General features: G+C 42.9%; 4 protein-coding genes and 1 non-coding gene across 6 annotated transcripts; 4 read left to right on the forward strand and 1 right to left on the reverse strand.

Moving 5' to 3' along the window:
* The first annotated feature begins 594 nt into the window (after positions 1-594).
* LOC112234511 (low-density lipoprotein receptor) lies at positions 595-13,686 on the forward strand. Its single transcript, XM_024402678.2, has 18 exons — positions 595-858; positions 5,513-5,638; positions 5,763-5,885; positions 6,063-6,440; positions 6,565-6,687; positions 6,796-6,918; positions 8,868-8,987; positions 9,355-9,480; positions 10,293-10,464; positions 10,618-10,845; positions 10,959-11,077; positions 11,191-11,330; positions 11,456-11,597; positions 11,869-12,012; positions 12,129-12,377; positions 12,518-12,592; positions 12,710-12,873; positions 13,023-13,686. Exons 1-18 carry the CDS (start codon positions 801-803, stop codon positions 13,050-13,052), a joined length of 2,640 nt encoding a protein of 879 aa, XP_024258446.2. The 5' UTR covers positions 595-800; the 3' UTR covers positions 13,053-13,686.
* A 7,797-nt stretch (positions 13,687-21,483) lies between these two features.
* LOC112234508 (protein KRI1 homolog) lies at positions 21,484-26,865 on the forward strand. Its single transcript, XM_024402674.2, has 19 exons — positions 21,484-21,684; positions 22,000-22,076; positions 22,245-22,350; positions 22,473-22,578; positions 22,668-22,728; positions 22,815-22,864; positions 23,011-23,101; positions 23,203-23,280; positions 23,364-23,470; positions 23,603-23,735; positions 23,827-23,922; positions 24,026-24,196; positions 24,287-24,362; positions 24,457-24,575; positions 24,719-24,872; positions 24,998-25,128; positions 25,613-25,677; positions 25,781-25,876; positions 25,978-26,865. The coding sequence occupies exons 1-19, from the start codon at positions 21,600-21,602 to the stop codon at positions 26,465-26,467; spliced, it is 2,292 nt and encodes a 763-aa protein (XP_024258442.1). The 5' UTR covers positions 21,484-21,599; the 3' UTR covers positions 26,468-26,865.
* Positions 25,334-25,431, forward strand: LOC112234526. The gene has a single exon (XR_002950905.1). It is a non-coding gene; the product is annotated as a Z30 small nucleolar RNA (small nucleolar RNA).
* A 1-nt stretch (position 26,866) lies between the features above and the next one.
* Positions 26,867-30,350, forward strand: LOC112234510 (kinetochore protein Spc24-like). 2 transcript variants are annotated; one of them, XM_024402676.2, is made up of 6 exons: positions 26,867-27,013; positions 28,041-28,209; positions 28,312-28,456; positions 29,633-29,737; positions 29,877-29,953; positions 30,081-30,350. In XM_024402676.2, the coding sequence occupies exons 2-6, from the start codon at positions 28,056-28,058 to the stop codon at positions 30,185-30,187; spliced, it is 588 nt and encodes a 195-aa protein (XP_024258444.1). In that variant the 5' UTR covers positions 26,867-27,013; positions 28,041-28,055; the 3' UTR covers positions 30,188-30,350. The 2 variants fall into 2 exon arrangements, with proteins under 2 accessions (XP_024258444.1, XP_024258445.1); XM_024402677.2 differs by lacking the exon at positions 26,867-27,013 and adding an exon at positions 27,389-27,625.
* Positions 30,351-31,465: 1,115 nt separating this feature from the next.
* LOC112234587 (sphingosine 1-phosphate receptor 1) lies at positions 31,466-36,453 on the reverse strand. The gene is made up of 2 exons (XM_024402781.2): positions 36,214-36,453; positions 31,466-34,411 (listed from the first exon to the last, which is right to left on the reverse strand). The coding sequence occupies exon 2, from the start codon at positions 34,130-34,132 to the stop codon at positions 32,930-32,932; it is 1,203 nt and encodes a 400-aa protein (XP_024258549.2). The 5' UTR covers positions 34,133-34,411; positions 36,214-36,453; the 3' UTR covers positions 31,466-32,929.
* Between the last annotated feature and the right edge of the window lie 35,089 nt (positions 36,454-71,542).

Below are 71,542 nucleotides of genomic sequence, written 5' to 3' on the forward strand. Positions count from 1 at the left end.
AGAGCAGTCTGACTTCTTGTTTTGCTATTATTTGTGTTGTCACGCGTTGCCGCTCTGACCATGAGGGAAAAACACAGTCTTTGGCTGTGGTGTTTTTGTCTTTTGTTTAAGAGATGCGTCATTGCACACTGATGGACATTGGATAGATCAATATTAAAAATAGAGCAAGTACAAACTAGATGAGAATTAGTCATCAAGGCCATCATGATAGACCTGATAACATGTTCTGTGCTTATTGTCTGGTTCACTAACATCCTATTTATTTTTCTTCTCTCCCCCCACTCAGTGCTGTTGTATTTCATAGGGACAACCTCGAGGAACCCCAACAGCCTATGTCATTTTCTGTTTGTGTCTGGATTGAGCTGAGTCATGAAAATGTACAGTTTTATCAAAATGTCACAAAATAGAAGGGGGGCTTTAAGAATAAACTCAAGGGTTAAACAGTAGTAAGATAGAGCGTCTGAAGACACGCCTTTCGGTAATGAGGCTCTATTCCAGAGATCACACCACTCCAAACCCCGCCCTACGCTTCTTGGGCTCCTCCCATTCCAACCCACCACTGGACCACATTGAAATTGCTCTGATATTGCCAAACATGATTACACTGTCAGGAGCATCTTTGTCTAACCTCTCATCCCAAGCGCATCTGAATCCAGAACATAAGAGCAGAGGAACTGAATATCTTGGAAGCAGTGACTTTAAAATAAAACAATCGTTTTAACATTGTTATAGCTGTATAATAATACCTTATTGACAGTCAGAGTAAAGTGTAAATCATTTTTTAAATTTGGCTGCAGACTATGGGGCGGCTGCTGTGCGTGCTGTTGGTGTTCCTGGCTTGCTGTGTTGTCCAAACAAGTAAGTATCTTTATTCTAACATAGGTCTACTCTAGTGTATCGTTAATTTAGGAATAATTCCCAATTCATTTGGTTTATTTGTTATTTGTTCCACTAATACATAGTGGCAAAGTAAGTATATTTTTAAACACAGCCTACCTTCTTGTTAAATATTATGTCTATCGTAAATTATCCAGTTATCAAACGATTTTAAATGTTTAAATAGCCCACTCTTGGATATCGCCTGACGCATCACGACGGGGGAGGGGGCTTGTTATTTGTAGAATGTAGGTCAAATTTGTGTAGCATCTTGAAGAAGCTGCTATAGTGTGCAACACAAATTGTTTCTTATTATTATCAGAACACAATGCGTAGGCGAGCATTTATTTTGTCATTGCACTCGCATTTACCTTTAGATACATTTACATTATCTAGTTTTACCGGAATTTGTATGAATGAACTACGTTAATAGCCCCTGATTTGTTGTTGGCCATGAGATTCCGTGGCCAATCAGATTTAAGAATGTGCAACAAGACGTTTCCGAAAGCTTGCTGTGGAATTGGAGCCGGGCGAGGCTAAAGGATGTTTGCATTGTAGTGCATGCTGAGAAGAGCGGCAGTTTACAGTTTTGCACTATTGTGCAATAATTTTTTGTGCAATACAATTATTTTGTTAGTAGGCTATTGTTATTTTAAAGCTTTAATCCTACATCCATTTCAGGATTTATAAATTAAATGGATACTACGGGATTTTGCCAATGAGGCCATTTACTTCCCAAGAGTCAGATGAACTCGTGGATACCATGTGGCCAGTATGAAGGACGTTTGAGGTAGTTTAGCGAGCCAATGCTAACTAGCATTAGCGCAATGACTGGGTATCTACCTAATTATATATACATCTATTGAATATAATTTTATTTAACTAAACAAGTAATTTAAGAACAGATTCTTATTTACAATGACTACCCTGGCCAAACCCAGACGATGCAGGGCCAATTATGGGACTCCCAATCATGGCCAGCTGTGATGCAGCCTGGATTCGAACCAGGGACTGTAGTGATGCCTCTAGCACTGAGATGCAGTGCAGTCCAGCTGTTGAACCCCATCAGAACCCAAAATATAAGCTTTTTTCCCTCCAATGTTTGTAAACAATTTAGGCTAAAAAAAATATTTAAAAAACCTGCATAGTCTCAAAACGTGGTTCAAACTATAATGTTGATATCCTGGATGATCAGTCCTTGCATCCATAGTCTGGCTCTGTCTTTGAATTTGAGAGAGGTTCCATTTCTTCAGGCCCATCCCTCAGCTTTTTACCAAAACAGGGGTGGGGTTTTGCTCTATTGTTTCAACTGCTCATTCTAGCTTTAACGTGCAAAAATCTCCCAAATGCAGGTACAGCAGATTACAAGTGAATTATTGTATAATTAGGCTACATAGCAAGGCTGCCATAGACTATATGTGTTCTCAATAGACTATATGTGTTCTCATCAACTGATGTAATAACCAGTCACATTGCAATCTAGATTCTCTGTTGTTCACTCATGTTTTTGACCCTTTCATGATGTATTGATGGCGCTATGACATCATTGTGGTGGGCCGCCTTGAGAATTAAAGGAATCCCTCTTGCCCACCTCCACAAAGCATGACTTTTATGTATTTCTCCTGAGGCAACATTCCAACGTATTGGTTCAACACCATCTGCCCTGTATGCAATAACTTCCAGTGTTAGTGTGGCCAGTATGGACATGTTTGGGAAAAAGTGCCAGGAACATGTTGGAACTGGCTCTCACACTCCTATCCATTGACACAACAGAGTTGTGTTGTTGTGAGAGCATCAGCAGTCTGAAACAGTTTGTGCTCATTCTCACATTGTCCATTGTCTTATCAGGAGGAGCGGACAGCCCTCATATTGCGCAATCAGTAACGTGCAGATATATTGAGAATGTGACATCGAATGGGAGACTCACACTGGGAACTTGATTCAAACTCTTTGCAAATAATCATAAAGAATACAGTTTTTGCCTTGACATTTTCTGAGGAACTAAATGGAGAGTGCTGAGCGCTAAATAAAAGTAGTTGCAGAATGACATGCCCCATCTCAAAAAATATCTGTTCCATCACCTATTTAGAAAGTGGTACTGATTAACTGTAAGCCTGTGCAAATCACTTTATCATGCTATCTGTGAACCATGTCCATGCCTTCTAAGTGTCATATGAAGATATTTTTACTTCATTAGCCAGCTTCAACAGCTCATCAAACAGTGGGCAGAGCTGTTTCCTCTCCTCCAGCTTGTCCTGATAGAGAACAGAAGATCAATTAAACACACCACACATCAGAGGACAGACAAACAAGTATGCCACGTTACATTTCTCCCCAAGGTTAATCAGTAAACCTTGTCAGTCCGAGCCTTTGATGGACTGAACTTTAAGCCTAACCAAATGTTATTGAAGGCAGGGCATTCGCCTTCATCTGACCATCACTTCTCTCTGGGAATGAGGACAGGTGGATATGATAAAGAGAGAGAGAGACTTTGACAGCTTTTGATTAGAGTTTTCAGGTATGAAGTCAATATACTCACCTGGCCCTAGAGGGTCATATTGTGTTAATTGTGTGAGTTACTAGAACACAAACTGTTTTCCAAGGGATGGCAGTGGGAAATGTGATCACATCTGGGTATTATTTTATGTTCTCTCTCAGTTGTGTGGGTATTCATTCACGGGTTGGTTTGCTCTTATTTTGTGGCTTGTCTTGTTCACTCACGAGGGAACTCTATAGATAAGACAACCAGGTAAGATAAGATTAAAGTCACTCATGATAAAACCTTTAAAGAAAGGGAATGCACATAGAAGAGGGTCCCACCAATACAGCCGCTCATAGTACACTCTTACATGGGGACAGCTGGGTCCAGAACTGGAATGGCAGTAACCTGTTCAGCTGTGGAGACATGGTGAATGAGGACATTGACTTCTCATGTTCATGCTGTTTGTTCACAAAGAAATATCTGTACTAGATGGCCCCATTTCATTTCCATCCACTTTCCCAGATCTGCTGTTGACATCTGTTGAATAGAACAGAACAAAAAGCACAGTTTATGACCAAAATATCTCAGTAAAGAAAATGTAAGCCAAACTATGGGCCTTCTTCCAATGAGCATAAATGGTTAAATCTTTCCAAATTCCCTTATTTACATCCTTGAAATAACACGGTAGTGCAATTCAGTAGGTATTATTGTTCCTGAAACTGAAACCGTTGGTGAGAAACTAAAGGTTCACCCTACACTGGAACTGTCCTGTTTTGAAAATCCATCCTCAGTGGTCAGTAAAAAGAGTACCTAGCCCACTATTGTCTCTTCTGTTACTATCATGCAAACCTTCCGCTTGACCCAATCAGCTACCAGTGATGTGATTCAAGCTCCTCCCTCTGGTCAAGCTTCTCCCCCTGGCTCCTATCAGAAACAGGTGTCCATCCAGTGTTTTGAGGCCTAAATGCAGAATAAGGAATTCCCAGTGGCATCTGGACACTGCTGTGAGTCATCTCTGTGGCCAGGGGCACTGATGTACAGTACAGTGTCTTAATTGGTTCTTCCAGTTCACTAACTAGGGTGATTTAGATAGGGGGTTGGGTGGAGAGCTGTAGGAGGTCTAGAAGGTCTTTTTTTGATGGATGAAGAGCATTCAGAACTGCATGGAGGATAATGAAGATGTTAAGGAGAACATAACATCAGCCAGTAATGTATGTCTACGATCTCTTGTCATTTGTCTTCAGTCATCACCAACCAATTACTGACAAAAATCTACATTCTCCACTACCAATGGCAGGTGTAAATGTTAGTGTGTGAGTGTGTGTGCATGTGTCAGTGTGTTTGAGTTGTAGATTCTCCACATTCCTCCTCTATAGGCAGGTTGGAATTTGCATGTGTCTGTAAATGTATATGTGTGTATGTTGAGGGAAAGGGTCATAATGGGCCTCTCCCACCCATCCCCCTGCCTCTTTGTTGATGTGTTACCAGCATCCCTGCCATAGCCCACTGAACAGCCAGACCCTCCCCCACTCACTGTCACATATGACTGCAAGCTGGGAAATGAGACCCACCAGAATCAACCTGCTCTGGCACTTTTGTTTTAACTCTACACATTCTGATTTATGATCTGCTCAAATATTTGCCTCAGATAACATCCACAGAGTTACAGAAAACAGACACTTTTTCCTTTTCCTGTAGTTTATTAAGTCAGGATACAGGTGTTGAAATAATGTGTTGCGTTTTTGACTGACCTGACAGTATGTAGATGATAAAGCAGAGAAATACCACTGGTTGTCCTATCCTGCTAAGGCTTTGCAGTGCCATGGGCTTGGCTTGCCACGCAACCCCTCTCGGGAAAGCGTCTGATTTGTGTACTTTGCCAGGAGTACAAGTACCAGATCAGTGTGCAGCTATATACAGTGTCCTCTTGGGAAAGAGTCTGGTTTGTGTGCTTCCCAGAAATAAATAGAACAGCAATTGGTTTCATTCATGAGAGATTTATTGTCCCATTATACAATGGATCCGGGGTTGTAAATGTTAGTCAGTTAAATGCTCCTTTGGGCTTTAAGCCCATTTTGATTTTGAGATTTTGCTGTTCACCAGAATGAATAGTCATGGACTGACCGTGTGGGTACGTGTGTTTTTCCCTTAAAGACGCAGAGACAATATGCGGGACCAGGCAGTTCCTGTGTGGGAACGGGAAGTGCATTACGCTGAGATGGGTGTGTGATGACACAGATGATTGTGGAGATGGAACTGACGAGCTCCCCGGAACCTGCTGTGAGTAACACATACCGCCGTAGCTAATAGGAATACAATAGAGGATTGAACCACACTTCTAGTTCAACATCTTTTTCAGTTTCAGTAACTGATGGTTGTTCTCTCTTTTCGATTGCACCTGTAGTGGCCAGAACATGCGGAACCACAGAGTTCAGCTGTGGTGGACATCTGAACCAGTGTGTTCCCAGTACCTGGCTCTGTGACGGCAAAGCAGACTGTGAGAATGGAGCTGATGAGGAGAGCTGTGGTAAGTGGTCCTGTCTTCTCCACTCTCTATTGTACCCTTCTCCCCAACTTACCTCCCAACATTTCCCCTTCTCTCATCTACTCTCTCTTTTCCCTCTCAGTCTCATTCTTTTCCAACTGATATAAGCCTGACAAATGAGGCTCCCTTCTAACACACACATCTCTGTTCCTCCCACAGCGCCCAAGCACTGCACAGATAACAAATTCCGCTGCAGTAACAGCCAGTGTGTGTCGGCCTCTTTTGTGTGTGATGAGGAGTTGGACTGTGATGACGGGAGCGACGAGGCTTCCTGCCAACCCACCACCTGTAGCTCCACCTCCTTCCAGTGCAACAACTCTGTGTGTGTGCCGCGCCTGTGGGCCTGCGACGGAGACGTTGACTGCTCGGATGGCTCCGACGAGTGGCCCCAGAACTGTGGGACGCGAGCCCCTGGGGGTGCCCCCAAGCCCTGCTCCCTTCGGGAGTTCCAATGTGGCAGCGGGGAGTGTATCCACAGTAGCTGGAAATGTGATGGAGGATTCGACTGCCTGGATCGCTCTGACGAGACCAACTGTAGTGAGTACATTCCCTCTCTCTTATTGCTTCTGTTAGCTATATTCGCTTTAATATTTTCCGTCTTTAATATGTAAATTGCATATGAATTTTTGACTGACCTCTCAATCTCTCCTTCTCTCCATAGGCCGCCTCACCTGCCGCCCCGATGAGTTCCAATGCGGTGATGGCACCTGTATCCACGGCAGTCGCCAATGTAACCGCCAGTACGACTGCAGAGACTTGAGTGATGAAATGGGCTGTGTCAATGGTAGGCTCTTGCCCCACATAAAGCTACTACCCCTGCTTTTACTACTGTGACCTGCTGGAATGGTAATACTTCCTTTGTGTTATAGTCACACTCTCCTCTCCTCCACAGTGAGCCATTGCAAGGGTCCCGCCAGGTTTAAGTGCCGTAGTGGGGAGTGCATCAGTATGGAGAAGGTGTGTGACAAGCAGCGTGACTGCAGGGACTGGTCAGATGAGCCTCTCAGAGAGTGTGGTGAGTAGAGGGCCACCATTGTTCCTGTTCCCAAGAAAGCTAAGGTAACTGAGCTAAACGACTACCGCCCCGTAGCACTCACTTCACTTTCATGAAGTGCTTTGAGAGACTAGTCAAGGACCATATCACCTCCACCCTACCTGACACCCTAGACCCACTCCAATTTGCTTACCGCCCAAATAGGTCCACAGACGATGCAATCTCAACAATACTGCACACTGCCCTAACCCATCTGGACAAGAGGAATACCTATGTGAGAATGCTGTTCATCGACTACAGCTCGGCATTCAACACCATAGTACCCTCCAAGCTCGTCATCAAGCTCGAGACCCTGGGTCTCGACCCCGCCCCTGTGCAACTGGGTACTGGACTTCCTGACGGGCCGCCCCCAGGTGGTGAGGGTAGGCAACAACATCTCCACCCCGCTGATCCTCAACACTGGGGCCCCACAAGGGTGCGTTCTGAGCCCTCTCCTGTACTCCCTGTTCACCCACGACTGCGTGGCCACGCACGCCTCCAACTCAATCATCAAGTTTGCGGACGACACAACAGTGGTAGGCTTGATTACCAACAACGACGAGACGGCCTACAGGGAAGAGGTGAGGGCCCTCGGAGTGTGGTGTCAGGAAAATAACCTCACACTCAACGTCAACAAAACTAAGGAGATGATTGTGGACTTCAGGAAACAGCAGAGGGAACACCCCCCTATCCACATCGATGGAACAGTAGTGGAGAGGGTAGTAAGTTTTAAGTTCCTCGGCATACACATCACAGACAAACTGAATTGGTCCACTCACACAGTCAGCATCGTGAGGAAGGCGCAGCAGCGCCTCTTCAACCTCAGGAGGCTGAAGAAATTCGGCTTGTCACCAAAAGCAGTCACAAACTTCTACAGATGCACAATCGAGAGCATCCTGGCGGGCTGTATCACCGCCTGGTACGGCAACTGCTCCGCCCACAACCGTAAGGCTCTCCAGAGGGTAGTGAGGTCTGCACAACGCATCACCGGGGGCAAACTACCTGCCCTCCAGGACACCTACACCACCCGATGTTACAGGAAGGCCATAAAGATCATCAAGGACAACAACCACCCGAGCCACTGCCTGTTCACCCCGTTATCATCCAGAAGGCGAGGTCAGTACAGGTGCATCAAAGCTGGGACCGAGAGACTGAAAAACAGCTTCTATCTCAAGGCCATCAGACTGTTAAACAGCCACCACTAACATTGAGTGGCTGCTGCCAACACACTGACTCAACTCCAGCCACTTTAATAATGGGAATTGATGGGAAATTATGTAAAATATATCACTAGCCACTTTAAACAATGCTACCTAATATAATGTTTACATACCCTACATTATTCTTCTCATATGTATACGTATATACTGTACTCTATATCATCTACTGCATCCTTATGTAATACATGTATCACTAGCCACTTTAACTATGCCACTTTGTTTACATACTCATCTCATATGTATATACTGTACTCGATACCATCTACTGTATCTTGCCTAAGCTGCTCTGTACCATCACTCATTCATATATCTTTATGTACATATTCTTTATCCCCTTACACTGTGTATAAGACAGTAGTTTTTTATTTATTTATTTTTATTTATTTATTTTTTTGAATTGTTAGTTAGATTACTTGTTGGATTATTACTGCATTGTCAGAACTAGAAGCACAAGCATTTAGCTACACTCGCATTAACATCTGCTAACCATGTGTATGTGACAAATAAAATTTGATTTGATTTTTGATTTGAGTATGAAGATGGAACATGTACATAGGGGGAATATTGTTTTGCCTATGTTTAGCTTCTCACGTAAAAGGAGTTGGATGGAAACCATGGGAATGCTATCTAGCTGTGGTTGCTGAAAGAAAGAAGGAGTTGTGGACTGGTGTGTTGAACTGTCACTTTTCTCTCCTCTAACCCTCCCTGCAGATTCCAACGAGTGCCTGTACAACAATGGCGGCTGCTCACACATCTGCAATGACCTGAAGATCGGCTATGAGTGCCAATGCCCCACCGGCTACTACCTGACGGACAAGAAACGCTGTGAAGGTAAAACTCCTTACCACTATAGCTGCATGTGTGTCCACAGAGCCCAAAAAGTTGGCTCAATCAGCAGCCATATTGGATCTGATGTCCTTGCCAATGTGGACTTCAGACTGTACATCCTTTTGGCCTAGTGCCAGGCGATGTGCCCATTGATACCTTTGCCTTAGTTCAATCCTGTATGGCAGTGTAAAGCTGGTGCTATTGGGGTGAGAAGGTCTCTGTCCTGACTGGACCACTTCCCTGTGGGGCCATGATGACTCAGTGCTGTTACTGTCACACACCCTTCGTCTGACCCTACGCCACCGTTTACCTTCTCCAACACTGTGCCAGTTACATAGACGTCATATCTGTCCTGTACCTCTTCCCACAGATATCGATGAGTGTGCCAACCCAGACATCTGCAGCCAGATCTGTGTCAATCATATGGGCAGCTACAAGTGTGAGTGTGAGGAGGGCTACCAGGTCGACCCAGCCACTAAAGCCTGCAAGGCCATCGGTAAGTATTGGACCTAAGAAAGTGTTATGTGAATTTTGTTATCAATGTTCATAAACTTCAATTAATCTACTCAGTCTGCAACCCAGAGTTTGTAAGATTCTGGTTGAATGAAGCAGACAAGAGTCCCAGCTTACAAAAATCTAAGTGTTTATTCACGAGAACGTTCTGAAGTCCATTATACAAAGACATCCATTTTATAGCTGCGCACATACTTCCACACAAACAGTAGGTATCCTACGCACATACATACACACAAACAGTAGGTGAGTTTTATCCTTCTCCATAGTTCTCACCCCTGTGTATCACTACCCAGCCGACAGTTCCATTCCCCCGAGATTAAGGAAACCTTGAGAAGTACTCCCTATGCTATCATATCGCTCAATTTACCTGGTAAAATAACAGATACATTTAAAAAAAAAAAAAAACATTTCCCAGAGGCCTAGCCAGGTCGGTCCAAACACAGTTGAATTGTTCTTGTTTTTTTTCTTCGGCACACACATACAAGTTCAAACCCTAAACTACACCTTGCTCAGACAGTCTGTGTTTTTCCACTATACAGATACATTGTTTAATCTAATTCTGACTAAAACTACACACATCATCAGATTAGAATTTTATGATTCTAATCCATTTCATACTATTATAAGGTTTCAGAGTGGAATTATTTAATCATTATCTTTCAACATATACTTTATTTTATCAGAAAGACTGAATGCTTTACTTTGCTCATGTTTTGATCAAGTTTATTTTTATATTGTCATGGGTCATGCATTGCAGTTATTGGAATGATACTCTCTCGTCTGATCACACAGGCACTGTAGCCTATCTGTTCTTCACCAATCGCCATGAGGTGAGGAAGATGACACTGGACAAGAGTGAGTACACGCGTGTCATCCCCCGCCTGAAGAATGCAGTGGCTCTGGACATGGACATGGTTGCCAAGGAGATTTACTGGTCTGACCTCTCCCAGAAGAAGATCTACAGGTGAGCAAAGCTTCCATGTTACCTTTATCCATAGAGCCCTGTTGTATTCCTATTGCTCCTAGTGATATCTTGATGAGGATGATGATTAGAATGACGATGATGGTATAATAAATATATTTTCTCTCTATTTTCCACCCTTCTCCTACAATCCAGCACCTCAATGGACTTGGCTGCAGACACAGCGCAACACAAAGTTGTGATTGACAGCGACATCGAAGCTCCGGAGGGCATCGCCTTTGACTGGGTCCACGGCAACATCTACTGGACCGACAGTATCCGCAGCAGCATCTCCGTGTCAACCGCCAACGGGAGCCGTCGCAAGACTCTCTTCCAGAATGACCTGGCCAAACCCCGCGCTATTGTGGTCGACCCCCACAGCAAGTAGGTCCCACACTGGCTTCAGGAATGACCATAATGACTGAAACATTGAGCCTACACAGGATATCTGTTGAATGATGACATGCTTCAATAAATGTGTTCTCCTGCCCTCCTAGCTTCGTGTACTGGACTGACTGGGGAACTCCAGCCAAGATTGAGAAGGGAGGTCTGAACGGAGGAGACCGTGCTGCTCTGGTCACAGACGACATTGTGTGGCCCAATGGAATCACCCTTGGTGAGCACATTCATAACTTACCTTTGTGTGTGAGGGTGCGCATGCATAATTGTGTGTGTTTCTGCATGGTCACTCTGGTCTGACTAGTTTCTCTTGTCCTATTTCCTGGTCAGACCTGCTGAACCAGCGGCTGTACTGGGTGGACTCCAAGCTGCACACCCTCTCCAGTATCAACGTCCAGGGTGGCGGCCGAAGGACACTCATTATAGATGAACACAGGCTAGCCCATCCCCTAGGCATCACTGTGTTTGAGGTGAGTGCCAAAATTACAACTTTAACTTTTAAATGAAAATAAGTCTGAAGATAACCATATATATGTAATATGTTTATGCAGAGATTAGAAATGTTTAAATGGAGTACTGTGTATTCTGTGTGTAGGAAAGAGTGTTTTGGACAGATGTCAGCAACAATGCCATTCTGAGTGCCAACCGTGTGACAGGCAGGGACATCAAGCCTGTGGCAGAGCACCTGGTATCCCCAGAGGACATTGTGTTGTACCACAACCTCAAACAGCCAACTGGTATGTATCAGGTCCCTCAGCTTTTTAATCTTCCCATAGTTAGTTAGGTCAGTAGTTTGTTTATGCAAGAGTAGCCTTGGAGTTAGGCACCAATGGGTTTTGGCGTGACGGTTGCACCTCAGGGATGAATTTTATTCTAAGTGCTATTTTTGTGTCTGGAGCCTCAGACTATTACAATTAAGTTGCAATGCTGCAGTAGCATAGCAATATCAATGTGCTTTCTATTGAGACAAACCAGTACCCAGACTTAATCCCCTCCTCCCCACTCCAGGCAGGGACTGGTGCAAGGTGGCCAACGGAGGCTGTGAGTTCATGTGTCTGGCAGCCCCCCAGGTGGGCCTACATTCCCCCAAGTACACCTGTGCATGCCCTGACAACATGCTGCTGGCCAAAGACATGAGGAAATGTGTACCAGGTATATATATCTAGCTAGCACCCTCAGCCTCTCTATGTAGCATAACACAGGGGAAATATATGATCCCTTGCTTCCTGTATAATATCTAACCTAAGTGTTATCTGTATATTGACCAGCTGCACCAACACCTGCAGCTCCAGTCAAGCCCATTGTTCCCACCTCCAACCCCCCACCGGCACCCGCCCGCACCTCCACTGCACCTCCAGCCCGCGTCACCACTAAGGCCCCCATCATCGCTACCACAATTACGCCTGCGCCTCCCCGCACTACCAAGCCTGTGCCACGCAACCCCCAGCCTGCCCAGCCAGATAGACCCAGGATCCCCCAGGCCCAGACTACCACAGTGCCTCAAGTCACCACTCAGGGTAAGCATGACTTAAATGTGTGCTCTCATTAAATGCAGGAGTTATCAGCAATGAACATTTTTAAAGGTGAGACTTTCCTGGAACATCACACTTTGACATGGTGTATCATTGGTCTAAATCTGTCTTGTTTTGCCCTTCAGACATCCGCCATGAATTTGCTGCTATACCCACAGCCCCTTCAACCCCTGCAGCTTTATACATTGGGCTGCCTATAGGTAAGATGCTTTAACATCACTAACAGTTAGCATGATTATTACACACCAATGATTTACAAACCCCACTTTAGCATCAACAAATCCCCTCTGACCTGTATGTCTCTCTCTGTCTCTCAGCCATTGTGTGTCTGGTGGCCTTTGGTGCCGTGCTGCTGTGGAGGAACTACAGGCTGAAGAACACCAACACCATTCACTTTGAAAACCCAGTCTACCAGAAGACCACTGAAGACCAGGTGCACATATGCAGGAGCCACAGTCCAGACGGCTACTCCTACCCACCGGTAAGAGGCCAATCTGTCATACACACTCAATCTCAATGTCACTTGGAGTATGCTAGTGTTTTTGTATTAGCATATGTAGCCTATTGTATGTTGTACAGTAGCTGTAGTTCAGTGACCTAATGTATTCCTCTTTGTTTCCTTCCCCTCAGAGACAGATTGTGAGTCTTGATGAGGCTTGACCGTAGTGCTGCCGTTCCCTGCCAACACAAACGCTTTAAGAGGAGAGAGCAGAGGAGTAAGAGAAACATTTTATATAAGCTACCTGGACAATCTTATTTAATTTTTTTAACCTCAAAGACATAAGAAGGCAGAGAAAGTGTTATACCGCTGACCAAACCACTGTGTGCTCAAAGACAAATGGAAGCTCTGGAAAGAAAAGCAGGAAAAGGAGGAAGATTTCTCATTCATTGTGTCTTTCTTGCCCATTTGTGCACAATCCAGAGCCATAAGAGACCATCAACTCATCTCCACCAAGCTTGAGTTTTATTGGCTCATTCTACACCATAGTATTTTTCTCAGAGTCTATTTGTCTGAACTGTGAAATGTCCTACAAATAGAAGACTGTTCAGAAGTTGAACCCCATTATGAAAGAACAGTAATGTAATTGTAATATTTGAGTGTTTTGTGTTTGTGAAGAAGTGCCCTTGATATATGAGGTGACTGCAACTTTATTTAACAGCACTTAGAATTGAGAAAAATCTCTCTTTCTTGTTACGTACAGTGGGGAGAACAAGTATTTGATACACTGCCGATTTTGCAGGTTTCCCTACTTACAAAGCATGTAGAGGTCTGTAATGTTTTATCATAGGTACACTTCAACTGTGAGAGACGGAATCTAAAACAAAATCCAGAAAATCACATTGTTTGATTTTTAAGTAATTCATTTGCATTTTATTGCATGACATAAGTATTTGATCACCTACCAACCAGTAAGAATTCCGGCTCTCACAGACCTGTTAGTTTTTTCTTTAAGAAGCCCTCCTGTTCTCCACTCATTACCTGTATTAACTGCACCGGTTTGAACTCGTTACCTGTATAAAAGACACCTGTCCACACATTCAATCAAACAGACTCCAACCTCTCCACAATGGCCAAGACCAGACAGCTGTGTAAGGACATCAGGGATAAATTGTAGACCTGCACAAGGCTGGGATGGGCTACAGGACAATAGGCAAGCAGCTTGGTGAGAAGGCAACAACTGTTGGCGCAATTATTAGAAAATGGAAGAAGTTCAAGATGGCGGTTAATCACCCTCGGTCTGGGGCTCCATGCAAGATCTCACCTCGTGGGGCATCAATGATCATGAGGAAGGTGAGGGATCAGCCCAGAACTACACGGCAGGACCTGGTGGGACCACAGTCTCAAAGCAAACCATTAGTAACACACTACGCCGTCATGGATTAAAATCCTGCAGCGCACGCAAGGTCCCCCTGCTCAAGCCAGCGCATGTCCAGGGTAGTCTGAAGTTTGCCAATGACCATCTGGATGATCCAGAGGACGAATGTGAGAAGGTCATGTGGTCTGATGAAGAAGCTGAAAGTCCGTATTGCCCAGCGACAGCTCCGAAACCTGAAGGATCTGGAGAAGGTCTGTATGGAGGAGTGGGCCAAAATCCCTGCTGCAGTGTGTGCAAACCTGGTCAAGAACTACAGGAAACATATGATCTCTGTAATTGCAAACAAAGGTTTCTGTACCAAATATTAAGTTCTGCTTTTCTGATGTATCAAATACTTATGTCATGCAATAAAATGCTAATTAATTACTTAAAAATCATACAATGTGATTTTCTGGATTTTTGTTTTATATTCAGTCTCTCACAGTTGAAGTGTACCTATGAGTGTACCTAAGTGTACCTAATTACAGACCTCTACATGCTTTGTAAGTAGGAAAACCTGCAAAATAGGCAGTGTATCAAATACTTGTTCTCCCCACTGTAGAATTCAGAAATTAGGTATTGTAAATAATGTAGGTATTTATTTTACTTATGTCCGAGACTGACAAAATGTTGAGAAATAATGAGCAGATCATATCATTTTCTATGTCTAGACTAATTTCTTTGTTCCTGAATTGTTTTAATATCAACATCTGACTTAAACTAACACCTGAGCCACTTGTTGAAATGAAACCCTTTGATAGTGAATGTTGTCTTGAATTCTATACATGAGCCAAGTTAACCTCTATAACATTACCAGACAGGGACAAAGTCAAATCATAGCTTTTTATACCAATTGTCCACATTGCCTCACTAGTGGAGCACTATCCAAATGGGCGGTTAAACCCACTGACACTTATACTCTATGTCTATGTGCCTTGGTAACACTATTGCTGTCAATTTCCCTAATATGGTGTTTAATTGCAAGCCAAGACAGTAGATTTAGGACAGTCTGTCTGAGATGTATCTTTCTCATTTTCTCCCTTGTCTAACTTTCTGTCATCCACTCATTCTCAAGCTTCCTGTCCAACTGTGTGAGAGCAGTATATAATTGTGTAATTCTTCTATGACAGAAAGCCTTAAAAAATTGGTTTACGGGACCATGTGACCATAGGAGCCATGTTCATTGTTCATGTGTCATGCAACAGTAGTACACAGACTACACTCTTAGAAAAAAAGGGTGCTATTTAGAACCTAAAAGGGTTATTGGGCTGTCCCCATAGCAGAACCCTTTGAAGAACCCTTTTGGGTTCCAGGTAGAACCCTTTCCACAGAGGGTTATATGTGGAATCCAAAAGGGTTCTACATGGAACCAAAAATGGTTCTACTATGGGGACAGTTGAACCATTTTCAAACCCTTTTTTCTAAGAGTGTAGCATATCATGTCTTCATTCAGGTTCAGAAACATAAGTTTCCTTTCAATGGTTTTCACAGAATTGTTTACTGGAGAGAGATATTTATTTGACTAAGTAAAAACTGATTATGACAGTTCTAGGTACTGAAATAGAAACCGTCCAAGTGCATTATATATCATGCTGCTAACCTTTTAACCCAGATGATGTATTCAAATACTAATGATAGTGTTGAGGTGGCTTTAGACCACAATGTTTGACACCTCTTTCTCTGAGGTCAGAGTGAAATGAATGTGTCTAACTGTTTACAATGAAATGTGTTTGACCTTGAGGATGTCACAGTGTTTCAGGTATTAGACAGACAGAGAGTTTGGGTAATTACATATGGCCTAAGTCTAACAAAGACATTATTGTTGAGTCAGTGAAAGTGTTTGTTTATGGTTCCTTTTTTAACGTGGGGTTGGGGATAAACATATTGTTTAATTCAAGAGCCATATGGAATGAATCCAGAAATGTGTGTTAACTAACATCAACAGTGCAGATCATGAATATGTAAATATTATGTTCATAATGTATTTGTAAATATTCATAACAAAAAGTGGTCATGATGTCCCAGTGTAGAATTTGTACACCGTTAAACATTTGATGTACATAAAAAAATGCTTATATTTATTTTAGAATCATTACACTGTGATTGGTACTTTACTTGAAGCCTGAAGTTTTGGTCTGACGAGCCTTTTTGTGTTGTAAATGTGTCATACATACACAAAATACAAGTTACAAGTTAACTGTTGTGTTCGCTGCCTTTGGTTTTCCAAAATTATTCAATATTGAGATGCTTTATTAGTTTCAAAATAGTCACCTTTCACATAAATCTATCTATTATATTCCATCAGATTTTTAATTTGAGAATTAAATATTTCCAGAATTACATTTCTTTAACCTTTTAGATAATAAGGGCACTACCAATGGCCATTATATTAGCAGGATGACAGCCTGTTGAATAACACAAACGTTCTGTAATTCCTGACAGAAGCATGGAAAATATGATGTATTTATTTATGAAATTGTATGATTGTAAATACACAAATCACACAGCTGTTTTATATTTCCGGACTATGTTGATTTATTGTGTTTAATTATATGGACTCAGACGACTGATTTTTAGTGTGAGCTTGTTTTTGTCTCAAAGAAAGAAAAAGGAGCACTCTGTTTCTGCACAGATCTGATTATTTATTGACGGGACGTAGACCTACTATATGTTCAAGCTGGGAGGTAGTGTGTATGGGTACTTTCTTTCCATATGTAGACTGCAATATCTCATCTTCATGTCATATTGCCGGGAGCTTTCTGGTTTACAAAGTCATAATGACACCAGTTTATGTCAAAGCTACTGCACAAGAACACTTCAAGAGAACACTTTTCACAGCACACATCTCCAACTGAAACAATTTGCAGATTGTGGTGGCAGCCTTAAAAAACAGTGTCCAAGAATAACAGGAACAGCATCCAAGAAAGAAATGAGGTCTCAGGCTGTATCGGTCAGGTCAAACTGTCTATGTGTCCTGGCAGCAGGCTCCCTACTGTAGACAAAGTTCAAGGCTGTGAAGGGAGGATAAATGATAACGTACCAAGAAAACACACACACACGTCCGTACCTATGCATATACATTAAATACATAAAAAACATACAAACCCACATACATCTCCATTCCATTCAGGTTGTGACTCTGGCTGCCATTGTGAAAGATGGAAAATTAGGAAAATGAGGAGAGTCCCCATCCATATTAGACTGTCATGGGTGCTAACTGACCTTGGACACTAGATTATGTTACAGTAGGACAATACTGCACACACTTAAAGATAAAGTAGATTCTGGTGTTTGGATCACTGGCGGAATAATGTTAACCAGCTGTCAGTAACTAGGACACTTATTCAGCTGGATATTTAGCCTCCTTTTGTTTGATTACTCTACTTGTGACATTCATCCAAACAAATAACTGCTCCCCGGAATATGACTTCATTTCCTAACACAGTGTCCTAGACTGGTTGTTTTTGTTGGCATGACGCATTTTTGAAGCAAAGAACCTCGGGTTGTCCTTAATCATTAACATAACAACATGAGTTCAGTACAGCTGAACTGGAGCTGGAGTTTATTAGAGGTACAGCAGAGTGTAAAAGTGTAACAAACTATCAATATGGGCAGTATCCTTTATACTGGTATTCAAACAGATTGGTGTAATAAACCGTTTATATCATCAGTGTAGTTAATATGAAATACAACCTATCTATATGGAAACATATTAACCATACTTAGAATACGTGGACAACTACAAATACTTAGGTGTCTGGTTAGACTGTAAACTCTCCTTCCAGACCCATATCAAACATCTCCAATCCAAAGTTAAATCTAGAATTGGCTTCCTATTTCGCAACAAAGCATCCTTCACTCATGCTGCCAAACATACCCTTGTAAAACTGACCATCCTACCAGTCCTCGACTTTGGCGATGTCATTTACAAAATAGCCTCCAATACCCTACTCAACAAATTGGATGCAGTCTATCACAGTGCAATCCGTTTTATCACCAAAGCCCCATATACTACCCACCATTGCGACCTGTACGCTCTCGTTGGCTGGCCCTCGCTTCATACTCGTCGCCAAACCCACTGGCTCCATGTCATCTACAAGACCCTGCTAGGTAAAGTCCCCCTTATCTCAGCTCGCTGGTCACCATAGCATCTCCCACCTGTAGCACACGCTCCAGCAGGTATATCTCTCTAGTCACCCCCAAAACCAATTCTTTCTTTGGCCGCCTCTCCTTCCAGTTCTCTGCTGCCAATGACTGGAACGAACTACAAAAATCTCTGAAACTGGAAACACTTATCTCCCTCACTAGCTTTAAGCACCAACTGTCAGAGCAGCTCACAGATTACTGCACCTGTACATAGCCCACCTATAATTTAGCCCAAACAACTACCTCTTTCCCAACTGTATTTAATTTTTATTTATTTATTTATTTTGCTCCTTTGCACCCCATTATTTTTATTTCTACTTTGCACATTCTTCCATTGCAAAACTACCATTCCAGTGTTTTACTTGCTATATTGTATTTACTTTGCCACCATGGCCTTTTTTGCCTTTACCTCCCTTCTCACCTCATTTGCTCACATTGTATATAGACTTGTTTATACTGTATTATTGACTGTATGTTTGTTTTACTCCATGTGTAACTCTGTGTCGTTGTATCTGTCGAACTGCTTTGCTTTATCTTGGCCAGGTCGCAATTGTAAATGAGAACTTGTTCTCAACTTGCCTACCTGGTTAAATAAAGGTAAAATAAAAATAAAAAATTAAATAAAAAATACTCTCTCATTTTACGTAAACATTACAGAAGAGATAAATGGTGAGGCCATCCTGATGTTTTTTTTTGTGTACATTGAATATCTGCCAATATTCTATGCAGAGGTTGGATGTATTCACTTTTCCCAGAAGGGGAAGCAGTGGGCAGAGGGTGAAAATAGGCCAGGGAAGGACACTGCTTCCTTCTGAAACCTGTTGATGTTTTGTCCATTGTTTACCTATATATCATGACATTTTTAGGTGAGCCCTCTCACGTAATGATGACATGATACAGTGTTATTCTACACATCAGAAAGCATTGATTTGTAGTTTTGCTTCCAGTTAAATGATTCATCCCATCTTGATCTATTTTCTTCAGATGAAGACAATCTTCATCTAATTTTGAACATATGCCAGGTCAGGTGAGAAAAACTCCTGAGCCACGGGGTAGGCTATTATAAAAGGATACATAAATTACACCAGTTTGAGATGTGTAACTTGGTTAAAAAAAACTGTTTGAATTCACTTAATTGTAATATTCTGCGATAAAGAGCACATGTTCAACCCAATAAAAAACTAGTTTTCACAACTCGAGGTTCAAAAACTACATTACTACAGTATGTGGCACTGAGTCTAGAATAAAGTTACAGGGTTGAAGTTTTTATCTTAAATTAGCCATACATACCCTTGTGACAGGGGAAAAGGAAGCTTGTTGCGTGCCACAGGGAGGTGCAATTGAATACAATACAAAAAAATGAAATTGTTAAAACATTTCTAGCTTGTTTATCCATGGGTAACAGGGTTGAGTGGTATGCTCGAACCACTCAGTTTTCACCACAAAACACCAGAAAATGGCTAAATAGAGTAGAACCAACTCACCTTCTTGTATGCTATGATTTGACTATTAGATGTCAAGTAATAGTTTCACCATATTAAAATGAGAATTCAGTTCACGTAATAGGGTTGACCTTAAAATGAGGGACAATTTTTTTTTTTTTTACCTTAAAATGAATTACTAATCACATTAAATAAATATTGATCTTCAGAAATGACTTGGTCAAAGCAGCAAATTAACTGGGGCTTTACAATGATGGTGAAAGTCATAGAGGGTGCACTGAGGTCCAAATACTGAATTTTGTCTTCATTTATATGAAAGAAAATCTGATTTATTGAAGTATCTATGTGGTCTATATTAAAGAGCACTTCATTGAATATAACAAGCTTTAAAAATGTAACATTGGTGCACAATTTCTACTTAAAACATCAAAGGGATGCAAAAAGGCCCTCATTTCGTGAAACGACAGAGTTATATTGCTGTCCCTTGGCTATCACCTCAGACCTCAAATAAACACCTTCCTCCTCTCTGAATCCCACTGCAGCCTCACTCCCTAGAGCCCTCCAATACCTGGTCAACTATTCAAGACATGAGGTGAATGAAACTACTTAAAGTCATTAATCATTCCAGAAACAGTCTCAGGCACTATTATTTGCTTTAGGTGGGATGTGTTATTATTTGACAGACTCGTTTGACAGTGGTGATAAGCTACATAGATTGGCAAAGAATTGCAATGTGAACATCACTGATCATTTATTGTGGGGGCCCAGGGAGATGAAGACATGACTCAGAGTAGCTATGTACAAAGAACAAACAGCAAAGAGAACATGGGTGATAATTGATGCCATGTAAGACCATATACTAGGTTGTTGTTTGAAAGGATCTGAGTAAAGCCCAATTCAAAGAGGTCAGAGCCACAGGAATGTTGAGGTGACAAACATAATATACTGAGATAATTTGGGCATAGGCCTAACTCGTCCAACTAGACAAAAACAGAACATTATATTGATGAAGTGTAAAAAAGGAATAGTTGTCTCGAGTAAACTGGTAAACTGGTGTCTTTGACCTGTTCTTTCTGAGTCAGATAATTGGAATAATGAATTCCATTACTGTTTTTAAAATACAAATACATTCCTAAGTCTTGTGTAAACTATCCTCCCAGTAGACATTATCTCCTGTACTTTCACTGTCTGGTTACCTTATGATATTTAAAAAACCATAGGGATGGACCAGCATGGTGCATATGGGCCTATACATATTAACAATTTGTACTAGAGCGCCTCCAGCTGTGCTACTGAGTCTCATTCCAAAAACATTGTGATGGGCTACTACACACACAAACAACACAAAAACATTAGATAGCTACAGAGTAGATTAGCATTGTATCTGACGCACACATTGCTACTAGGTTGGAGATTATTACTCAACATAAATTATACTAATGTTCTTACTAACACAAAAGGCAAAGCCATCAATGTTCTCAAACTAGGACCCTTAATTTGAATTGCCAATATATTTCTAAGAAATATTTTGTGATTTTTAAAAAATATATACCAAAAATAATTTTATATTGGCAACAAATATATTTGTTGATAAAACGTACATATTTTCTAAACCTATGATTGCTTGATCCTCGTTTGGAACTCTGGCCCTCCTCTCAGGAAACCACGTGGTAGTTCTACACACGCTGCTGTGGATGTTAGCATCATGAACAGATTTCACTGAATCCTTTTCCCGATAAATATTATCCAGTTCACAAGTAATCATGTCAGGCAAATCGGATTTCAAGATTAATTCAAAGTTTGCAGAGAAATATGACAAATATAGACAAAAAGAAGAGTTACAAAGGCGTAAGTGTGACTTCCCAAGCTTGTTAGCTAGATGGCTAGCAAGCCAGCCGTCATGTTAGCTAAAGTTATCCTTTTCAACTTGCTTGCTAACTTTTGATCCCATTCTCACTTGAAATTAATCTTATTCTGTAATTTATTTAACTTACATATTAATACGCTCAGAAGTTAACTTAGCCATCATTACATTTTTGGTTATAACTAGGTAACGTTAGCTAGCATGTCCAGCTAGATAGCAATTTAGTTCTGACTTGTTTTCCTGGCGGAATGCTTCCAACACATTGAATGGCTTGTCATGTTCATTATTGATTATTTCAGTGAAAGACAAATATGGCGACCAAGCTGACGAGAGTGAGTCTGGTTCAGATTCAGAATCAGATGATGATAGCGAGGTGGTAAGTGCTATTACTGTATCTAATTTGGCTAGCTATATCGTTTCAAGTTCGCAATACAAACACTGCCATGGTGTTCTGTTTATGGTTTGTCAGTGTTTTTGTCCCTACCTTTGTGTCCTTAACCCGTATATTTGTAATTTCAATGCAGACTGATGTGTGTCTTCTTAGGAACTTGACCCCAAAGTTGAAAGGGACTTCTACAGAACATTGTCTCTGCTGAAGAAGAAAGATCCTAAGATCTATCAGACTGATGCAACATTCTACACGGTGGAAGGTATGTCATCAGTCAGTGTGTCTTGGTGTTGCTGCAACTGATTATGGTATGACAGTTTGATTCTGTGTTGCTTGTTTGTTTAAGAGGTGCCTTTCACCACCAAACTTTTCATTCTTAATCAGATGCATCCATTGGGGATGATGCCCAGCCTTCAACTTCAAAGAAAACCACAGAGAAGCCAATGTATCTGAAAGACTATGAGCGAAAAGTTATCTTGGAAAGGGGAGGGTGAGTGAGCTGCAGTATTCCTACTGTGCATATCTTTGTATCTAATTTTGGGCAAATGGTTTGACAATAACAATTTGTCTCATTCCCAGTAAATATGAGGATGACGATGACGAGGAGAGTGACGATGAAGAGGCTGCAAAGAGGAGAGAGGCATGTTATGATACATTGTTTGACACATTTACATGGAGGTATGTCACGAGAAGTCATGTATTGTTTGCCTTCGCTTTCTTTGACAGAGAGCTGCATCTCCAAGTTACATCCAGGAGCAGAGAGAATTGAAAGAGAGGTAAGGGTTAAATTCTCTCATAATCACTGTGTAATCACAACCTTTGCCCTAAAGAACATGGTGTATTTACACAAATAAATAAACTCTTGTTTTCTGTCTTTTATAACTGTCTTTGGAACATAAACACTGTGTCATGCTTCCACCAGCTTCCGTAAATTCATACAGGACAGTGATGAGGAGGGCAGTGAAGAGGACTTTCAGCTGCTGAAGAGGAGGAGCAAAACACAGGAAGAGAAGGTCCGTGGGAACCGGTGCCTGACTTTGTCTTATCATACAGTATAAAGCACTGCAGAGAGAAACATTCTATTCCTCTAACCTGTTATCTTTCTACCCAACAGGATAAAGAGGAAGAGGATTATGTGGACTGGCTGAAAGGCCAGGCAGAGCTGGGGGGCCCAGAAGAGGTGCAGGACATGGTGAGTGATGGAGAAACTGTTGGAATAGAGGGAATAGAGGGCAAGAGAGCTGTGACTGAAATATGTGCTGTGTGTTGAGACAGAAATACCTGAGGGACTATTGGAACGACCCAGAGCTGGATGAGAAGGAGTGTTTCCTTAGGGATTTTGTCCTGAATAAGGGCTACATGGAGAAAAATGATGTGGACGGGTAACAGTTATTTACACAAGTTATTTTATGTGTCTACACATATGTTTTGTCCATGTATGCTTTCAATTGTAATCGTAGAGCAGTGCTCAGCACCGCTCTGACTGTGTACTAATCTGCCATGGCTGTGTGCAGGATCCCCAGCTATGACGAGGTGGTGAATGATGACGTGGAGAACTCAGAAGAGGATGGGGAGTCGTTCTTGGAGCGCCAGGAGGACTTTGAAAGACACTACAACTTCCGCTTTGAGGAGCCTGATGCCCAGAAGGTGGACTTTCCCGTCTCTACATGCACATGTCTGTTTGTATGGCGTAGTGTATGTACCTTGGTCTCATATAGTATCTTATTGTTCCTTACAGATCAAGACTTACCCCCGTACCATTGCCACCTCTGTCCGCTCCAAAGACGAGCGCAGGAAGCTCAAAAGGGAGGAAGTGAAGGATAGGAAGAAAAGGGTCAGTAGACTCTCTTTTAGTTCATCTTATTCATCACTCCATCCCTTCCTCATTTCTCTCACCCTCCCAACAAACTGACCTGTCACTCTTCTGGCCCCTGCAGGAGAAGGAGCAGAAGCATGAGCAGCTGAAGCAGCTGAAGAACCTGAAGCGTAATGAGATCATGCAGAAACTGCGGCGGCTGCAGGAGCTGACAGGCAACGAGCAGCTGGCCTTCAGTCAGGTGGACCTGGAGGGAGACTTTGACCCCCAGCAGCATGACCAGCTCATGCAGGTGACCACTCACACACCTCAAGAAGAGAAACGGATTGTAAATAAAGACACTCCTCTTATTGTCTCTCCCTGCATTTTTATCTTCTTCCAGAAATTCTTTGGTGATGAATATTATGGAGAGGAAGAGGGGGAGAAGCCCCAGTTTGAAGTTGAAGAGCTAGAGGGTGGTAAGTCACTCGTTGCTGATTTTATTATCTCAAGTAGAATCTAATACTTTAGAATCGGTGGCATTGTAATAAGGTAGCTTTCTCTGTCCTGCAGAACACTGGAACTGGGACACATGGACAGGAGAGGTTGGAGACAAGGAATATGGTGGTGAAGAAGAGGAGCATGAAGGAGAAGAGTATGACCTACCAAACTGTGAAGATCCAGACTTTATTGTGAGTTCCTCTAATATGACCATCACTTCAGCATTGCCTGCAGACCTTAAGAAACACATTTAGTGGCGGCTAGTCAGAAATAAAGGTCTTGTTGATGTTTGAGATTGTATGTGACTCACTCATCTGAATTCTCACTTGACCAGATGGATGCAGACTATGATCCCAGTCAGCCAAGCACCTCCAAGAAGCAGAAGAAAAAGGAGAAGATGAAGGTGGATGCCCTGCTGATGGGAAAGAAGAGAAAGAAGTCTCATTTTGCTGAGGTCATTACCCAAAACAAGCCTGTGTTTGACCCCCGTAAGTCTCAGGAGGTTCAGCACCATGAATCTTGGGTTATTTTCCATAACCTTTTAGATTCTGTTCGATGTACTATAGATATTGAGACTGAATGCTCTTTCATGCATCCATCCTTTGTGTTTCAGAGGAGAAGTCCTTTGAGCAGTACCTGGACGAGTACTATAAGCTGGACTATGAGGACATCATAGACGACATCCCCTGCAGGTTTCGCTACAGGCAGGTCCTGGCCAATGACTTTGGCCTGTCCACTGACGAGGTGAGACTGGGGGCCCTAGTTCCTACTAGGTTGTCTCAGGGTTGGGGTCAATTCAGGAAGTACACTAAAATTCTAATTCTTATGCTTTTCAATTAGAAAAGTTTGGAGTTTGGTTAACTTTTTTTAGTTGTCTGGAATTTAAATTTCATTTACCCCCCCCAACCCTGGGTTGTGCTATAGTATAGTACTGTACAGACCCAGAATCCTGCACTGATGAGCTGAGATGTGACTGACCTGGTATTGCCACCCTCCGGGGACAGCTCTGACCAGGGCATGACTTCAGTTAATCTTCTCTCTGAGCAGACGAGGATGAGGAGACAGAATGATAGAAAGGGAAATGCTTGTATGCACCGAGTTATCAACTTGCTTGGAACCTTATCTGCATAAATTAGGTTTAAAGTCATTTCTGTGGATTTAGCATCTATGTTTAAAGTGGCTGTATGAATATGTTACTATTACAGAAAGTAACTTGTTCTTCCCTCAGATCCTTGGAGCAGATGAGAAAGAGCTGAACCGCTGGGCCTCGCTAAAGAAGACCTGCATGTTCAGGTACTGAACCTGGTCTCAAAACAGTAGGCATTTACTAATCAGCTACTTATGGGGAAAATGGTCTTTCAGATTTTTCCTTTTCTATTTTCTATCTCCTTTTCAGGTCTGACAAGGAGGAGATGAGTGATTTGCAGAACTACAAAATCAAAGGACAAAATGTGAAGAAAAAGATAGAAGTCTTGAACTCTTTCTATGCTGAGTGAGTATTCTACCATATGCAGATTGGCAGAATATGTTCTCTAAGAAATCTGAAAACGGAATTATCGTCATTGACCAACTTGTGCTCATATTTCTTTGCAGGGAGGACAAAGCAGAGGGCAAGACCAAAGTGGGTAAGAAGAGAAGAGACAGGATGAAGAATGCAGAGAAGGATGACAAGGATCTGGAGGATGATGATGATGAGGCTGGACCCAGTCAGGAAAGCTCTGCATTGGACTCTGGTGAGGGGGTGGTAGTCCAGGCACTGAGAGAGGCAGGAGACCTGGAAGAGGAGTTCCTGGTACCCAAATCCAAGAAGTTGAAACTGGAGCAGGAAACCGTTGCTTCCACTCAGGAGACTGCCAACACAAGGACTGAAAGGCCAAAATTGCCCAAGAAGAAAAACAGGCACCCAGGAAGCCGCCTCATGTCGGGGAAGGGGCCCTTCAGAGTGAAAATGGGTGGGCGAGAGTTCAGCGGACAGAGACTGAAGGCCTATGGACTGAATCCCAAGAGACTGCACTTCAGGCAGCTTGGCAGGCAGAAACGAAAGGCTCAAGAGAAGACCGAGAAGCAAGGGATCAAGGAGTGAGGGATCCCTTGCAGGGTCGTTACAATACTATACATCATTGGTTCCCAACCAGGGGTACTTGGCCTATCCACGGGGTATTTGAGAATAGACCATAGGTCTACTGGTAAAATGCACACGGGGAGTATTCCAGGCAGTGCAAAATTCAGTTGGTGGTACAGTAATCGAAAAGGGTTGGGAACCACTGCTATACGTTGTTCGTCTAACGAAAGTTAAACTCCGTGGGTCCATCAGGTTCCATTGTGTAAAATAAATCGTGCAATCATGACATTGGCGCCCCCATGTGGATCTAGCCAATCACAACGCTTGATATTTTTGGCGCTTTCTATTAATTCGATATTTTCAATTGTAGGCATCTACTTATTGTGTATGTGAATAAATACTTTACATTTGTCCTGTAATTTAGTTTTTTGTTTAGAAACAAAAATTCCGTCAGGCACTTTCGCTGGCACCTCATGTTAGCGCGTGCGTTCGCAGGACAAATTTGAATTACGGAAACGACTGAAGTGAAGCAAAACTCAGTGGACTGTTTACATTCGGCAAAACACGGTAAGTCAAGCCTTGTACAACTTTTTATACGTATCTAATTAAGATGTTATAGTAACCGTAGCTGTCGTCAGTGGGTCTGGGCATTAAGTTGAATGCTGTTTTCAAGCAAGAGCCTCTGCAGCTAACCTTAGTTAGACATAGCATTTTATTTTGTTGACCGTAGGCAGCAAACAATTTTAGTGGTGATGATGCACCAGCTAACGTAAACTCACCCCGTTCCGTACAAATGTGCGCAACCGCAACATTCAAACGAGGCTACAAAGAAAACTAATGTGACTGTTGACGTCAAAATCGGGGGTGTGAACTACGTTTCTGTTCATTGACATGGTAATGGCTCTATAGTATTGGAGAAAAGTTGAAAAAACACCCTCCGTTACATCTTGACGTGTCATGTCGTAACGTACAGTACGCATAAAGCAACAATTTATCTTACAATCTCTCACCACCTGGTGTAGCACTTCTATCATCCTTTAAAAACAAATGGACAGGGGTAAGGGGGGAATACCTAGTCATTGCGTGCGATCATCATTCTCAAAGCAGCTGTTCACTTCTAAGATCACTTTAGCACCGCCCTAAAAACATGATTCAAATTCGACACAAACCTTCAAATAGGTATGTAATGACACTATATTAACTATTTTTATAGTGTTTTATTTACATTTTAGAGGAGATAGGTGGTAAGTTGGACAGATCGAGTGGGGAAAAAAAGCTATTTTCCCACACATCTCTCCTTCTCACTCACGCATTAGTTTCGCTTCCCCACCCGCCATTTTTAAAGACCCGACGGGCTCATTGCCTTGTTGAATTATGCAGAAAAGGTCATGTAATTGATTCTGTTGGAAAGGGGATAAATTGTGCTGTACAATGGTATTGACATTAAAGTTGATCTGGAAGTATTACGTTTTTGGGGCGTTAAAATAAGGGCAATTGTACGGACCAAGGCGATGTACGAGTTTAGGTGAGTTTAAGTTAGTCTGCTCTAGAACAGGCAGTAATTTATAATCTATTTCTACTAAAATTTCCACAGAAAAGACGTGTCACCATGCTTCAGGACGTTATGGACACGGGAGAGTCGATGGTCAAAATACTGAAAAGCAGCAAAGCTGACGATGAATTAAGAAAAGTGAGAGAAAAACAGCAGTCTTTCTTTGAGCGACATATGGACACGATGAAAACCATCACACTGGTGTTAAACGGTAAGGAAAAATAATAAACTTGTAGATCCTATCATATGATAACTTACTTTCTTTCCATACCGTCAAGATATATAGCCTAATCTTGATCGTCATTGTCCTCAGGTGTAGTTCAGTGTGAGGATGAGGCGAGCCAGAAGCTGCTGGACATGGAGGGGCAGAAGAGCCAGGCAGAGTGGGAACTGGACAGCCTGGAGCAGGAGCTGCAGCAGTATACAGCAAGGAGCCAGAACATGGACTCTGAACTACAGTATCCTTCACTCAGTCATGCTCTGTCTCTACACAGAACAAGTTCTGTGAACCCTTCCTGTCTCAGCCTCCAGTATTTATGCTGCATTAGTTTGTGTTGGGGGGCTAGGGTCAGTTTGTTATATCTGGAGTACTTCTCCTGTCTTATCCGGTGTCCTGTGTGAATTTAAGTATGCTCTCTCTAATTCTCTTTCTCTCTTACTTTCTCTCTCTTGGAGGACCTGAGCCCTAGGACCATGCCTCAGGACTACCTGACATGATGACTCCTTGTTGTCCCCAGTCCACCTGGCCGTGCTGCTGCTCCAGTTTCAACTGTTCTGCCTGTGATTATTATTATTCGACCATGCTGGTCATTTATGAACATTTGAACATCTTGGCCATGTTCTGTTACAATCTCCACCCGGCACAGACAGAAAGCCTGGTTCCTCTCTAGGTTTCTTCCTAGGTTTTGGCCTTTCTAGGGAGTTTTTCCTAGCTACCGTGCTTCTACACCTGCATTGCTTGCTGTTTGGGGTTTTAGGCTGGGTGTCTGTACAGCACTTTGAGATATCATCTGATGTATGAAGGGCTATATAAGTACACTTGATTTGATAAATGTACTGCAATTGGTGCTCTCTAAGGTGCACATGAATGCTGTGTTGTCCAGATAATACATATAGGGAGCAGTCACATTCTACCCTGAGCTTGTCCATTGCTGCAGGCTGACCAGGCTGCCATCCATTGCTGAAAGTGTTGAGATTTCAGTTTATATGCCATACAGTGAGTATGCAGAGGATCCTACTGGTGACTAGCGCGGTAGTGTGTTAAAATCTGAAACAACCCCTTTAAATCAGCTGTTTTCTCGAAAGAGTAATGCATGCACACACTTTAAAAAAATAAAAAAAAAAGCTACATAGATTTTATCTACTAGCTAAATGTTTTTATCACGTTACACTTATTTTGGGACTCTACCCCTGTAAATGTAATTTGCCTGATGACATACTAGTGGACAAGGAATATTATTTAATACAAGCGCATTTGTTTCCTCACCTCCGCTCAATTACCATTGACCTTTTTCAAAATCAGGCAAGGAGAGGTTGGAGTTGAGGAGTAGTAGAGGATGGAGTTGAGGAAGCGAGGAGTCGAACAGCACCAATTGAGATTCTCCCCGTGTTGGTTTCCTTGACCTGTTCCTCAGGTTCCTGCAGAGGAAGCTGGAGAGTCTGTGTGACTCGGAGCAGGAGCTGCAGACCCTGCAGCAGGAGGTTGATGATGACACTATGGAGGTCATCCCATCAGCCATGTGAGTAGGACTAACAGCATACTGAAATAATCACTCCCAACACCACACGAGCCCACCACACTAAACCATGATAGTCGGTGAGCATTGATCTCACATCATGAACAGCATGGTGCAACTTGACAAACTGTTCATTCTGCAGATACGTGGCCCAGTTGTACCACAAGGTGACCAAGATCAAGTGGGAGTATGACACGAAGCCACACATTCTGAGAGGAGGTATTTGTCACTGCATAACTGTTTTTCCATCACAAAGTCACAAATGTGGAATTCTTGTTTAATGGCTGGCTGATGTGGGTTTTAGTTGCGTTTAACTAAAGTTTGAGTGTACTTTAATCCCTTACAGTGCACTATGGATCTGACCTGGCCACACCAATCAACATAGACACCTCTGTGCGGTCTCGGTGTTCAGTCAGTGATGAGCTGTGGAACTTTGTCAACACTGAATGGTAGAAGAGATCAAAGGAAAGTTGCCATATTTGTCCAGTAGTTGTTTGTCCTGAAGTTGGATTGTCTGTGTGTTGTAATACATTTGTTTTATACTAAGATTGTATTCCTATTGTTGGTATTGACTTCCATGACATTTTGTTATATTGAATAAAGTAGTTTTCCTAAACATCACATTTCCTAGAACACTTATTCATGGTAAATGCTATTCCTCCATGGGCTTTCCATGTCTAAAGCAAGGAGGATGCACAATTGGCTAGTGTTTCTGAGATTTTGGTTGAACAAAAAGATAATTGTAACTGCTGCAGTAATAATGTGTTGCTGTTATTAGTTGTCAACCCATTGAATTTTCCTAATTGGCAGGGCCTGACGTGAGTTATTGTGGAGATTTTCATTTTAGAGCAAATGTATTTATTACATTTGTGGCCAGCCCAAGCTTGACCCACTTGCAAAAGTCCATGTTGACAAAGTGAGTTCAACCATTTATGGTTGAGAGGACTTGTTTCTAGTCTTGAATGGAAAAGGGCAGTTTTTTGCTCACACACAATTTATGCAACTTTTACCATTACTCTTCATTGCACATCCCACACGTTTTGTAAATGAGTCATTTTTATTGCCGATGCTTAGGTAGGTTTCTGCCAGTGTAGCATGTGGTGAGTAGTTGATTTGATACAGGGCGGGGGACAGGTTTCGTTTGGATCTCAACTCGTGTAACCTCGTCAGCTGGTGGTTTCTTGTTGATAATCTTACTGGAAACGGGGCGTCAAGTATATTGTCCCCAATGACTGCTGCCTTCTCTCTGTGTTGCCACAAGCGCATGCCTTCTTCTTGGGTTGTTGCTTGTGGTATTTGGATTTGGTGCACTGGGTTAAGTGGGGGGTTTGTCGCGTGTGCTTGTGTGTTTACTTCAATAACTTCAGCATCGATCAGACATTTCCATTTATTGTGATATACAGTACGTTTCTTTGGCATCTGTCTCTGCTCTATCGTGGGAAACTACACCTTGGTGTATATGTATATTTTGGAGACTGAGCCATCTTCTCAAGTGAATTAAGTTGACATTTGCTTATCAGTGTTTATGCACTTTTCAATGTTGAAGTATATGGTATGTGATGACTATATAGGCCAAAGCCTTTTATAGCTGGTGGATGATGGGAGTGTAAGCTTCCTGTGAAAGATCTGAAACATCGCACTCACCACATTGACACTAGCACTTTCATATTATCACACATGAGGCCTCTGACTTCACAAAGATTTGGTGAGAGGAAATATCTAGATTAAATGTTATTTGTATGGATGTTTATTCTGCAAAACAATGACCAAAAATACTTTTTTTGTAGATGTTGTTCACATACATTTACTTATCGTTTGAATGTACATATAAAACATTGGCAGTGGCCTCATAAATTAAATTTAGTTCAGAATAAACAAAATACAGTTCATTTTATTTACACAATATACCGTATAGTACAGTAAGGCCGATATATCTTCTTTTTTTTTCATTTGTACATTTATATACAATGTGAAAGATGTCAATTGCTTGCTTTCAAAAATCACTGCTGTCACAATGGAACGTTATACATGGAACCCCAAGCATTTGTGGTTTGTCTTTACTAATGTCTATTAACCACTGTTTACAGAAGATACACCTAACACTTCATTGCATGAGAGGGATATTCTCCAGCTTGTTCAGGAAAGTTCTGAAGGCTATTGTTTTTGTGAACAGGCTGTGTTCAATATGTTTTCCATACTTTGAGTCCACAAAGCCAGAGCTGTCAATAAGCCTAATCTGTCCTTTTAATTGCTCTCAATCATGTCTGCTGCTACGTGTGTTTTAGAGACCTCCAAAGATGTGCAAACCAGAAGAGGCATCAATGTGACATTCTCTGTGTGTCTTAGCCACCAAGCCTCTAATGTTGGTCTGTGAACCTCTACCCAGAATTCCAGATGACAAAAATGACAGTTCTGGCAGCAGTTTTGGGTGTGGATGCTTCATGTTTTAACTACATGTCATTATGTTTGTATTATGTATTTTCTCTAGAGGGGATATAAGGATGAGCCTTAGCATGACTCAAATGTATACTTTAAATATGTGTATGACTCAAAATAAAATGTACTGAATGTGTTTTCAATGTTTGTGTAATAAAAAACATGAATAATGTTAATTTCACAGCTGCTGGTTGAGTGGTTCTCTTTAACTACCGGTAAATGGTCAATTCAAAATACAGCTACAAACATGAATCCATTCCTTCAAGGAGGGTTTTTCTATTCTGCAGTTTGGATTATGGAAGATGTATGCTGAGATACAGTATGAGAAAAGGAATTTCACAGTATGAAAACAGCATTAATTCGTTTAATGATTCGCGCCGAGGAGTAAAAACCAACAAGGTATTTATTTCTCTAACACTTTGACTGAGGTTTGACTTCCTTACAATAGACCAACCAGTCTTTAAGTGGAAACCCCCAGCTTATCTGTCAAGGAAGAAAATGCCAGACCAGGGGAGGAAGGCAAAACATAGGACAATGGTGGGTTCCGCTGACGTTCTCTACCATTGAGGTGAGAGGAAGAGTATTACTTCCTCCTTGCTTGTAGTTCCATTTACAACCCATACGTAACATGTAGTAGTCTCACAGCTGTAAGATGGTGCCAAAGATTGGTCCAGTCAAGGGGTTCTCCAGAACTCTGCTCTTACTGTAATTGGACAATTAATCTTTATTACTGAGTCGCATTAGGCGGTCATGGACAAGTCATGTCTTTGACATCCTGGGGTAGATGGCTTTAATAGTGGAAGGGGTGAAGTTGGCAGAGACTGTGATCTCTAGGCCCTCCAGCCTATGGGAGGGTGCCTCAGTCTTACTGGTACTGCACTCTAGGAAGGGCACACCTATCTTCTTCACCTGGCCATCCTTGGTGAGGAGGCAGCGTCGACACAGCAGCCTCAGGATGGCCCTCCTTATGTCCTTACTGGTCAGGGTATAGATGATGGGATTGAGGAGAGAGTTGAACATGGCGATGCCCAGGAAGTAGTCCGCCTTGAAGAGCACCTGGCAGCTCCGTGCCGGGCAGCAGAAGTCCAGCAAGAGGAGGATGAAGAGAGGCAGCCAGCAGATGATGAAGACGCCCAGCACGATGGTGACAGTCTTCAGCAGGGCCATGTACTTCTGGGACTTGCGGGCCAGGCCTTTGCGCTGCGGGCCAGAGCCCAGGTGCTTTGTGTTGGACCTTACAGTGTGAAAAATGCGCACATAAAGCACCACGATAGCCAGCAGCACAGCAGTGAACACGGTGATGAAGAAGAGGATGTAGCTTTTGGCGAAGAGCGGCAGGACGGTGGAGCACTGGTCCAGACGGCCCATGCAGTTCCAGCCCAGGACGGGCAGAACCCCCAGGAACACTGACAGCACCCAGCTGGCCCCGATCAGGGCAAACATCCGGCCTCGCTTGGCCCCCTGGTAGGGCTTCATCCTCACCATGGTGACGTGGCGCTCAATGGCGATGGCCAGGAGGCTGATGACGGAGGCGGCCAGCGTTATAAAGACCCCCCCCTCCCTCAGGAACCACAGCACAGGGGTCATCTTTAACGTGTTGGCCCCTGAAGTTACAATGTTCACCATGTAGGTGAAGCCTGCTAGCAGGTCTGAGAGTGTTAGGCTGCCTAACAGATAGTACATGGGCAGATGGAATTTCTTATTCTTCCAGATGGCCAACAGCACCACAGCATTCTCCAGCACTATGAGCAAGCAGATCAGCAGGAAGGCTATGGCTTCTGGCTTTAGTCCATCCTTGTACTTGTTCTCCTTCAGTTTGCCTGTGTAGTTGTAGTGTTCTCTGATGACAGCATTGCTCTGGTACTCGCGGAACATCCGGAGCAGGTACCCTACCGAGGGGGTCATGGGAACCACAGTGGGGGCAGCAACAGCAGCGTAAGCAGCATGCGATGCTTCTTCCATTGGTATTCTGGGAATGTTGCTTTCTTTTTAGCTGACAAGATGCTTTCCACTCTGCGTCACATAGTTCTTAGGCAGTCCATAATTCAATATGTTGGAAGTGGGGAATGTACATTCCTTAGGAAATCTATCTTTGAATGTCGTTTCTGACAGATAGATCAGTCCAGTTTTTTTGTATTTAGTATAAGAATGGATGGTGATAAGAATCCTCAATGTGATAGCATTATCCAAAACTGGGCAATGCCTGGACAATCCACTGGATGGCTCAGACAAGCAAGAAACCTGGAAACAAAATAACAGTATTGAAATACAGTATAATAGCCTATTTATCTGTAACAACACACACATGTAAAGAAGGGGGGGGGGGGCGTACATTCCTCATTAATCTTGTAATTAACAGTACCTGTCTTTGTTCAAATTCTAATAGAATGTTTTTGAGTATGAAACTAACAAAGACATTACTCCACAGGTACCTTAAAAATGAGAAATTACCAAGCTAAGGTGCCATTAAAAAGACATAATAACAGAAATCCCAATATTAGCGTTTTGACCTGGAGAAACTTGGCCTATTATGTCACTAGTTCATATTCATCTTTAGCATATTTATCTTTATCTTCCAGCTCAGTTTTTTGGGGGGGTTCAAAAATGTCATTTTGTCTGTGAACTTTGATTAATTATCTTGATGCACACATGAACAGAAATGTAGGCACACTCACATACAGTATACACATATACTTCCACTGACACCCCAACACAAACATGCACACCCAAACACACACACAAACCCTTTTTGTATGCACTAAATCTCCTGCACTGACTCTATACACACACACACTGGACTCTACAGTCACACATACTTGCACTAACACCTCAAAACACACACACACACATATATCACACACACAATACATATGCCCACACATAAAACGTGCACACATGCATACTCTCTCTCTCTCTCTCTCTCTCTCTCTCTCTCTCTCTCTCTCTCACACACACACACACACACACACACACACACACACACACACACACACACACACACACACACACACACACACACACACACACACACACACACACACACACACACACACACACACACACACACACACACACACACACACACACACACACAATACATATGCCCACACATAAAATACATATGCCCACACATAAAACGTGCACACATGCATACTCTCTCTCTCTCTCTCTCTCTCTCTCTCTCTCTCACACACACACACACACACACACACACACACACACACACATACACACGCTACCGTCTATTTACTGTCTATTATCTATCCTGTTGTCCAGTCACTTTGTCACTTTACCCGTACCTATATATACACAGCTACGTCAATTACCTCTTACCCCTGCACATCGACTCCGTACAGGTACTCCCTGTATAGCCATTTTATTTTCACTCGTTATTGTTATTCGTTGAGCACTGGGTATTTATTCCTTGTCCCACTATTTCTATTTCTATTTTTTTTATCTTTAACTCTGCATTTTTGGAAAAGGACCCGTAAGTAAGCATTTTAGTGTCAGTCTACACCTGTTGTTTACGAAGCATGTGCAAATACAATTGTATTAAATTGTATTTGAGGCACTATTGCCTATCTGTTTGAAACATAGCATATGATAAAACACTACTTCAAAATTATTATGGATTGGGTATGCAAATGTATGAATTAAGTTACGTTTTTTAAATAATTATTAGTTATTCAAGTTTTTTATTATTTCAGAAAAATAACAAGACAACACTGAAATCTGTTGCTTTCATCAACTTATCAGTGGGCCAGTATAGGCTACAGACTTGTATCAAAATTGTGAAGCTAAATATCTGGATTTTCCACAACATTGCTACATTTCTCAAATATAAGACACATTAACCTGTCCTTGCTTTAGCCTAGTTATTATATGCCATCAAATTATAGAATTTCGATCAACTGTCTAAAACACCATAATATCTGTTGAATAAATAAATACCAAACAAGTATCATTCAAATATCTATAAAAACGAAAAATACCCCGAACAAATATAAGTAGGCTATTACACAAATATAACTGCAAAGACCTACCTTTTAAAAGTTTAACTTTGCCTGAGAACGTGTTCTTATTTTGCGCAGTTGTCTTTCGTTGAATACAGTACGCTCTCACTGATGATCAGACGTGACAGATTGTGATAAGAGAAAATAGACTGGTGCGAGACTCGACTTGAAGTGGGCTGGGCTGGACTCTGCCCTCCAACGCTCAGCCAGCCTCTCTACCTCTCCTTTAATTGGCTTCTGAAGTCGCAATAACTGTAGGTAAATAAATTGCCCGAGGTGGCTTGGAGATGAAATAGCATTACTCTCTGGTTTACAATTAATTCAGGAATGCAGTGGGAGGCATTTATGATCTGTTTTGGCTACAGGCAGTGGCGCAAGCTGGAATGTATAAAGGTGCATTTTTTCTAGGTCAATGCTATCTGATATGTTTTTGATCAGTGGTTGTAAAATGGACCACTATACTACTTCCCAACCTGGTCTCAGAGCATTTCATATGATTCTGTACATAAATACATCACACTACATTTAGTCTATGTTACGTTTCGTATGGTATGTATTAATCTATGTTATGTTTCGTATGGTATGTATTAATTTGTGGATGTCCATCATCCATTTCGTATTATAAGTTCCCAATTACAATTTGTATAATATGTTATAAATTTGCCAAATGTACAACATGTTATGAATTTGCAAAATATATGATATGTTATGAATTCCAATTTGTTATGGCTAACGTTAGCTAGGTGGCTAGGAGGCTAATATTACCTTAGCTAGCTGACTAATGTTAGCTAGGGGTTAGGGTTAAGGTTAGGTTAAGGGTTAAGGTCAAGTTAAGGGTTAAGGTTAGGGTTAGGGGAAGGGTTAGCTAACAGGGTTAAGGTTAGGGTTAGGGTTAGTGGAAGGGTTAGCTAACATTCTAAGTAGTTGCAAAGTAGCTCAAAAGTAGAAAGTAGTTGAAATGTTGCTAATTAACTAAAATGCACAAGTTTTCCGTGATGAGATTTGAAAACGCAACCTTTGGGTTACTAGACATTCACGTTATATGCTCGACCAATCACTGATTCAGTGATTTATTTATTTAAGCCATTCAGTTGTGCAACTGACTAGTTACCCCCCTTTCCCTTTCCCTCCTCTAATTTTGCCTTAAGTTACCTTCTGTCTCATGTAACCATACCAAGCGTAACATATCATACTATGTAAAGTGTTGGTCCCATGTTTCATGAGCTGAAATTAAAAATCCCAGAAATGTACCATACGCACAAAAAGCTTATTTCCCTCAAATGTTGTGCATATATTTGTTTACATCCCTGTTAGTGAGCATTTCTCATTTGCCAAGATAATGCATCCACCTGACAGGTGTGGCCTATCAAGAAGCTGATTAAACAGCATGATCATTACACAGGTGTTCCTTCTCCTGGGGACAATAAAAGGCCACTCTAAAATATGCAGTTTTGTCACACAATACAATGCCACAGATGTCTCAAATTTTGAGGGAGCGTGCAATTGGCATGCTGACTGCAGGAATGTCCACTTGAGCTGTTGCCAGAGAATGTTAATTTCTCTACCATAAGCCGCCTCCAGTGTCGTTTTAGAGAATTTGGCAGAACATCCAACCGGCCTCACAACCGCAGACCACGTGTAACCGTGCCAGCCCAGGACCTCCACATCCGGCTTCTTCACCTGCGGGATCATCTGAGACCAGTCACACAGACAGCTGATGAAACTGAGGAGTATTTCTATCTGTAATAAAGCCCTTTTATGGGGAAAACTCATTCTGATTGGTTGGGCCTGGATCCCCAGTGGGTGGGCCTGGCTCCCAAGTAGGTGGGCCTATGCCCTCCCAGGCCCACCCATGACTGCGCCGCTGCCCATTTATTTCAATTCACTGATTGCCTTATATGAATTGAAAGTCAGTAAAATCATTGAAATTGTTGCATGTGCGTTTATTTTTTTGTTCAGCATAATTTGAGGGCCCAGATGTACTTTTACTATGTTACGTCTAGTATATGAGACCAGACTGCACTTCCTACAATGATATGGTACTTACTTTTTAAAGTTTTATTGGTTTACTTCTTATATTTACTCACATTCTGAATGAAAACGTGGACCATGGTTAATTTTTTCATGATTTGGACAATGCTCTCTGTCAGTTCCCACACCTCAATGCGTATAGAGTATGTAGACCTTCCCTCATAACCGCACATGCTTCTGAGGATGGGGAGGATGATGGAAATACAACAATATGTGCACTTTGTGCAGTTGTGATAAATTACTGCATTAGTATGTGGAAATTACTTAAAGGGTGGCTGAGTGGCTGGATCCTACTTTCTCTAGACAGGAAGCTGTCTCATTGTGCCTAGAAGGGAGAGGGATTTCTTGAGAAACACCTAAGAAGTCATAGTAAGACGGATTCGACACTGTCACTGTGCATTCCAGCTTAACGTGGAACACACTGTCCTTTGGGAATGCAATGCCACCTTATTCATTTCCCGTTAGAAGAGGACTCATAGAGGACGTTGTAAACAAATCACGTTTACCAAACACACATACATTGTTTTTGTTACTGCATGAGACATGATACTCTTTTTTAGTCGATTGGGTTCCATTCCTCTGACATGCTCCATCAGCTTCTAGAGGCTAAATCTATTTAAGCCATTTTTCTCTGTAAGGCTGTTTTATTTAACTGTTGAGGAGGCATACTTCTCACGTCAGCTGCTTCTCTGGAGTTAAACAATTTATTTTCTTGCCCCCATTAAGTAATTTTCAGTTGGCCCTGCAGTAGAGAACTGGTGGTAAACCCTGACTTGTCCTTCCTATCTCAGTTGTCCCCTGGCCTAAGGCCCACCCAGTGGCTGCTTGCTAAGAAGGTGATCCTCTCCATGGGCCTGTCACCCGAGTGGCAGTTAGCCTCCTGCTGTGACACTATCTCACCATATCACCCTCATTAACACACAAAGAGTAGACAGAATGACACCCGACTCAGCCCAGCTGCTTCCCACAGTAGGAATCTACTCAGTACCCCCATTATTCTCCTTCAGATCTTGTGTCAGTACTCTTCATTAGTCGCCCATCACCCCTAGGGAGTATAGTACATGCATGAAGTGCTTTGAATTTGGATGATATATTTCTGTGACGTTGGTCTTGTAATGAGAAAGTCAATGGGTGTAAAGATGAGTTTTTAATGTACCTGTTGTTTGTGTGCTCTGTGTGTTGTTGTCCTTTTAGGGAAGGCACGTTGCCAGTGTGGCTGTCATGTCTTGACTGATGAGCCAGAAATTCCCCCAAAAAAGAGGGTCCCTGATGATCAGTCTGATAATTCTGCTTGTTTCATGATGATACAGGATAATTTCTCTCTTACTATTTTGTCCATTGTGGGATGTGAGAAAGCTAATCACACCTTAGTGTAGCATTGCATTCTGAGACTATGACAACTTCCTTTGGCTGCAGCATTTCATCGCTAATCCAGTTGACGAGCAACATTCTCACCTCAGAATAATATTCTCACCTCAGTCAAAATAGCACAGTGCCTGCCGTCCATACTGTATGAAGGACCGTGAAAAGGTCATGAGAAAAGCAATCACACCTTCCCACTGCTTAGAACGGTGTTTCTTTAGTGTGTTTATCCAATCAAGAACGTGTTAAATATCTTCATCCTCTGATTCAACGCTGACCCCTTCACTTCACAGGGTCAACAGAACAGAGGATAAAAGTGAGGGGTTAAACAATATTTCATCTGGATGACACTGGTTGAACTCAAAAGGACATGTCTTCTCATCCATCCTTTGGCTCACCTCAATCAGCCTGACTAACTGGTGTCTGTATGTAGCCTCGCTACTGTATGTAGCCTCGCTATTGTATATTGCCTCGCTACTGTATTTGGCTTTTTACTGTTGTTTTATTTCTTTACTTGCCTATTGTTCACCTAATACATTTTTTTGCACTATTGGTTAGAGCCTGTAAGTAAGCATTTCACTGTAAGGTCTATACTTGTTGTATTCGGCGCACGTGACAAATAAACTTTGATTTGATTTCCCTTACACCCCTACTTGTTCCACAATATCTTATTGGCAGGATTCATCACAAAACATACAGCACGTAGATGCAAGCCACAAGATCCACATGAGCAGAAAGTGTTTGCACTCTTTCTTCTCTCTTCTCTCTTTCTCTCTCAGTTAAATTCAAAGTGTCATATTTCAGATGTACAGTAGGTTGAGAGAGTGACTGTTTTTTAATTTGGAAGTTTTTGAGTTGGGCGGCTTGTTGACCCGATGTTGCACTGGGTGAAGTGAGGTCATGGGATTTCCACTCCTCCTGTCTGGAGCACCATAACTGGGTAGGGTGGCTTGGACACAGCCTCTGTCCATCACAAACCTCTCACAGAGACTACAGTGGAGAGACTAAAGGACAGAAACTGACAGAGTTCATAAAAATGTCTTTGAACGTGCGCAACAAGTTGCTCGCCTGCCTTTCTGTGTAGAAAGTCCAGGTTTTGATGGTGATTAACTACAGCTTAGTGTTCAAACAATGACCACAGCCCAAGTTCCAAATGAGAGGAAGTAAGGGAAACATATGAAACTGCTGGACTTGTTTCCTTTCCATTACTGGTCTGCCTACCTCTGTCAGGCATGTCACCGGACTCTCCTCCCAGCCACTGGCTGTCTGGAGCACTCTGAGGCTGTCCTGTGATGCAGTCCTTTTCTAAACCGCACAACAGGACTCACTACACTATTCTGTCACAATTTGAATATGGATAGATGGATGAAGATTGTATCTGCCTCCCTCTATTGTCCATTCCCTGTGTGTGACTTCTAGTATGTGAACTAGCATGTCTTACATGGAAATGCATGCAAATATATCAAACATGGGCAGCAATTGTTGTATTAAGTGTATGGGCCATAGTCTCTACTCGCCTGTAGGTCTGTAGCTTTGTGTGTTTGAAATTCTCAAGTAGAGCAGAATGTCAAATTGCTGTGATCCAGACTTTTTGTTTTTATAAGGAAACACACTCTTGAAGTTTAGCCTTTGTGTGTAAGCCAGGCAGACTTTATAGAGAGGGGTGGTGCAATAAAACAGAAATTACACTGGAATGCATTCATTTATTTCACTGGGTAAACAAACTTGTTTTAATCTTTTCCCATGTACATTTTTCCTCTTTTTGAGTGGAACAGGAGATGGAAAACGCTTTGTTCAGTTTGATGTTGTCGTTGCAGTCAGCGGGGATTGTCTGGGACAAATAAACAACAGGAAGAGGCTCCCATTTGGGAACAGTTTGATTATACACACACTCTGCAAAATGTGAATGTGACTTTGTCTATGCATAAACACAAACATCCTCAGCTTTTATCTAAACCTCTATAAATCCTCACTCTGAAGCTGACGTGCATTGCTTTTTCAATACAAAACCCTACCACAGAGATATCACCCTAAAAGTGCAGTGTCAACACATTTTCCCTGCTGCTGTGTCTCGTCTATCAACATAATATAACAAAGCATTCCAGGTCCCCTTTTCACTGACGTAGCAACCTTCTGAAACACTACATTCTAGAGGTTGGTTTGGTCCCCAGCCCCTCCCCAGGCCTGAGGACAAAAGGTTTTACTGACAATGTTACACTTACTGTCACTTTCAATTCTCAGGCTCCCTAGCTGGCATCATGTTGGATGACCTAAAATTTTTGCTCACTTATTACATAAGTATTTTTCCAGGTTAGCTGTTGCTGAGTGTGATTTGAATGAAGAGTCTTATGAAAGGCTGTTTTGTTCCTCGAAGCCGCACTGAATCGTGGTTTGGGATGAGTTCATCCTGGACGGAGGGATGGAAGAAAGAACATTCCCATGGAGAAGGGGAGAAGGGGTGGGGGTGTAACCGTTCTGGGCGAGTCATGTGAATGAATGAGTTAGGTCTTTCACCAGATTTATTCTAACTTTTTCAATGACCAATACGCACCAAACAGCCCACCTTGTCTTAGTCAGGAGTCAGATTCTGGGAAGAGCCACCCTCGCTTCCACACAGAGGGGGCAGCCATGTTGGAGGGGGGCGGAATCCGAAATGAAATGGTAAACAGTAAGACTCTTTTCATCAAGACGATGGGAAAATCCAGCATCCGACCCTGGGACCCTGGGACCCTTTCCAGTTTTGATGTTCCCCTAGTACACGATAAAAGAGGGAATGTGTATTAATTGAATGAATGAATACACATGAAGAAGTTGTCTTCATTTTTCCTCTGGTGAACTCCAGCACTAATGAGATCTAGCCCCGGGGTTCATACTCTCTTCCTGTAGAGAGGAGAGCATACCCTCTGACCACATCACCTGTGTGTTAGCTACTGAGGTACAGGATATGGGTCATTGTAACAGTGTCTCAATGAAACCTTTTATGGGTTTGGGGGAAGTAATGTAATATCTCTGATTTGTATTTAGGATAGAATCTGGAAGTGTACAGACCTAATATGTAATGTAAAGCCATTCTAAGAAGCACACGTCAACATTAAAAATAGCTTTTTTCAGGCCCATTGTCTGTATTAAATTGCTGTACCTAACTACGACCACCCACAGGCCAGTCATCGTCACAAACATCACGATACCCCAATCCATTGTATAACCTTTCTACCTCCATAAAAAATAAGACCATCAAGTTGAACCTACAGTGTCAGAAGTGAGCCGGACTGGAGTGGCTGGCTTCCCGAGAGGAAGGTTAATCATTAAAACATGTGTAAAGGCTGATAAGGCAGAACCATACTACTGCCATGCCCTGAAGTCTTTTTCTTCCCTTGTTCCGCTCTTTCTTTTGATTTGGATGCGGTTTGCTTCAAGCTTTTTGACTGTTGATACGGCCCTGTTCAAGTCAAGTCGGGTGCAGTGTAGTATGACTAACAATGTTTTGAGACAATTGAAGTGTTCCTTCTTTTATTCCCCCTATGCCTTTTGGTGTGTTTATTAGGGTTAAATTAGCACAGTGGAGGGAAACCAGCCCACTGATTCCCTCAAGCGAGGGTCTATGGTGGAGCTGGAGATTCCTCAGGTTGTATGCCTGCACAGTTCTCTCAATCAAGGGTATGGATGTTTACATATAAGATGCACTTGGCTCAACCCGTACTCACCTGTGGTGAGGACATTTGGACAGTAACTTCTAAAGTATGATGGGATCTGCAAATAAACAAACCAAATATCTCTAATAAGTCATGATTATCAAACCATCATTGCACTAAATCAAATCAAAGAATAAACAAGAAGTTTGTCTCTTGGACTATGTTTCTAAGGATGGGATTTCCTTAGCTCAATCCATGCAAACCAGAAAATAAGCTAGATTTAAACCTGTCTGAGTGAGAAACTAAACAAATCTATGAGTTTGCTTCCAGCACCCAGCTATCACTAGACCTCTCACTTTCTGTCTTCTTCCACCCCCCTCGCCTATATGTTAAATATATGTTCCGTATATTGTTTCATAGCATTCCCTAAAAGCGGAACGTAAACCCTTAATTATGCGTGTGCTCTGTCAGTGTGGTACGGGCCGCTCTGGGGGAAACCGGGCAGCTGTTAGAGTTACCCAGACCATCACAGAGGTTCTGTCGTGCATGTTCCACTGATGCTCAGCTTAACCCAAACCAAAACTATTGTTGTCTCTGCTTCTCTGATTTCCTGCACTACATCTCACATAAAAGAGAGAGTAATGTTTGACCTTTCATTGTAGTGAAGGGCTTAAATTGGACTTACAACCCAAAGGCCTTATATTTTATTTTAAAAACTTGTGAATCTAACTTTGACTCTTGTTAGAATATAATTAAAACCTGACATATTTTAGTAAGATAAGATAATTTGTCAGTGCATGCTGCCTGTGGTGCTGATAACCCCCATCACTACAGGAAGTGAATTGTCCTGCCTTTTGTGACTGTGTTGTCATTGGCTGACAATAACCCTCTAGAACCCATTACTGTAGATCTAGCCAGCACAATCTGGAGAACACAGTCTGAAGATTCAGACATGGGCCTGAGTTTGATGGGTCTCTAGCCACATCTGCATCCCTGCCTCCCTCTCTCTACCCATCACCAGCGATTAACCGCCCGGTCTTGGGCTACACAAACCAGGACCGGTAACTTCTTATCTGGGTCACGGCGGTAGTGGTCCGTGGCAGTCTCTCTCCGAACATGTATCATGTCAAGTCGGTGGAAACAGGCATCAAAGATGGGAAACAGCTGTGGGGCCAAGTTGCCGGTGGTGATAGTGTGTATGGTAACTGTGAAGGGCATGATGGTGACAGTGCTCAACACATGGCAGCAAGGGGACATCAACACCCCACTGTGTCTGCACTCTGTCTGTGTTACCGTATGGCTGTGGAGCTATGTGAGGTATTCCGCTGTAAAACGTATCCAGGAGACAAGGAGTAGATGATTTCCAAACTCCTGTCTCCTGCACTTTGTAACTGTAGCCCTGGAACAGCCCCCTCTTCAACCCAAGAGAGGGTTTCAAATCCCCAAATCCTACCTCATCCACACACAGGGACAAGGAATTACAGCACAGGCTCATATTGGCTTACGCTCTTTGTTGATGTTCTTTGGAAATTAGTAGCATGCCTTTCCATTCAGGCTCATCCCTCTGTTTATTTTGATGAGCTGTCTAAATTGAGTTGAGAGATGTATCATTTTGTGGGACGGCTGATTATTTGGACACATGGTTTCTGTTATCATAAACATGATTACCCGTATGGATTCCATGTTCTTTATGTGTGATCCCTTTGGAAGGTTTACAATATCCTGATCTTCTGTTCATTTAAACCAATTACCACAAGTAATTTACCCCACTGTCCTTATTTCCTGTGTGCATCACATGTTTATAACCCTGAAAAATGGTCCGGCATGGTGTTCATGTTAAATTATGTTAAAAACATTAAATGGGGTGACTGTTTTAAAATGTAGGTTTTATTGGAAGACTTAATGGGGGACTGTTAACTAGAGGGAAAGCAGAGCCCTGTTTGGATGCCAGTGGTTTTCATAAGCTGTCCATGGTTCCAAACCTCCAAACCAGCGCTAGCTGGAGGAATGTCAGTTTCCTCACGTGTGTTTTTATCATGGAGGATTCTGACCCAAAGAGAGCAACAGCAGGACCTGGTGAGCACATGTTACTCTGGACTGCATGTACAATAGGCCACATGGTACAGAATGTACAAGATTGACTGGAGGCCCTCTGAACATTATGGTAGTAGTGCTGGGGGATACTGGCCTACTAGAGCCCTCCTGCCCCCTTCACCCTCCTGCCCGAGACAAACATAATTGATGGCCACTGAGTCACAAACAGATGTCATTCCCTGGTGCAGTGAGCACGGACATTGTCACAGTGACATATAAGGGCTTAAACCGTGCAATGGGGGGCACACCTGTGAAATGAAAGGGCTAATCTGGAGTAATGAGTAGCAGGCCAGTTACAGAGGACAAAGCCTTGTTGTTTTAGAGGCCTAGCCGCTCTTTGTGCCAGTAAAAAAAGGGAGAGCATTTCGAGGAGAGGTGAAATATTTACACTAGGCAGCAGCAGCCAGGGCTTTATGAGGTGCACTAGCTGGACCATGTGCAGGGCTGCAGATGACCTGAGGTATTGTAGAACAGCTCTGGTTTCCCATAAACCTCTGCTCTGATCCACCATGTGTCCTGTGGCTGTCTTTGGCCGGTACAAGACTCTGGGGTTAATGAAATGCTCGAGGTGCCCTTGAAGTACAATAGAAAAAACCTTCACATACTGTACAACACGTACAAGGTACAGGGCAGCAGCTACTGTAGTCAGCATAGAGCTGAGTGCAGTACAGGGGTTAATAATTGTGATAACCTGAGAAAAGGATGTAATTTCAGCACTTTCAAATGAAGACAACAAAAAAATTGCCTGAGTCTGAGACATTTATCACTGTGCAATAAAACCTATTCAGCACATTGACCTTAAAGGGCGACTGCACTTCCTGATTTTACCTCGTTTTAGATTTGGTTCACTAAGAAATGCAAGTGGTCATGACTGAATTCAAATGGGAGTTGGCTTTTGGGGTGTGGTTTGATGTGGGAAGAGTAAGCCAAATGATTTTGTCAATTAGCTTCAGCCGGTGTCACGGCCATTGAAAGAACTGGACCAAGGTGCAGCATGGTCAGCGTACATATTCCCATTTATTTATATGACGCCGACAAAAACAATAAACAATCCAAAAACCAACCGTGAAGCTTAAGGCTACAGTGCCAACAAACAAAGACAACTTCCCACAAAGACAGGTGGGAAAAAGGGCTACCTAAGTATGGTTCCCAATCAGAAACAACGATAGACAGCTGTCCCTGATTGAGAACCATACCCAGCCAAAACATAGAAACACCAAAATCATAGAAAACACAACACAGAATGCCCACCCCAAATCACACCCTGACCAAACCAAATAGAGACATTAAAAGGCTCTCTACGGTCAGGGCGTGACAGCCGGCTGGTGTGCGACTGTTGCAAAATTGGATTGACTTTGGATAGCCTATCTCTGGGGCTAATTTGAGACAATCAAGAATGTATTATTAATGTATATGAGACAATATTTTCATGTTGCACACCTTTAGTTTTGTCATTAAATGCTTTCAATATTTGTATATGAATTTCTACAATTTACAGTTGGGTTGAGGTTTTTAAGTCCTAGAAATTTGGAGCCACTGGAATTTGAACATATTGTCTCATGTACGTTGTGTAATTTACCGATGGTCCTGAACTAGTCCCAGAGGTACAGTTGAATTGTGTGCAACTGCACTCTGAATTGATGATTACTTGTGTGCTGCCAGCTGTGGGCAGGATTGAAACAAACCCAACCTTAATTTTTGTTCTGATGCAGTCATGAACACAAGTCTCACAAAACTCTGTTTTGGAAGAGACTGACTATAACCAAAATTATCTTATGACACACTTTAACAGTAGTATAACTGTTTCTGACTCATATTGATGCCACATAGGCTGTTTTCTAAATGAGAAGGTGTTTTTAGGGGCAGTTGCCCTTTAAAGATTAAATCAGCAGCCACCGTTCGCCCCCTAGTACCTTTGCTATTGTTTTTGTTTTGTTGATGAAAACAGAGCAGAGAAGCATCCGGCAGTGTGGAAAAAAATCATTGGAGTACTTATTCTGCTGTTCTATTGCGTGTGTAATGATGTCCGACGGGAGAGAATTGTGTTTGTTGTCGTAATATCCCAAAGGGATAGTAGTAGTAGTTTCACCTATTAAGGATTCGAGCTTTAGGTTTGCCATTGATATTTGCTCTTTTTTTTGCTTAACCACAACTCTTTACACTGGCACAACACGCAGGCTCAGACTTGTTCAGTAACCTGAGGGCAACCATTAGGAAAGGAAATACACACACGCGCACACACACACACCTCCCTCCGCCTCTTATCTAGTAATCCATTTTGCAGAATGTGTTAACCACATCATCATTGTGTCAGAGCTAGTGGTTGTTGGGATGGAGTAGTTGTTTAATTTAACACCCAAATCTAGCAGCATGCTTGAGAAGTGCAACTGCAACACTTTGTAGCCAGTTAGCATTTAGAATACATTCTTTTTTTGGATTGCTCTAAATAATGTAGTTGACTTGTTAACAAGGCAGATCTACTCTATAGAGAGTATGACACTGTTTGGGAGATTAATATATACAGTATACAGGGTTTAGGATCATGTTGATTTAGGACTATGTAGTTAATCTCCTATGCATAGATCCATGTGATTGGTTCATTAACATTTTGATGTTAAAACCTGGACACGAGAAACGTAGAAAGTGTCAGTGTCAGTATGGTTCGATATTGGCTCCTCCCCTACGGCACCTCAATTAATGCCTTCATACTGTATGCATTGTATTTAAGCCAGTGCTCACCATTTGCCCATGATGACAGGCCAGACCAATCACCTGAACCCTTTAATAACCCTGTTTGTTAACTAATCATTGAAGGGGTTATTTTAGATGAACTCAGAGGAGCCCTGCAGTTATGAAAAGGGACTAGGTAGACAAAACCCCTCTATGAAGCCCCTACTGCTATTAAAAAGTACATCCACAATAAGCAGATAATGTGACATTGGGGTCAGATATGTACGGTATCTCTCCTGACCTGCTAATGTTAGCTGGAGAGTTGACATACGATTGTTATCAAGTCTCGATTTCCTGTTATTTCTCCAATTGGTTGCATTACCTTTTCATCATCTGTGCCTGATTGTGTTTGGCCCATCTTGTTGGGGCTTCTTCAGATGCAGGGCCATTTCCTGCAGACAGCAGCAGTTTTACGTCCTGCCCTTTGACTCTTACACGAACACAATAACAACTGTTATTAATCATGTGAAATTACATTTTTAGGAACATTTTTAGCCTGACATATCAAATCAATATGATATTACTTAGAGAGGTGCTTTAAGGTGGGGTCAAATTGTCACGAACCGGCTCAAAGCCCGTAACAAAAGGGAGACAATGTGGAGATAAGGCATAACAAAAGATATATTTATTAACTAAAGCAACTAAGGAAAATATACAATGGTGTGTGTAATCAGTAATCGGTAGTGTAAGTGAGTGTTTTGCATGCATGAATGTGATAATGCAGGGTGTTGAAAGATGTTGTCTCAAACAACCCAAAAACCACCAAGAAACACAACAAAATCCATAAAGGTGTCTGCATGGAGAGAGTCTCCTCCATGAATGGGGAAGTGGTGTATTTATCCTGGGAGACACCAGGCCCAGGTGTTTCCCATGTAGCTGACGACCCTCCCAACTCCGCCCACCAGCATCCTAATAAGGAAATAACAGAGAGAGAATACGGCAGACAGAGTGGGAGGGTCGTCACATCCCCCCCATAAAACCAGGGACCAACAAGGACCCCGGAACAAAATACCAGCCTCTAAGTTCCAAATTGACACAGCTTCTGCGCCACAAATTGATGAGGGTTTACGTGTTCACACTTACAATTTGCCCCAGCCAACCTCCTCCCCAGACCTCAGCGACCTTCACACAGGAAGCAACATTTAAGAGGAAATAAGAAAACAAGACCAGGAGGGAGCAGACAGGACAGAGAGAACATGACAATACGAAACAATGGTCAGTCACGTAAACATTTAGGAACAGGGCGCAGGAGAGAGCGCATCAGCAATCACGTTTTCAGTCCCCCGGATGTGCCTCACATTGAGATGGAATGATTGTAAAAATAAACACCATCGCATTATCCTCTGGTTTGGACACATCATGGACCTCAAAAAAGTGAGGGGGTTATGGTCGGTGTAGACCACAATGGGTACTACCCCCGACCCGACATACACTTCGAAGTGTTGTAGCGCCCAAATGAGTGCTAGCGCTTCCTTTTCAATAACCGAGTAGTTCAACTGATAATCGTTAAACTTTTTGGAAAAGAAACTAACAGGCATCTCAATCCCAGACACATCTGCTTGCAGCAAAACTGCACCTGCCCCCACATGACTAGCATCCACCTGCAAGGTAAATGACAAATCCACGCGAGGAGCAGCCAGCACCGGAGTTGAGGTCAGCAACCTCTTTGCATCTTCAAAAGCGTGTTGACAACGAGTAGACCAAACGTAAACAGCCTTAGCTTTCAGCATATCTGTCAAGGGAGCGACCACAGTAGAGAAGTTATTACAAAAACTATGGTAATAACCAATCATGCCCAAGAAACGCATCAGCTCCTTTTTAGTAGTTGGTGGTGGAAAAGCATCAATAGCTACCACCTTAGCCCGAACAGGACGCACTTCACCCTGCCCAACCACTTTTCCAAGGTATGTAACGGTCGCCTGAGCAAACTCACATTTAGCCAGATTGATTGTGAGGCGACCCGCAGCCAGACGTTCGAACAAGGCTTGAATACGGGACAGATGTTCTACCCAAGTATCTGCATATATTACTACATCGTCCAAATAAACAGCGCACCCGGTCAGACCGGCGACAACCCTGTTCATAAGTCGCTGAAAAGTGGCAGGTGCATTGCGCAGACCGAAACTCATAACCGAATACGAGTACAGACCAAAGCGTGTAATAAAGGCAGAGATTTCACGTGCCCTACTCTTCAGTGGCACCTGCCAATAGCCTTTTAACAGGTCAAATTTGCTCACAAACTTAGCTGCACCGACTTGATCAACACAGTCCTCCATCCGAGGAAGAGGAAATTAATCTGGCTTTGTGACACTGTTTACCTTACGGTAGTCCGTACAAAAACGGTTTGTTCCATCCGGTTTACTGACCAAGATACAGGGAGAAGCCCAACTGGAGAAAGAAGGCTCTGCTATCTTACTCTCCAGCATGTACTTGACCTCAGCATCCAGACAACGTAGTTTCTCTGAAGAAACTCTATAGAACCGCTGACGAATGGGGTCAGCACCTCCAATGTCAATATCATGTTCTATTAAGTTTGTACGTGTAGGTGTATCAGAAAACAAACTTGGAAATCTCTGAATAAGACCAACCATCTCTTTCCACCCATCAACAGGTAGGTGAGTGAGAAGACTGTCTAAAATATCCAGTGTTTCTGAATTTTTCAATCTACCCTGCAATATACAATCGTCAGGACCAGGAACATCTTCCTCCTCATGCACAGATCTAGCACGACAAGAACCCAAGCAAACAACGGTATCAGCCAAAAGAACAGGTTTACCGTCCTCTGTAGAATCCCTCTGTTCAGTCTCAGAGGAACGTGCATAATAGGGTTTTAACAGATTTACATGGCACAGCTGGTGTGCTTTCCTCCGTTCTGGAGTGGCAACTAGATCATTTTGCTCAGTGTACTGGTGCACCACTGTATATGGACCTTGAAACTTGGCTTGAAAAGGAGAACCAACAATTGGCAGCAGAGCAAGAACCTGGTCACCTGGACTAAAGTGACGAGGCTCAGTTCGGCGATCAAATATGCCCTTCATCCTCTCCTGTGAAGATGATAACTTCTCTTTAGCCATTTCACCAGCGGCGTACAGTCGTCGCCGGAAATCACACACATACGATAATAGGGACTGAGGAGGCTCGGGAGACTTCCAGTCATCCTGGAGAACAGATAAAAGTCCATGCACCCTATGTCCAAACACAAGGTCATTTGGACTGAAACCTGTGCTCTCCTGTGAAACTTCCCTAGCGGCTAACAGTAACCAAGGCAACCCCTCCTCCCAATCCTTATCCATCTCAGGACAATAAGCTCTCAACAAAGACTTAAGTGTTTGATGGAAACGTTCCAGTGCTCCTTGACTTTGCGCGTGATAGGCGCTAGACAAATTGTGTTTAAATGGAGCTGTTGAAGAACCTGACTAAACAGATTAGAGGTAAAATTAGATCCTTGATCACTCTGAATGACCTTAGGGATTCCAAACAATGAGAGAAACTGAGTCAAAGCTTTTAACACCGATTTAGTCGTGATAGATCGGAGAGGATAGGCAGCAGGAAACCTAGTGGTCTGACACATCACAGTGAACAGGTAACTGCTACCCTTTTTAGAACGAGGCAGAGGACCCACACAGTCAATAATCAGATACTCAAAAGGTTGGCTGAGTACAGGAATAGGAAACAATGGTACTGGTTTAATAGCTTGATTAGGCTTACCAGTTAATTGACAGGTGTGACAAGTTTTGATAAAATCAGAAACATCCCTCTTTAATCTAGGCCAAAAGAAATGTCTTAATATGCGATTGTAGGTTTTCCTCACCCCCATATGTCCAGCAACGTCGCTGTGAGAAGTTTCCAACACCAACTCACGAAGCTTAACTGGTACAACAACCTGACTAATTGCCTCCCCCAGAAAACAACTATCATGAGACACCCACTTTCTCATCAGGACATCCTCTTGGAGAAAATAGCCATGGGCGACATCTCAAATGAAATGAAATCAAATCAAATCAAATTTTATTTGTCACATACACATGGGTAGCAGATGTTAATGCGAGTGTAACGAAATGCTTGTGCTTCTACTTCTTCTGCTTGTGCTTCCGACAATGCAGTAATAACGAGCAAGTAATCTAACTAACAATTCCAAAAAAAAACTACTGTCATACACAGTGTAAGGGGATAAAGAATATGTACATAAGGATATATGAATGAGTGATGGTACAGAGCAGCATAGGCAAGATACAGTAGATGATATCGAGTACAGTATATACATATGAGATAAGTATGTAAACCAAGTGGCATAGTTAAAGTGGCTAGTGATACATGTATTACATAAGGATGCAGTCGATGATATAGAGTACAGTATCAACGTATGCATATGAGATGAACAATGTAGGGTAAGTAACATTATATAAGGTAGCATTGTTTAAAGTGGCTAGTGATATATTTACATAATTTCCCATCAATTCCCATGATTAAAGTGGCTGGAGTAGAGTCAGTGTCATTGACAGTGTGTTGGCAGTAGCCACTCAATGTTAGTGGTGGCTGTTTAACAGTCTGATGGCCTTGAGATAGAAGCTGTTTTTCAGTCTCTCGGTCCCAGCTTTGATGCACCTGTACTGACCTCGCCTTCTGGATGGCAGTGGGGTGAACAGGCAGTGGCTCGGGTGGTTGATGTCCTTGATGATCTTTATGGCCTTCCTGTAGCATCGGGTGGTGTAGGTGTCCTGGAGGGCAGGTAGTTTGCCCCCGGTGATGCGTTGTGCAGACCTCACTACCCTCTGGAGAGCCTTACGGTTGAGGGCGGTGCAGTTGCCATACCAGGCGGTGATACAGCCCGCCAGGATGCTCTCGATTGTGCATCTGTAGAAGTTTGTGAGTGCTTTTGGTGACAAGCCGAATTTCTTCAGCCTCCTGAGGTTGAAGAGGCGCTGCTGCGCCTTCCTCACGATGCTGTCTGTGTGAGTGGACCAATTCAGTTTGTCTGTGATGTGTATGCCGAGGAACTTAAAACTTGCTACCCTCTCCACTACTGTTCCATCGATGTGGATGGGGGTGTTCCCTCTGCTGTTTCCTGAAGTCCACAATCATCTCCTTAGTTTTGTTGACGTTGAGTGTGAGGTTATTTTCCTGACACCACACTCCGAGGGCCCTCACCTCCTCCCTGTAGGCCGTCTCGTCGTTGTTGGTAATCAAGCCTACCACTGTTGTGTCGTCCGCAAACTTGATGATTGAGTTGGAGGCGTGCATGGCCACGCAGTCGTGGGTGAACAGGGAGTACAGGAGAGGGCTCAGAACGCACCCTTGTGGGGCCCCAGTGTTGAGGATCAGCGGGGAGGAGATGTTGTTGCCTACCCTCACCACCTGGGGGCGGCCCGTCAGGAAGTCCAGTACCCAGTTGCACAGGGCGGGGTCGAGACCCAGGGTCTCGAGCTTGATGACGAGCTTGGAGGGTACTATGGTGTTGAATGCCGAGCTGTAGTCGATGAACAGCATTCTCACATAGGTATTCCTCTTGTCCAGATGGGTTAGGGCAGTGTGCAGTGTGGTTGAGATTGCATCGTCTGTGGACCTATTTGGGCGGTAAGCAAATTGGAGTGGGTCAAGGGTGTCAGGTAGGGTGGAGGTGATATGGTCCTTGACTAGTCTCTCAAAGCACTTCATGATGACGGATGTGAGTGCTACGGGCGGTAGTCGTTTAGCTCAGGTACCTTAGCTTTCTTGGGAACAGGAACAATGGTGGCCCTCTTGAAGCATGTGGGAACAGCAGACTGGTATAGGGATTGATTGAATATGTCCGTAAACACACCGGCCAGCTGGTCTGCGCATGCCTGAGGGGTTAACACGTTTAAATGTCTTACTCACTTCGCGTGGCACCGTGGTATTGTCCTGGGGATTTAGCTGCCTGGGAGCAAGACATCCTGGTCCGTGACTAGGCTGGGTTTCTTCCTGTAGTCCGTGATTGACTGTAGACCCTGCCACATGCCTCTTGTGTCTGAGCCGTTGAATTGAGATTCTACTTTGTCTCTGTACTGGCGCTTAGCTTGTTTGATAGCCTTGCGGAGGGAATAGCTGCACTGTTTGTATTCAGTCATGTTACCAGACACCTTACCCTGATTAAAAGCAGTGGTTCGTGCCTTCAGTTTCACACGAATGCTGCCATCAATCCACGGTTTCTGGTTAGGGAATGTTTTAATCGTTGCTATGGGAACGGCATCTTCAACGCACGTTCTAATGAACTCGCACACCCTATCAGCGTATTCGTCAATGTTGTTGTCTGACGCAATACGAAACATCTCCCAGTCCACGTGATGGAAGCAGTCTTGGAGTGTGGAGTCAGCTTGGTCGGACCAGCGTTGGACAGACCTCAGCGTGGGAGCTTCTTGTTTTAGTTTCTGTCTGTAGGCAGGGATCAACAAAATGGAGTCGTGGTCAGCTTTTCCGAAAGGGGGCGGGGCAGGGCCTTATATGCGTCGCGGAAGTTAGAGTAACAATGATCCAGGGTCTTTCCACCCCTGGTTGCGCAATCGATATGCTGATAAAATTTAGGGAGTCTTGTTTTCAGATTAGCCTTGTTAAAATCCCCAGCTACAATGAATGCAGCCTCCGGATAAATCGTTTCCAGTTTGCAGAGAGTTAAATAAAGTTCGTTCAGAGCCATCGATGTGTCTGCTTGGGGGGATATATACGGCTGTGATTATAATCGAAGAGAATTCTCTTGGTAGATAATGCGGTCTACATTTGATTGTGAGGAATTCTAAATCAGGTGAACAGAAGGATTTGAGTTCCTGTATGTTTCTTTCATCACACCATGTCACGTTGGCCATAAGGCATACGCCCCCGCCCGTCTTCTTACCAGAAAGATGTTTGTTTCTGTCGGTGCGATGCGTGGAGAAACCCGCTGGCTGCACCGCTTCGGATTGCGTCTCTCCAGTTAGCCATGTTTCCGTGAAGCAAAGAACGTTACAGTCTCTGATGTCCCTCTGGAATGCTACCCTTGCTCGGATTTCATCAACCTTGTTGTCAAGAGACTGGACATTGGCAAGAAGAATGCTAGGGAGTGGTGCACGATGTGCCCGTCTCCGGAGTCTGACCAGAAGACCGCTTCGTTTCCCTCTTTTTCTGAGTCGTTTTTTTTTTTGGTCGCTGCATGTGATCCACTCGGTTACACTGGTTGTAAGGCAGAACACAGGATCCGCATAGCGAAAAACATATTCTTGGTCGTACTGATGGTGAGTTGACGCTGATCTTATATTCAGTAGTTCTTCTCGGCTGTATGTACAGAAACCTAAGATGACCTGGGGTACTAGTGTAAGAAATAACACGTAAAAAAACAAAAAACTGCATAGTTTCCTAGGAACGCGAAGCGAGGCGGCCATCTCTGTCGGCGCCGGAAGCCACCTCCTCATCTCCCAACTGTTCTACAGGCACAATTTGATCACGCAACTCTTCCAACGTGGGGTCATCCCGTTGCGCATTGATTAGATCTGACCGGGTTACAGATAACGGGATAACAGGGAAAACAGTGACATACTTTGTATTATTATCATTAGTCGGCGCAGTAACCAGTTCGCCACGGCTCATAGAACGTGTCACTGCACACGCAGAGAACACCTCTGGGAAACTCTGTACACTCTCATCAGGAATCCCAACAAATGATGGCTTAGTGGAAACCACTAGAGATGGAAACACGACTGGCCATACACGCTCACCAGCCATTCCCAAGGATAACGTCGATACCCTCAATAGGCAACGAAGGACGCACCCCCACAACAACTTCACCCTTCACCAGCCCACAATCCAACATCAGTTTATGCAATGGAACTGACAGTGTTCAAACCTATTCCCCTAATTAGAACAGTATTCCCCGAATCAGTCTCAGCAGAAAAGGGTAACACAGACTCCAACACAAATGATTCAGAGGCACCTGTGTCTCTCAGGATCTTCACTGGCACTAGGTCTTTACTTCCTAACATAGACACAAAACCTTCAGTAATGAAACGTAAATAGTCTGGATCAATATGGACTTCCACATTCTCCTGGGCCTGAGGAAATGAGTCATGAGTGAACTAATGTGGAACAGGTGCAGCTAACGTGGTAGGCTTAGATTTAGCATAAGCACCCTTTGACCTGAGAAGTGGACATTCGTTTTTCCAATGACCTGAACCTTGACAGTAGTGACACTCCTGCCCAAAGTCAGCTTTACCATGGGAGTCAGGCTCAACCCTAGTTGAATAGAACTCTGCCCGTGAACCAAAGTATCTCGGTGAGCGAAGCCCAAATCTATCCGAACGCCCCCACTCTTTCCCGAATACGGGGCTCTGCAAAGACACTTTTGTGAGTCAACACATACTCGTCCGCCAAAACCGCAGCTTCAGCAACATTCTTTACTTTCTGTTCGTTAATATACGTGGCAATACGATCAGGAATTGTGTCCTTAAATTGCTCTAACATAATCAGATCACACAGCCCTTGGAAAGTCACAACTGCAGAGGCGGAACACCAGCGATTAAACTGTAAAGATAACTGTCGCGCAAACTCAACATGAGTCTGCTTATCATCCCTTTTTAAAGTTCTAAATCGTTGGCGGTAAGCTTCAGGGACCAGTTCATAAATCTGTAACACAGCTGTTTTAACTTTATCATAACTGGCACTGTCGTGTACACTAAGAGCTGAATATGCTTCCTGCGCTTTACCAGTCAGCACACACTGCAACATTAAAGTGCGGTCAGAATCAGGCCAACTCCTAGCGTCAGCAACCCGCTCAAACAACGAAAATAATGTCTCGGGGTCCTTTTCATTAAACTGAGGCAATAACCGTAAGTTCCCAACAATATCAAATGTCTCTGTGGCACGACCAAAAGCAGAACTACCCCTAGGTAAATATGGGTCACCTTCCCAAAACAAACTCTCCCCTGAGATCTTTCCTTCCCTAACCAACTCTATACGTTCTTGTTTCAACTTGATTTTAGCACACTCCATATCTTGTTTAAATGCCAATTCCTTTTCATATTTTACACGATCATGCTCTAGCTTCTCACGATCATGCTCTAGCTTCTCACGATCATGCTCTAGCTTCTCACGATCATGCTCTAGCTTCTCACGATCATGCTCTAGCTTCTCACGATCATGTTCTAGCTTCTCACGATCATGCTCTAGCTTCTCACGATCATGCTCTAGCTTCTCACGATCATGCTCTAGCTTCTCACGATCATGTTCTAGCTTCTCACGATCATGCTCTAGCTTCTCACGATCATGCTCTAGCTTCTCACGATCATGTTCCAGCTTCTCACGATCATGCTCTAGCTTCTCACGATCATGCTGCCGATCATGCTCTCTCTTCTCACGATCATGCTCCAGCTGTAACAAAAGCAGTTCTTTCTGCTGTTCAAAAAGAAGGCTACTAGGGCTAACCGATGGAATGGCCATTGTAACGTTATGGGGAGACGACAAATCCTCAGCAGAGGCTGGCCCAGTGGTAACTTCAAGAATACCACTCTCCATCAGATTGGCCTTCAATATCAACCTAATAGAATTCTTTAGACGTTTATCACTAATCTCAACCTTGTAGTGTTCCGCGACCTTCAACAGCTGTTCTTTAGTACCTAAATCTAACAATTCCTCTGATGGAGAGCGAATGAACTTATCTACATAAGACGCCATAACCACCCCAAAAAAATTCTAGCTCTTCCCTTCTGCTGAGCACACCAGACCACAACCCGAGAATTGACAATCACCCTGAGCACCACAGAAGAGAGATGAGATACGGAGCTTCCCCAAAACCTACAATAACTCAACCCTAGTCTTCGTGCAGATTTGCGGTGGGAATTTACGCACTGTAGCCCGCTGGCAAGGAAAAACTCCCCAGCATGCTGGCAAATTCCACCAAGCCACGGATGTGCCCCCGAGACAACTGCTCAGTCCACAGACACCACACAAAAATAACAAACATTAACCATGCCCAACATATTCCAAAAAAATGAAACACGTCGCTAAACCTATCAGGGGAAAAAGGCTATAGCTCCGGGTAGCAAGTTCCACTACCCTACCCAAATCTCCCACCGAGGTACACAGCCGATTACTCACCTCAGACTGACATCCCAACAGAAAGTAGAACAAGAGTTCAGGCTAGGCAGGGCCTGGAAACTAACCATTATACTCTCTCCAACACAGCACACAAACCAAACAACAAAGGCAACCAATACTGGGTTTATCAAACTCAAACAAAATATGCAAACCAAACACGTACCTTCACGGTCTCCCAAACCAATAGTTCAAAGATCCCGGATGAGCCCCCACTTGTCACGAACCGGCTCAAAGCCCGTAACAAAAGGGAGACAACGTGGAGATAAGGCGTAACAAAATATATATTTATTAACTAAAGCAACTAAGGAAAATATACAATGGTGTGTGTAATCAGTAATCAGTAGTGTAAGTGAGTGTTTTGCATGCATGAATGTGATAATGCAGACCACCACTCTCATTACAGACAGACACAGGTTGTGGTTATTTCAGGTTCATAAAGGCCTGTCTCTTCGAGGTAATTTGGGGTATGACCATGAGGTAATAGAAGGTGCTAAAGCTTGCCCATGTAGGCTGGACTGACTTATACAAGGCTCATATTACATTTACTATGATGATTATTTGCATCCAAACCAATTTCAAAAGTTTTCAATATTATTTTAAAGATTACTTATGACTTTTAATGAAATCTTACTTATTTTATGACTTTATCACAACAATAAATCTTACAGTGTTATATTGAGGCTATAATTCAAGATACAGTTGAAGTTGGAAGTTTACAAACACTTAGGTTGGAGCCATTAAAACTAGTTTTTCAACCAATCCACAAATTTCTTGTGAACAAACTATAGTTTTGGCAAGTCGGTTAAAACATCTACTTTGTGCATGACACAAGTAATTTCTCCAACAATTGTTTACAGACAGATTATTTCACTTATAATTCACTGTATCACAATTCCAATGGGTCAGAAGTTTACATACACTAAGTTGACTGTGCCTTTAAACAGCTTGGAAAATTCCAAAAAATGATGTCATGGCTTTAGAAGCTTCTGATAGGCTAATTTACATTTTTGAGTCAATTGGAGGTGTACCTGTGGATGTATTTCAAGGTCTACCTTCAAACTCAGTGGCTCTTTGCTTGACATCATGGGAAAATCAAAAGAAATCAGCCAAGACCTCAGAAAAAAAATTGTAGACCTCCACAAGTCTGGGTCATCCTTGGGAACAATTTCCAAATGCCTGAAGGTACCACGTTCATCTGTACAAACAATAGAACGCAAGTATTAACACTATGGGACCACGCAGCCGTCATACCGCTCAGGAAGGAGACACGTTCTGTATCCTAGAGAACGTACTTTGGTGCGAAAAGTGTAAATCAATCACAGAACAACGGCAAAGGACCTTGTGAAGATGCTGGAGGAAACAGGTACAAAAGTATCTAATCCACTGTCGTGACGTTGGCCTGGGGATAGGTTTATGACAGTCATAAATACCACCCCCCCCCCCTTTTCCTCTCTCTACCCTTCTGAGGTTACATTTGAAAACCCCTTTGGTTAACATAGAGATTCTGGGAACATCAGTAGGTGGGGGGAAATGAACTATATTCTGTAAATCCGACCAATTGAACATATGCGGTGGTACTTAATGAATATGATGTCAGTTCGGTTGTCATCTGAGACATTCTCATCAATGATAAGATGACATAAACTCTACAGTGGAAAGTCTACACATCAGAGTTATCGGATTCACATGGAATTGTTGTTCAATTTAAATGTTTGAATATGAAATTATTCGTGATGTGATGAAATGTGATTTTAGATTCTAAAATGTGAGATTAGAGTTTTTACAAGGTTAAGGCTATGCTCAATCAGTGGCCTGCCCCTGTGAAGGGACATGGGCTATAAAACTTTTCAAACACGCCCTCCTCTCCCTTCCTATATAAAGCCTTGACGACAATGTAACCTCCTGGTCCGAGGATGTGAGGACGACGGTCTGATGTCAGAATGGTTCAGATAATAACTACAGAACGAAGCCAACATCAGCGTGAGCTTTGGTTGCGAATGGTATGAACTTTGAACTCTTATTCACTACAGAAGTGATACCTCCTAGCCATTGAGTTAGGAACAGCAGCTGCAAACGCAGGTTAGGAACAGACAGAGTATCCCGTCTACCACACAACGACGTTACTACAACATATCCAATTGACCGCCAGAGACATTCTTCAAAGGACAAAGGACTCGGTTTGGCAACACGGCCTTCCGTCTACCACCAACCTACCGAAGCGCAGCTCAGAGTAAATATTTATTGCATTTCCCTTTTCCAAGTGGGCGGTAATTTAGAACGCATAAGATACTGTATTTACGATAGCACAGCTTCTTTCTTTGTTACTCAGTCTTCCCGCTCTTTCACTCAAACCCACCCCTTTTATTTTGTGTAACAAGCTGTCATATTTGTTCCGTCCGGTAGGGACATTTCCCTTTATGACGTAATTTGTAATCAATTTATGATTAATTATGTGTATGTGTAATTCTGTGTGATTAGTAGTTATTTAGTAAATAAATAATTAAATCCAATTTTGTATTGCTGATTCAACTTGTTAGCCAGAGTCTGTGAAGATAACCAAGAATTTACAACTTTCAGATGAGACTGAATTAAGGTGACGATTAATATTTACTGCTATTGATGTAAAATATTACTAGGTCTTTAAGAGTTTATTCGGAAGATAACAGCTCTATAAATATTATTTTGTGGTGCCCGACTGTCTAGTTAATGACATTTACATGATTAGCTCAATCAGGTAATATTAATTACGGAGAAATTATTTTATAGAATAGCATGTCATATCACTTAATCCGGCATAGCCAAAGACACGACACCACCGAGTCCTATATCGATATAACCTGAAAGGCCGCTCAGCAAGGAAGAAGCCACTGCTCCAAAACCGCCATAAAAAAGCCAGACTACGGTTTGCAACTGCACATGGGGACAAAGATCATACTTTTTGGAGAAATGTCCTCTGGTCTGATGAAACAAAAATAGAACTGTTTGGCCATAATGACCATCATTATGTTTGGAGGAAAAAGGGAGGCTTGCAAGCCGAAGAATTCCATCCCAACCGTGAAGCACGGAGGTGGCAGCATCATGTTGTGGGGGTGCTTTGCTGAAGGAGAGACTGGTGCACTTCACAAAATAGATGGCATCATGAGGATGGAAAATTATGTGGATCTATTGAAGCAACATCTCAAGTCAGCTTGGTCGCAAATGGGTCTTCCAAATGGACAATGACCCCAAGCATACTTCCAATGTTGTGGCAAAATTGCTTAAGGACAACAAAGCCAAGGTATTGGAGTGGTCATCACAAAGCCCTGACCTAAATCATATAGAAAATATGTGGGTAGAACTGAAAAGACGTGTGTGAACAAGGAGGCCTACAAACCTGACTCAGTTACACCAGCTCTGTCAGGAGGAATGGGCCAAAATTCACCCAACTTATTGTGGGAAACTTGTGGAAGGCTTTCCGAAACGTTTGATCCAAGTTAAACAATTTAAAGGCAATGTTACCAAATACTAATTGAGTGTATGTAAACTTCTGACCCACTGGGAATGTGATGAAGGAAATTAAAGCTGAAATAAATCATTCTCTCTACTATTATTCTGACATTTCACATTCTTAAAATAAAGTGGTGATCCTAACTAACCTAAGACAGGGAATGTTTACTAAGATTAAATGTCAGGAATTGTGAAAAACTGAGTTGAAATGTATTTGGCTAAGGTGTATGTAAACTTCCGACTTCAACTGTATATGCGTTTTGTGAGAGAATTCCAATGTGGAGTCTCATAGCTGTGGAGGAGATGATGATAGCATCACTCAGGCCTTTATAGTCTGAGGTGGGTGTGTGTTTTTACCCATGAGTTCATGAGCTGTTCAGAGACCTCCTAATTACAATATGTTGCACCACAACTAGACAGCCGGGCTGGAGTTAGGCTGACACATTTGCTTGCAGCTGTTTTCACCCCTCAGTAAATAAATATCACACTAAGAACTCAGATAGGCCTATGCTTCTCGTAAAAGTCTATGATAGTGACTTCTATGATAGTGACTTCTTCTAAGCTTTCTTTTTGTCAAATAGGTTCATATGAATGTGTGAATGTGTGCGATTTCCCAAAAATGTACCACATCCATTTCTGAGGAACTTGTTTCATGTATAAAGCAACCTTGAGTTTTGCAACTTCCTAGATTTTATTCATGCATATATATATATTTTTTTAACCTTTATTTAACCAGGCAAGATCAGTTAAGAACAAATTCTTATTTTCAATGACAGCCTAGGAACAGTGGGTTAACTGCCTGTTCAGGGGCAGAACGACAGATTTGTACCTTGTCAGCTCAGGGGTTTGAACTTGCAACCTTCCGGTTACTAGTCCAACCCTCTAACCACTAGGCTACCCTGCCGCCCCATATAAAGGACATCACGTTGTTTGCTTAGTGCGTACCACTTCCTCCCGATTCAGCCTATACCAGGGGCAAACACGGGACCTCTACCTTGCTAGCACAAGTGACCGCCCTCCTGAAGCTTCTTACCAGTCGGCGCTACGCGAAAAGCTAGCTGTTCACTGGCACAAGTGGGAAGGCTGAGGAGTAAGTTTCACACATCATCATGTGCTACATGTAATCAGAATGGGTGGTGATGGCAGTGGAAGTGGGAGCACTGTAGCCCATATAGCCTGGTGAATCACATTCAGGTTCTCACTTTCTAAGAGTGGCCAGCAATTTCGATTGAAGCTGTTTCACCCTGTAACTAACCACTCTGCAGCCCATAACCATGAAACTCACAGTCTTCACCCAAGAGCCATCTCAACCCACTTCTCCTTTTCCTGCGGCTCTGTCTTGCCTATTTTAACATCTTTGTGGGTATGGTAGTCGAAGAGCACAACTTGCCGTTACAAATGATCCCTAGCAAACTGGAAGATGATAGTTTTCAGAGCTCTGTATTGGAGAATGTCTAAGAGGGTTAATGAGATATGGAGGAAAGAAAAGAGAGGAATGGTAATTCTACATCAATGCGTTCTTTACAGGAAGTCATCGTTTGCCAATCCTGACTAATCCATTCCATTCTCATCCATTCTCATAGTATATCCTTTCTTCAGTCTTCAGATCGGTGTGGGTGTTGGGAGTGGTCTAACTGTTAGAGTCTCTTGAGTCTGACACAGAGTAGATATGGGTCCAGTTCTTAGGTTACCCATTCCTCCTAAAACCACTACTCAATGGTGGACTCTGCTGAAATGTCAGTTTAGTAGTCTCCCTCTCTCCCTCCATCACATCACAATACCACAGCGCAAAGCAACAGTGCCTCTGATCTAGGTCATGTTTGGCACTGTTGTACATATGTTCCACTGGTCAGTGTCATTTACATTCTGCAATGTAACCATTTAAAGATCTCCTGTGTACCTAAGAAGAACACAAACGTGCCTAATCAAAGTTTAAAACATCAAAGGCCACTGAACAATCAGAATCCTTCTGTCAACTGACTGTTTGCTCTGTTACTTGGAAACAACTGTTCTTGAATAGCTATTAACACTGCACTGTTTCAACAAATGATATCATTGACTTAGCTTGTATGTTTAAATACTGAGATATGGTTATCTAAATTGCTACCTGACTCTTTGCGGAACAGAGCAGGAATCCTGAGCCCGTTGTTTGGTACGACAGATAGAGGCCTTGATGAGATGCCGACAGAAGGATGTGTGTTTGCTCATCACTAACTCTGCCCTGGGAAAACATGTGCCCTCCCTGACCACTGATGAGCTGTTTATTTTCTCTGAATGACCTGGAAATAAAAGGCTTTTTCAAATAAATACAGATTTTTACAGTGATATAACTAATGAAAGTATGGTTGTGCAAGCTATTCCCTGAATTTCTAGAGCATGATATCTACAGTGACCCATGGAGGTTGAATATAGATGTCGCAAATCCAGACTAAATGTAAATTGTTTGTAAATAAAGCAGGCAAATTCATTGGAGGGCCAAAGAGAGTCGTTAAAAGCTTCTAAACAAAGTTTATTTTCAGTTTACAGTAGAAGAAAACATGCCATTGTGAGTTCGACTGACCGTTCATCATGTTTACAACACAGTACCAGCTCTGGGACCCGAGCTGAGAGACACACTTTTTAGTTAAAAAGAGTCACACAGTCAGTCAAGGACACTGACACATTAGTAATATTCTCAGAAATGTAGCAGCAGCTAAAAATGAAAGGGTGAGCCAGGGCTGTACCATAAAAATAAAGTGTACTTGTTGCCTTGCACCCGTCACCCCTGCTCCCCCCCGGAGTCACTTATCGTATCTTGTCATCAAACAGTCATATCCTCACATTGTCTCAGAGGAAAGCTGACCTCTCAGCTGTAGATACAGTATAAACTCAGTCCAACTCCTCACTGTTCTGTTCTCCCTCCATCTTAGGAGAAGGGGGAAGGGTGCCTAGACAGAAACAAGGAAACTTTTAAGAAGGCACATTGGCTATATCTGCCCAAGTCATGAGTCCTTGGAGATTCTCTTTGGGTCTATTTAGAGTAGAGGTGCTCTTGTCACCCTCCTCACTCCACCTTCATCCCTCACACACAGCTCTCTCCCTGGTTGTGCGGATGCAGCTGTGGCTGTGTGTGACATAGGGGTCAAGCAGAAGGGTTGTTGGGTCGAGTGGAGGCACAGGGGTGTGAGGGAAGACGCATTGCCAGGTCTGGAGAACGTGCTGTTCAGCGGTGGAGGCGGGGTCAGACCAGAGCAGTGACCATGCAGGCTGTCCACCACAGCTGCATAACTGGAAAAAGAAGAGCTACATGTCCCCACTCACCTCCAGAAAACATCAAGGGATCCCTCACCATCATCTGCCATCGATGCAGATAAGCCTCTCCAAGATAATGGTGAGAACTTTTTTTTTAAAAGGTGCTTTAGTACTTTATTTCTCTGTAATATAGAAGCTCTTTAGGCAAATCCTTGAAACGTCATTACATAATGTGTTTAATACATACTTCCTCTCTTTTCCTGTGGTGATAAGGTAAGGTGCCTGTGGACGCTCACATTCCTATTGACTTACAGACAGACTGACTCAACAGCTCCCCTAGACAGAGAGGAAAAGAGTTGAATGCTGCCACCAGCAGACAGGCACAGTGCAGAGCATCCTGTACCACAGCAGCAGAACCAAGTATCCTATCAATCAGTCTCTGTGTGTTCTGGATGTACTGTAAGGCCTTCTGCACCACTGCATGTATTTCAGAACATCTCAACCCTTGATTTACACTACTTACGCAGGATCTTCATCATGTATTGTGACAGTCCTCCAACATATGCCAGGACCCAGGAAACCAGACTGCTGGACCCATGCCTGTCCGACCCTTATCGGTTATCAGTTCAGGTCATTGTCATTTGAGGTTGGCTGGGTTTTGTCAGACATTGAGGCCCTTGCAAAGGCAGCCAGCCACAGCCTCCTACACTGTAAAATCCCCTGGGGGTTATTTCCTAATGCTGTTTGTGGGGACTGGAAGTATTTATCGCACTGCAAGTATTTAAGGATCGTTTTTGAGGGGGAAAAGTTGGGTCTATAAACTTCCGCAGTTCATGGGAACACAGGAACAGTTGGGGCATGAAATAATGTAGTCATCCTCCAACTAGAGAGAGAGTGCTAAGCTGTTCTAATCACAAACATTTGGATGTCTTTAAGAGGTGCTTTTGTGAAGGCTCACATGCCCTTTGGACTCTGTGTTCCATGTTCTCTCTGTGGAGATGTATATCTTTTCTGTCTTAAAGACAGGGCCCTCTAAGGCTTTGACTGAACAGTGTCATCAATCAAGTGCAGTTTACTTAAGAATATAATCCTTCATTTAACTATAGCCAAGTATGTGGGGCAGTTTCCCCTGTTATAGTATATGCCCATACGATTAACACAGACATAATCAACACTAACACAACACAGATAGAGTGATAGTAAAATAGGAGTGGCCAAACAAACCCTTGTTCGGGGTTGGGTAATCTTACCAGAAATCCCTCTGCCTGATTAGGATCCCTGTACATAGAAACAGATAACAGCATTATCTTAGGGGACCCCTGATTAATGTAGTGCGTGTTCAGTCCTGCAAGTTTATATCCTGTTGTTTTTATATCTGTGTGTGTGTGTGTCTCCATGTGACCACAGACAATGAGTGTAGCCCCTGTGGTATCTGTCTGTCTGTTAGCTGGCGATCCATGAGGAATGCTGACCAGTGTGAGGGACACATATAGAATATCTGTGGGAAACAAAGTGGCCTCATTCTCTCAATGGAACTGTGACACTCCATTCATGGCATAGAGGAAGATGAGAGACATGAATAAAACAACACCTGTTAAAAAGTCCTACTATCACAAAGTGGTGAACAGGCCTGGTTCTGTGGGGTCTATGTGGTCTCTATGGTGAAATAGGGTGCAGGCCAGGCAGCAGGCTGTTAGCCAGCCTGTCAGCTTAGTGGAGTCTGCCACTAGCACAGTCAGTGTAGTCAGCTCAGCTATCCCCATTGAGACCGTGTCTGTGCCTCGACCTGGGTTGGGCAAAACTAAACATGGCGGTGTTCGCCTTAGCAATCTCACTAGGATAAGGACCTCCTCCATTCCTGTCATTATTGAAAGAGATTGTGATACCTCACATCTCAAAATAGGGCTACTTAATGTTAGATCCCTTACTTCAAAGGCAATTATAGTCAATGAACTAATCACTGATCATAATCTTGATGTGATTGGCCTGACTGAAACATGGCTTAAGCCTGATGAATTTACTGTGTTAAACGAGGCCTCACATCCTGGTTACACTAGTGACCATATCCCCCGTGCATACCGCAAAGGTGGAGGTGTTGCTAACATTTACGATAGCAAATTTCAATTCACAAAAAAAAAAATGTTTTCGTCTTTTGAGCTTCTAGTCATGAAATCTATGCAGCCTACTCAATCACTTTTTATAGCTACTGTTTACAGGCCTCCTGGGCCATATACAGCGATCCTCATTGAGTTCCCTGAATTCCTTTTGGACCATGTAGTCATAGCAGATAATATTCACATTTTTGGTGACTTTAATATTCACATGGAAAAGTCCACAGACCAACTCCAAAAGGCTTTCGGAGCCATCATCGACTCAATGGGTTTTGTCCAACATGTCTCTGGACCTACTCACTGTCACAGTCATACTCTGGACCTAGTTTTGTCCCATGGAATAACTATTGTGGATCTTAATGTTTTTCCTCATAATCCTGGACTATTGGACTACCATTTTATTACGTTTGCAATTGCAACAAATAATCTGCTCAGACCCCAACCAGGGAGCATCAAAAGTCGTGCTATAAATTCACAGACAACACAAAGATTCATTGATGCCCTTCCAGACTCCCTCTGCCTATCCAAGGATGTCAGAGGACAAAAATCAGTTAACCACCTAACTGAGGAACTCAATATAACCTTGCGCAATACCCTAGATGCAGTTGCACCCCTAAAAACGAAAAACATTTCTCATAAGAAATTAGCTGGTATACAAAAAATACCCGAGCTCTGAAGCAAGCTTCCAGAAAATTGGACCGGAAATGGAGCCACACCAAACTGGAAGTCTTCTGACTACCTTGGAAAGACAGTACCGTGCAGTATCGAAGAGCCCTTACTGCTGCTCCATCATCCTATTTTTCCAACATAATTTAGGAAAATAAGAACAATCCGAAATGTATTTTTGATACTGTCGCAAAGCTAACTAAAAAGCAGCATTCCCCAAGTGAGGATGGCTTTCACTTCAGCAGTAATAAATTCATGAACTTCGTTGAGGAAAAGATCATGATTATTAGAAAGCAAATTACGGACTCCTCTTTAAATCTGCGTATTCCTTCAAAGCTCAGTTGTCCTGAGTCTGCACAACTCTGCCAGGACCTAGGATCAAAAGAGACACTCAAGTGTTTTAGTACTATATCTCTTGACACAATGATGAAAATAATTATGGCCTCTAAACCTTCAAGCTGCATACTGGACCCTATTCCAACTCCAAACTCCACTATGGCCAAGACCAAAGAGCTGTCAAAGGACACCAGAAACAAAATTGTAGACCTGCACCAGGCTGGAAAGACTGAATCTGCAATAGGTAAGCAGCTTGGTTTGAAGAAATCAACTGTGGGAGCAAATATTAGGAAATGGAAGACATACAAGACCACTTATAATCTCCCTCGATCTGGGGCTCCACGCAAGATCTCACCCCGTGGAGTCAAAATTATCACAAGAACGGTGAGCAAAAATCCCAGAACCACATGGGGGGACCTAGTGAATGACCTGCAGAGAGTTGGGACCAAAGTAACAAAGCCTACCATCAGTAACACACTACGCCGCCAGGGACTCAAATCCTGCAGTGCCAGACGTGTCCCCCTGCTTAAGCCAGTACATGTCCAGGCCCGTCTGAAGTTTGCTAGAGAGCATTTGGATGATCCAGAAGAAGATTGGGAGAATGTCATATGGTCAGATGAAACCAAAATATAACTTTTTGGTAAAAACTCAACTCGTCGTGTTTGGAGGACAAAGAATGCTGAGTTGCATCCAAAGAACACCATACCTACTGTGAAACATGGGGGTGGAAACATCATGCTTTGGGGCTGTTTTTCTGCAAAGGGACCAGCACCACTGATCCATGTAAAGGAAAGAATGAATGGGGCCATGTATCGTGAGATTTTGAGTGAAAAACTCCTTCCATCAGCAAGGGCATTGAAGATGAAACGCGGCTGGGTCTTTCAGCATGACAATGATCCCAAACACACCGCCCGGGCAATGAAGGAGTGGCTTTGTAAGAAGCATTTCAAGGTCCTGGAGTGGCCTAGCCAGTCTCCAGATCTCAACCCCATAGAAAATCTTTGGAGGGAGTTGAAAGTCCGTGTTGCCCAGCAACAGCCCCAAAACATCACTGCTCTAGAGGAGCTCTGCATGGAGGAATGGGCCAAAATACCAGCAACAGTGTGTTAAAACCTTGTGAAGACTTACAGTAAATGTTTGACCTCTGTCATTGCCAACAAAGGGTATATAACAAAGTATTGAGATAAACTTTTGTTATTGATCAAATACTTATTTTCCACCATAATTTGCAAATAAATTCATTAAAAATCCTACAATGTGATTTTCTGGATTTTATTTCTAATTTTGTCTGTCATAGTTGAAGTGTATCTATGATGAAAACTACAGGCCTCTCTCATCTTTTTAAGTGGGAGACCTTGCACAATTGGTGGCTGACTAAATACTTTTTTGCTCCACTGTATTGTGCCCTGTGTGAGTCCCATCTGTCAGGTGATCTTACTTTCCTATAAAGAAAAGCTTGCCATGAATTATAGTGGCAAGGCTTGGTGTCAGATGAGAGGTTAATGGTAATTGAAGCCAGGCTGAATCTGTCCATCAAGGTCATTGGAATGGTGTTGCCCCCCCCCAACACTGCAAACTGAACACCGCTCTGACTGTGTGGTTCCCCATTCCCTCCCTATGAGAAGTTTAGAACCCTGGATTCAGACCCATGCGTTTTATCAGATCCATCTGATTGCAAACTGCAGACAGCAGGACCACAGCACTGTTTGCCATCCATTGTTCTGCTCTGAAGTACAGCCTCTAATCCACCTCCAGTATTGTTGGAGCTCTCCTTAAATTTAATGGTCCTGAACCTCAAACTTTCAGAACAACAGAATCCAGTGTATTTGTCTGCGTGGGGAATGCTCCTTTGTTTTTCCTTCTGAGGCACTAGGTTTCCCATCCCTCAGAGAGAGGCCATGGCCTGGCCGAGGAGCCCTTTGTTTGTTTTGCGGTGGTGCCTGCTTCAGTGCCTCTGTCTTTCTGGATGGTTCTGGACTCTTTGACGTCTTTAGAAGGACTTGGATGTGGGTGAGTGCAGTGTAAGTGTGCAACAGAGGAGAGAGAGCCAGGGAAACTAAACCAGTGCCTCAGTTAGAAGCATTTCAAAAAGTCAGGCTGGTGGAGAGAGAGAGAGAGACTGAAACCAAATGAGTGGGAGAGAAAGAGAGAGAGTATGAGAGACAGGGGGAGCAAGGGAAATAGACTGCCTTGCCCTTTTATGTGTCTTCTCCAGCTCAGAGAGATTTAGGGAAGGAAGCCTAAATCCACACAAGACAGCTTTAACCCTGTATAAATGTCATCAGTTCATCTCAACTGACGACTTCCGTATACATAGTATATACTGTATCATATGGAGGACAATGGACATACAGTTTTAGCTCCAGTAAAAAAGAGAAAGAGGCTGAAGATTTAGAAGCTCCTGTTTACTATAATGTAGAGTACTGCAGGGGTCAGTGAGGCCTAAACTGCAGGGGTGTGTGAATGGGGAACTCCACCTCCTGTGGTCGTGTGTAGGTAGGAGGTCACGCACCATCTCTCCTCATTGATAGCACGGGTTGTGGAGGAAAATTACAGGGTGAATTGATCTAAGGGAAACTCTGCAGGCAGAATGCCACCCTCTAATCAGAGGGAGTTGCCTCACATAGTAGTACACTCGCACTGAACAGACATGTGTGCGTATACACAAACGCAAACAAACAAATGTTGAAGTGCACTCAAAAACATGCATGCGCACACGCTAGTCATTTAGCAGATGCTCTTCTACAGAGTGATTTACAGGAGCAATTAGGGTTAAGTGCCTTGCTCATGGACACATTGACAGATTTTTTACCTAGTCGGCTCAGGAATTTGATCAAACTACCTTTCGGTTACTTGCCCAATGCTCTTAACCGGTAGGCTACCTACCACCTGTTCAGGAGCAAATGAACACACTCACACAAAGCTGTTAACATCATCCTTGGAAATCATAATGTTTGAGTAATCCTTCCTTAAGAGCTCAGGGTAATATGGGGTGAACTTCTGTATAGATCCCTGGAATTGAAACATCCGTCAAATGTCACTCTACTGTGGTTGAAGCACTGAAAGAATACATTTCAAATTGACAAAGATGATATATTGCCACTCAAACTTCAAACAACCTTGGTTTATCTGAACTGGAAGCCTGTGTTACTTTCCTTTTCCCATACAGTGTTATTACAGAACTTTATTTCTGGCACATGATTCTTCTGGTAAAGAAAGGAAGTCAAGATTAGAAGACAAAATAAATCAATTTTTTACAAAGCTGGCCTTTTAAAGCAAGAGAAAGAATGCTCACATAATTCATGCGGTGTGTGGGGGATTTTGGTATCGTGTGATTTCTGCCTTCCTGCCAAGCACATCGAGCCAGGGCAGAAGGCTCAAGGCTGAGAGCTTTTCTCTGGCTGTGTGGATTCAACCCAGATGAAATGGAACAGGTCTTGATTCGTAGCATTGCTTTCAGACAGCATAGGGGTCCTGGGTAAATTCTACTCCAGGACCAGAACTCTTGGGTGGGTGGGTCAGTCAGTATGTTTCCCATGTTACATATGCATCTGCTTAGTGATGACAGTGCATTTTTTTTGGTTTCATCTGGCTGCCAATTCC

Source organism: Oncorhynchus tshawytscha, linkage group LG09 (genome assembly GCF_018296145.1).
Source record: "Oncorhynchus tshawytscha isolate Ot180627B linkage group LG09, Otsh_v2.0, whole genome shotgun sequence".
NCBI lineage: Eukaryota > Metazoa > Chordata > Actinopteri > Salmoniformes > Salmonidae > Oncorhynchus > Oncorhynchus tshawytscha.

Bases quoted from the DNA above. Each gene is read 5' to 3' on its own strand.
- LOC112234511 (XM_024402678.2), top strand. From the start codon at position 801: ATGGGGCGGCTGCTGTGCGTGCTGTTGGTGTTCCTGGCTTGCTGTGTT. The intron at 6,441-6,564 runs GTGAGTACATTC...TTCTCTCCATAG, and splicing joins CTCTGACGAGACCAACTGTA to GCCGCCTCACCTGCCGCCCC. The intron at 6,688-6,795 runs GTAGGCTCTTGC...TCTCCTCCACAG, and splicing joins TGAAATGGGCTGTGTCAATG to TGAGCCATTGCAAGGGTCCC.
- LOC112234508 (XM_024402674.2), top strand. From the start codon at position 21,600: ATGTCAGGCAAATCGGATTTCAAGATTAATTCAAAGTTTGCAGAGAAA. The intron at 22,077-22,244 runs GTAAGTGCTATT...GTGTCTTCTTAG, and splicing joins CAGATGATGATAGCGAGGTG to GAACTTGACCCCAAAGTTGA. The intron at 22,351-22,472 runs GTATGTCATCAG...ATTCTTAATCAG, and splicing joins AACATTCTACACGGTGGAAG to ATGCATCCATTGGGGATGAT.
- LOC112234510 (XM_024402676.2), top strand. From the start codon at position 28,056: ATGCTTCAGGACGTTATGGACACGGGAGAGTCGATGGTCAAAATACTG. The intron at 28,457-29,632 runs GTATCCTTCACT...CCTGTTCCTCAG, and splicing joins AACATGGACTCTGAACTACA to GTTCCTGCAGAGGAAGCTGG. The intron at 29,954-30,080 runs GTATTTGTCACT...AATCCCTTACAG, and splicing joins GCCACACATTCTGAGAGGAG to TGCACTATGGATCTGACCTG.
- LOC112234587 (XM_024402781.2), bottom strand. From the start codon at position 34,132: ATGGAAGAAGCATCGCATGCTGCTTACGCTGCTGTTGCTGCCCCCACT.